This window comes from Phasianus colchicus, chromosome 8, assembly GCF_987193195.1.
Source record: "Phasianus colchicus chromosome 8, bPhaCol1.hap1.1, whole genome shotgun sequence".
NCBI classification, from domain to species: domain Eukaryota; kingdom Metazoa; phylum Chordata; class Aves; order Galliformes; family Phasianidae; genus Phasianus; species Phasianus colchicus.
The window spans coordinates 32,152,845-32,224,334 of record NC_143443.1 but is presented as its reverse complement, the minus strand read 5'-3'; the positions used below and the strand labels follow the sequence as shown (position 1 = coordinate 32,224,334).

General features: G+C 42.9%; 1 protein-coding gene and 3 long non-coding RNA genes across 15 annotated transcripts; 1 reads left to right on the top strand and 3 right to left on the bottom strand.

Moving 5' to 3' along the window:
• The first annotated feature begins 8,534 nt into the window (after positions 1–8,534).
• LOC116231475 (uncharacterized) lies at positions 8,535–19,009 on the top strand. Its single transcript, XR_004167471.2, has 3 exons — positions 8,535–8,573; positions 17,665–17,734; positions 17,870–19,009. It is a non-coding gene; the product is annotated as an uncharacterized LOC116231475 (long non-coding RNA).
• A 1,598-nt stretch (positions 19,010–20,607) lies between these two features.
• Positions 20,608–26,918, bottom strand: LOC116231476 (uncharacterized). Of its 12 annotated transcripts, none has more exons than XM_090145625.1 (10): positions 26,855–26,918; positions 26,624–26,730; positions 26,319–26,378; positions 26,073–26,178; positions 25,318–25,413; positions 25,047–25,198; positions 24,389–24,515; positions 24,051–24,115; positions 23,736–23,848; positions 20,608–22,773 (listed from the first exon to the last, which is right to left on the bottom strand). In XM_090145625.1, the coding sequence occupies exons 6-9, from the start codon at positions 25,132–25,134 to the stop codon at positions 23,781–23,783; spliced, it is 348 nt and encodes a 115-aa protein (XP_090001751.1). In that variant the 5' UTR covers positions 25,135–25,198; positions 25,318–25,413; positions 26,073–26,178; positions 26,319–26,378; positions 26,624–26,730; positions 26,855–26,918; the 3' UTR covers positions 20,608–22,773; positions 23,736–23,780. The 12 variants fall into 12 exon arrangements, 4 of the variants coding, with proteins under 4 accessions (XP_090001751.1, XP_090001752.1, XP_090001750.1 ...); XM_090145626.1 differs by having other exon boundaries at positions 25,314–25,413; positions 26,079–26,178; XM_090145624.1 differs by having other exon boundaries at positions 26,079–26,178.
• An 11,529-nt stretch (positions 26,919–38,447) lies between these two features.
• LOC149917124 (uncharacterized) lies at positions 38,448–43,907 on the bottom strand. Its single transcript, XR_016468595.1, has 3 exons — positions 43,858–43,907; positions 39,545–39,622; positions 38,448–39,357 (listed from the first exon to the last, which is right to left on the bottom strand). It is a non-coding gene; the product is annotated as an uncharacterized LOC149917124 (long non-coding RNA).
• Positions 43,908–55,974: 12,067 nt separating this feature from the next.
• On the bottom strand, positions 55,975–57,682 carry LOC149917123 (uncharacterized). The gene is made up of 4 exons (XR_016468594.1): positions 57,630–57,682; positions 57,050–57,186; positions 56,820–56,863; positions 55,975–56,411 (listed from the first exon to the last, which is right to left on the bottom strand). It is a non-coding gene; the product is annotated as an uncharacterized LOC149917123 (long non-coding RNA).
• Positions 57,683–71,490: the final 13,808 nt, after the last annotated feature.

Here is a 71,490-nt window from a genome sequence, read left to right as displayed (position 1 = left end):
CTGGGCAGCCCACTCCAGCACCTGACCACTCTTTCAGAGAAGTAATATTTCCTAACATCCAGCCTGAATCTCCTCTGGTGCAGATTGAAGCCATTCCCTCTAGTCCTATCACCAGTTACACAAGAGAAGAGCCTGACCCCCATCTCCTACTACATCCTCCCTTCAGGGATCTCACTCAGGAGCCAGAATCTACCTCTCTCCTTGCCTCTCCCCACTTGCCTTTTCTGTGATTGACAGAAAACATCTCAGAAAGACTCTCAGGTTAATTCAGGGACCATTCCCTAAAATATCCCTGGTGCCCACAGGGTTCCTGCAAGTTACGGGCACACCACCAGCATAGCCCGTCCATGCAGGCATGTGTGAGATACCTGAGGACCAACCAGTCAAATCCTCTCATGAGCAAATAGGTGGGAAAAACATGGTGCTGAATCTGGCAGAAAGGGAGGCAGGTTAGCATACATCATGGTAAGTGAAGCTCTTAGATGGGGGAAAGGAATTTTAGGAAACAGACTCTGGGCTTTGCTAGGATTTATGGTTCCACAGGGCATGTTTAAGACACAGGAGCCTTCCTCCCTTTCACCTGGTAAAACCCAACCTATTGGCTCTCTCTCCCACCAAGAAGCCTATTGGTCCTTGACTACGCAAGAAGGTTTATTTTGCTTCTCACTCAGCTGGGGAGTAAGCATTGAAAAAGGCTTAGCTCTACAACACAGTTCCTCTCACCAGTATTCCTACAGCCATCTTTCCTTTTTGTTTCATTTATTGATATTATGCGGGCTTTATTTCACATTCGCTTTACTGGAAAAGCAGCGCTGCTAACCGAAGGGCTGTTTTCACTTTTACTGGAAAGGCTTTTCTGAATATTAGCTTTGGATTGGCAAATTTTCAGTAATTTGTACTCTCAGCAATACATCGGTATGAAAATTGGATTTGGGCAATGGGCAATCCCTGAGCTACTTTACTTTCAATGTAATAACTTTAGCTAGATGTTGAGCATATATCATGCTTCCATCTATTGCTTTTCTGCTCTGGATCAGCCGTACATGTAGGGTCTGAGTCTTTTAGCCCTTATCTACACGGATAATACCTGACAACAGGAAAATGCCATCACTCTGATTTGTGGAGCTTGACAAAGAGAGATAACAGTTAAAGCTTCTATTAAGAGATTGTTCTGAAAATTAAAGCGTAATTAAATTGTGAGCATATCACAGGCTAATCCTAAGTACTTTGTAAAGCACCCCAATTTCAATGGCATGCTTCTTTGGTCATTAGGCAGGCAGTTTAGTAATACTAACAGTGAAGTAGCTTTTGTTAAGACTCGAAGCAGTGCTTAGGAAGTAGGAAGGGTTGCGGCCCATCCATCCACTCTCACGGCTGGCAGTATAGATGATACACATCAGGGTCAAAGGGGACTGTTTCCTAATCTCTTGTATCAATGGTTTCATGGAACTTCCTGTGTTTTAGTTCGAGCCCGTTGCCTCTTGTTTTGTTGCCAGGTACCACAGAAAACAGCCTGACCCCATCCCGTTGACACTCTCCCTTAGGGTATTTCTACACTAATACACTAATACAATTCTACACTAATAAGATCCCTTCTTGATCTTCTCCTGGCTAAATAGGCCCAGCTTTCTTAGCCTTTCCTCACAGAAGAGATGTTCCAGACCCTTAATCATCTTTGTAGACCTTCACTGGACTCACTTGAGGACCTCCATGTCTTTCTTGTACCGGGGAGCCCAGAACGGCTGCACACAGTACTCCAAACTGGCCTCATTAGAGCAGAGTAGAGGTGAACTGAAGGATAACCTTCCTTGACCTGCAGACAACAGGATACCATTCCTTTCTGATGCAGCCCAGGATACCATTGGCCTTCTTGGCCACCTGGGCACACTGCTGCTTCAAGATCAGCTCACAGTCCACCCAGGACATTCTCTGCAGACCCGCTTTCCGGTAGGTCAGCCTCAAGCCTGTATTTGTGCCTGGGGTTATTCCTCCACAGATGCAGGACCCTGCACTTGCTTTTGTTGAACTTCACGACGCCCACCTCTCCAGCTTGTTGAGGTCTCTGAATGGCAGCCACTCTTCTATTTGATATCATCAGAAGGATTAAAAGTTTTATTTTGAAAGTAAATGTAGTAGATGATGATACACAAACGTGACTGTGAGTTTAAAAGGGAGGTCATCAGTTTAAGAAATAAACACTTTTAAAGTGGCATTAAATGTTATTGTTGTTTATCCAAGCAGGGGAAAAAAAAAATCTTTCTTATCAAGTCTTGCAATGCAAAATCTGTTTCTAAAGGCAATTAAGAAATCCCTGCGATCGGCAGAAATTCTTGCCTGCCTGAGGCCAGGCTCTCTCGGATGTAAACACCAAGCAAATTGGATTAGTAACTGCAGCTCTGGAGCTCCCTTTTGCATTGCTTTCCTCATCCCTAGGCCTGGTCTGTCACTTCTGTGGCCGTAAGGAGGAACTTGCATAATTTAGGTAGTCATAAATCTAAGCAGATGCCAACTGTGCTCACCTGCTGTACGGCGAGGCAATGTACTTATTAACTCCGCTAATCTGCCTAATTACTCTGACCAGCAAGTTCTTCCTTTATCAACTTGCAGGCCAGACTGTGATGCCCTAGGCAGACTAAGTGACTTTATAATGAGCAGGCTCAGAGGTACATGCCATATAATGTTTTTCTTTCCTTCTTTCTGTCATTGAGCCTCAGATACGTATCTCTTGAAAGTATCAAGATACGTGTGGAGGATGGTTTTGGATTAAAATTTAAAAAGGTAGAGAAACAACAGTGGCTGCTGATTTCAAGACATAAAAGGAGGAACTGACGTACAACTCAATTTATCCATTCCCGTATCACCAAAGCTAGCTAGGCCTAGAACGAAGCACATCACAGTTCCCATGCCGTGACTCAAAGGAAGATAATCAGGGAGATATTCCCCTGTTTTACCTGCATTTCTTTAAAGGAATAATTTACATTTACAGCCAGCTGAAAAAAAGGAAAATGCTGTATATGAAAATGCTCTGTTGTGACACTCCCTCTGAAGTCGCTTATCTCACTGTGGACATTAAAGTCACATAGCTGAAGGATCCAAGACAGATTTTCACATTGCTAGTAGTACTGAGATAGTTTCTTCCTGAAGATAAGTTGGAGCATCTTGCTAATCTTCCTTCAGGAAATATTTGTCCAAAGGAAAACAAAGGTAACCGTGTTCATTTCTGTGGTGAAGTTCTTCCTCTAAAAGAAGATGCTAACAACTAATATAATTCAAGCACTTCCACGCCCTCTGAAATCCCAGCTTTATCCATCTGCATAAAGCCTTGCTGCTTGCAATACTTTGCAAGAGCTCTGAAGACCTGATTTTGCATACTCCAATTAATATTAATCTAGAGAGATGGAAAATATAAACAGTCTTTCTAAATTAATACCCATATTTCTGAGCAAGCTTTTAATCAAAGAAGACAGCATGAGACCTCCAGAGGCTTGTGTGCCATTGTGTTGCCAATAACATTATCATGTTCTATTTGAAATATATTTCCTTCCTCCATTCTCAGGGTGTTTTCAGTTCCTTAGAAACTGCTTCCAATTATTAGTTTTGTCTGTGGTTGGTCTTCAGTTTTGGAGACTGATTTAGACGTGGAATGTGTTTTTATCACATACACGTATATATCTTCAGTGCTGCGGTAAGTTATGTTTATTGAGTGACTTTATTTCTTGTGTATTTCTGGAGTAAAATGCAAGCGTGAGTGCCTGTGAAGCGTTAAAGAGCCAGTCACGTTCTGGGCAGCAGGAGGCCCTCCAAGCCATCACATCAGGCTCTGGACATAGATGTGAGCCCTGGAGGTACCCACTGCAGGGTGTGCGTGGTGGCTCAGAAGGGGCTCCCGCAGGCTCTTCCAAAAGGTGTTGTAAACACTTTCCCAGAAGCTCCCCCAAGATTTTTCTCCTTCTGCCTGTGACAAATCACATATCCCTGGGGTGTATATGACTGCAGACACGACGGGTGTAGATGAGCTGTTTTGTTTCTCATTAGAACTAAACTTTTGCATCAACAAAAACAGAAGTAGTACTGTTAGATATATCATTCCTTGTAACTTCAGCCCAACGACCCTTTCAAAGGAAGAAATATTTCCCTGGATGTTTTGTGTTCCCAGAAAGCTGTGGGACATCAGACAGACTCTCAGGGGATGCTGATTCTACTGTGGGAACAACAGAAATTAAATCCTCATCCTATTAGGTATCGCCAACTTTGAGAAATTCCTGGCTCAGAAGAGTTTTCAATCTGTTTAGGGGCACACATTGATGAATATTTTGGATGAAACCTTGGCCAAAAAATCAGTCTTTAACCTTAGCTCAGAATAAGCTACAAACACCTGGTTCTGTGCTGGGGAGTTCCACCAAGAGGTTTTACTGTTGTTTCTTCCCAGCCTTGCTTCTGTTTCACATGGACATTTTTGACACAGCGGTCCTCAGTGTGCTTGAGAGATAGCACTGGAATATTTAATTTCCTCTGTACGTATGCACATTCACACATTCAGTGATGCTATGACTCACAGGGACTGCTGAACCCCAGCCCCTGTGCCTCATCACCAGCAACACCACGCTCCATTGCTGACAGTCCCACGGGTTCTGCCCTGTGCCCTGAGTGAGATCGAGACATTGTCCTTGGAACAGTCATGGGTTTGGGTGTCAGGTTTTTTTGTTGCTTTTGTTGTTGTTTTTGTTAAACTAGAGATTAGTGTAAGCCCTGCTAGTGGCAGTGGCGAGGGGAGGCCTCGTGCAGGGCTGAGAGGCATCCCAGGCGCTGCTGTCCTCTCTCTTGCTGGAGTGATGGACCCCAGGAATGAGGGGTCCCAGCCCCTGTGAGGAGTGAAAAGGCAGCAGGACCTGTTCCTGCCTCCCGTCCCGGCTCCTTGTGGGGCTCCTCCATCTCTCTGGGGGTGGGAGGGTCTCTGAGATCCCCAGGAAGAGCCATGCTGGAAGTGACAAGAAGCTCCTCCTCATCGGGACCTGCAGGGCTGCCCGCTGTCCAGCGTTTGGGGTGCCAGTGCCCTGCAGGGAGGCTGTCAGGCTGCTCTCAGCTGTGGACTCTGACAGAAGTGTGACGACTCAAGCTAGAGAGCCATCTGCCCTCACTGAAAATCTGACAGAAATCATAAGCCTCCCACAGAGCAGGCAGCTGAGTTTTCTCCAGGTCCACTGGAGGATGCAGTGGAGGCAGAAATGTGTGGTTGCAGGAAGCACTTAGGCCACATCAGCTCTCACGTCAAGGCAGATGGGACATGAGCACACGTCTTCCATCACCATGTTTTTTACATGCAGCGGGCTGGGTGGAGCTGAAGATGAAGAGCTGCTCCCCTTGCTGGCACCATTGCAGCAGGTGTTTTGGCACTGCCCAACAACGAGAGGCCAGTTGCTGTCCCAGGGGCTGGGCAGCAGCAATGTCCCGGTCCCTTGGCAGGAAACCCTCCCAACCTCACAGCTGGTACATTTGATGCTCAGCACAGGATGAGGCTGAGTGAGCAAATTAGGATGAAGCTTGGTCCTAATTCATGCCATATTTCAAAACCCAGCATTATTTCTAGGCTCTTAAATACCACGTCTCAGCCAAGGCCCTGCTCTAAGCTGCAAAAATGTCTCCATTCTCCAGTTATATACAAGGCACACACATTCACCATATAATGTGGAAGTTATGGGATTACCAATCCTTTAAAAAACGCATTTCAAATAAAATAGAGATTTAAAATTACCTCAATTATACCTGTTTTTTGATGTCTTTCATATTTCACTTCGCCATGACTTTATAAGAAATCCTGACAACCGCTTTCATTCTGTAGATGATTTACAGCCATACACCCCGCAGCGACTGCTGTGTTCCTGGGGTTACAGTCACTTAGAATTTTTTGTCTGCTATTTACTGCTTCTGTGCAATTATTTCTTCTGTGCAAGGGAATATAACCGTATGAATGTTCCTCTGATTACTTGCGACGGCTGAAATATGCTAAAGGGGATTTCTCAGCATTAGGAAATTCTGCAGTAACACGCGGCAGAAAGGAAAGGCAGAGGATTTAAATCTCTAAGAAGCGAGCGGCCAAGGTCATTAATACGTACCCCCCTACAGATTCAGACAGCTGAGAAAGAGCAGGGGTGTAAAGCTGAAATAACCCAGATCTCACATTTAGACTGGGGAAACAGCCTGCAGGCTTTGCTTGGGAATTCAGTATCAGAGGCAGCTGTTGGCATAGGCTATAGGACAGACAGCACATACACTGACTGTGCAGTGAGGGCTGATAACTGCACCAGAACCCCACAGCACACCAACCAACCAACACCACAGACCACCCTTTTTCCTGCCCTCGGGATATGGTGCGACTGCATTAATGTGGTAACAGTATATCCTTCAAATTTGACCTCCTCACTTTCCAGAATCGCTTATGAATACAATTTTTGATTTTCTTCATTATTCAAACTTGCTAATGCACTTCTTCCAGCAAGTATTCAGAATCTATTCTTGCATGCCCATGAAAGTCATACCTCACTTGTCTTCTCCTCGACTACCCTTATGAGAAATCATTTGAGTCAAGAATTTCAAAATTAAAAAGTAGGGATTCCATTCTAGCAAAACACATGCAAATCAGGCCCTTATCAGAATAGCAACATTTGCTATTTTTAAGTTTTTTCTTCTTTTTTCCCCCCCAGCAATAGCTGACCAAAGCAAACGAGCATGCGTTCCTATTACTCACAGGCTTTCAGTCAAGTCACAGGTAGCATATGCTGCAACGTAACATGAGTAGGAACAGCAGAATCTTTCCCCTAAGCAATTATTTGCACCAAACAGCTTCCCAATGAAACAGTTTGCCACAAATTTATGTTTTTATAGTTTTTTTTTTTTTTTTAATTAGTTCAGCTGTTAAACTTAACAACAAGCTGTCAAAATCGGTCTGGAAATTTAAGACCTGATTCAGACACACCTTGAGCTCTGGCTATAAAAAATAAGCCTCCAGCATCAGCCAATAAAACAGCAGCGGCTTCAGCAAGTTTCCAGAGGGCTGAGAAAGGGAATATTCACCCTGAATGTCTGAAATATCAGTTAAAATCTCTGTTTGAAGGCAGCTGGTGAGAAAGACAGGAAGAGTCCTGCCTACAGACTTCACTTCTTAGCTGTAGAAAACAAGAGAATACGACGTGCCACGGAAAAATATCTGGGCAGGCAGGAATAGACTTGGGAAAAACTTGCTTGTACAAACATACTCAAGTGAAGAACCTCACACCGATGGAGATCTGAGCCCACCAACAAATATAATATTACATCTTACTGTCTGATATCCCCCAGAGGAGACCCTTGTGTGTATCCTACTTCAAGGCCACTTGAAGTGTGTCACTGCTTTTCTCCCCAGCTGCCCCACAGATGTTTATGGGAAGGCTAACAGGTATACTATTTGTATTCTTTAGATGTAGGATGCTCCAAAATGTACACAACCCTTCAGTCAGACCTGATTGATCATAAAACCATGCTTCTCTTGTAGCCTGCTAAGTTACTTCAGTTTAGAATGCACTGTAAATCATGAAAAAAAAAAAAGGATTTACACAATGATTATGTATTCTGTGAAAGACCTGAGTGGGAAATCACAGCTTTGAATACGGAAGATGAAATCTAAACTGCACACCGGCCAGTGCAGCCTGGCTCATGTATTTTGCTTTGCATCCTAGTATGCTGGGCTGAAGGATGTTTATGTTAGTCAGTAGAATGGAGAAAAAACGTAGCTTTTGAGGAATGGATGCTAGATGCTATTAAGTAAGGAAACAAAATGACAACTGAAGTCATTTTTTGGAAAGCATTGGGACAGGACTTTAATACAAATACAAGCAAAGACTTGCTCAGACAGATAGCTACCAAAAGCAAAGGAAATGAATTATTATGCAGAAAGGGTATTTTACAGGCGGAGAAGTTGCATAAAGTTCTGCTTCTTTTTTTTTTTTTTTTTTTTTCAGAGTGAGGAGGGCAACAAGACCTGCCGAAGAAATAACTGAATGAAATGCACAAGGATATGAAAATGGAAATCACTGCATTGAACTGCTCCAGAAATGCAAATTTTGTGAAGCAGTTTGCATTAGAAAAAGCCAAAGAAACTGGCCGTGTGAAATGATATCTGACACCAGTCATTTCTAAGAAATGTATCAAAACAGAAGTGGACAACTGCTGATATGAAAGTAGCAAGCATCTAATAACAAGCAAAGGAGAAGCAGTGAACTTAATGCTTAATGGAGAGGAACTAAAAGAAAAACATGACTCTTATGTACAGTTCCTTACACAGACAAAAATCCAGTCATAGATTTTATTGATGTCTGCAGAGGAAACGCTAAGTCACAGCTGGAAGCAGTGATTGAGCACGTGGTAGAGGGCAGGGCCAACCCAGGGCAGCTCAGGTGCATGCAATGCAGCTGAGTGATCAGAAGAGGTGGAGCCAGGATCCACCCCTTCCCAGACCTCATTTAAGGGCTGGCAGTGGAGGAGACAGGCTTTCTTCTGGAGATCACTATGTCCCTGAGGGTTTTACAGGTCTTTTAAAGGTAAGAATTTTTTTTCTCTTCTGCACTTACTGCTGTTGCATCTGAGTGCATTTTCTGTTGCTGCTGCATTGTTGCCCCCAGCTATAAGTGTTTTAAAGTTCAGCAGCACTCTCCCATGCCCAGCGGAAGTCCACTCATGGATATAAGCATAAGCTGTGAATCCAGATTAGGGCGCAGTTATGTTTTCACAGCTATGTAATAATGCATGTATAGTTACATACAGCCCTCCGCTCGAATCCATAGCTAATGGTGGTGACTGTATTAAAAAATAGAGCAAGTTTTCAGCTACAAAATACTATCAAATTGTGTTCTTGCGCTCTTTTTATCTGCTGTAGTTTCTGTAGAAATAAGTAGGAGGCATTACTTCCAGAGTAATGTATCTAACTGTATGGGAAGATGGAAGTCAACAGAGTCATGAGGTGAGATGTTACTCATCGTGGCTGTTGCAAATGATTTCTCCAGAGGCTATAATTTCACTGATGAACTTACTCATTGTAACTCATTTTGCACAACAGTCATGCTCATAATTCATTCTAAAGATATCTGTACTTCCATGGTTTGCATTAGGTCCTGACTAGCTGTCCTCCAGGGGTAATGTGTCCCCATGGGGCACTCTCAGCACTCAGTAATGCTGTGCTTAGGGATATCAGCTTATCCAAGAGAAATATCTTCTCTCAGAAGATGCTGTAATCTGGATTTAGCACTGAAGGATTGGTTACCCCAAATAAGACCTCAATGAGTGGTGTGACCCAGGGCTAAGGCAGGGTGTCCAGCATGCTCTGGCAGTGCTTTACAGTGCAGGTGCACATGGTTCAGAAGAAAAATAGATGCTGGGAAGCCATGGTAATTGCAGCTGTCCCTCCGTATCCTCGCAGCAGCCCTAGATACCTTTTCAGTCACAAGCTGAGGGTCTTCAGCTCACAGCTGTATATCTGGATGCTAAACCTCACCTAAATTCTTCTTTTGTTAATTTAATCCCTTATTTGAGTCTAGTTCTCTGCCTCTGTGCTTTAATTCACTGTAAGGCATTGCTGTCCTGAGGCTTGAAGCCTCTGGGAAGGGAGTACCAGCTAGCTTCAATTTAAAGTAAGAATGATACAGCAAAGCCATGAGATGACTCTGGGGCTTTCTGAGGCAAGCTCATGCAGCAACGGTGGGTCAGAACCACTGTGCTGTTAAACACAAACGTAAAGAATGGTGTGGCAAATTACTTTCCCAACAGTAGCTTGGGAACAATATGAATGTGTCATCCAGTGGCTTTTCTAATTGTTTTCTATTGACATGTTTGATGGCTGAGAAATTTTGCTTATGAATCTCCCACTCGAACACAAAAAAGGAAAGCAGGTAAGAAAGCATTCGGGACAGACCCGCATCAGGAGACAGGCTTGTTTAAGAGTATTAAAATCACTGTTATGTCAATGTAACTAGACAGCCAGTATGCAGTCCCTGGCTATTTATATCTCACAAATAAGATGAGCAGACAGCTAATATAGCCGTGGGTCGGCAGAAACAGAGCAGTGCAGTTTATTAACAAGCCTAGGTGGATGTGGCACTTGATACATCCGTGTGTGAAATTATTTTTATCATTTACATGTTCATAAAGGTCACGGAAGCTTTAAATATGAAATCGAAATAAAATTAAACCTTGCTGAAGATAGCAGGATCCCTCAGGCGTTTGGAAGCTGTCAGCACCTTAAACAGCAGTTGTAGAGAGAAGTGGACTAAACTGCTGGGGATTTCAGGAAAAAAAAAAAAACAACAGTGCCATCTTTCCAGCGTTAGAGAAAGTAACAGTCATTTAAAAACATAGGGCAATTATCAAGCAATAGGGAAAAGTAACCACCTTAGTACAAACTTCGTTATGTAGACTTTCTGGCAAATGACTTGAAACATAGATCTGTTCTACTTAAAATATTGCAATTAAAAATAACTATAGTGGATAGCGTTATATCAATTCCATTGACCTTTAGACCTCATCAACTGGCTAATTAGGCAGCAAGTAATTTAATTGTGAGGAGAGGTGTTAGCGGGCTTAATACACCTCCTGCATAATGTGTGTGTGTGTATACATATATATATAGCAGAGACAGCTTTGTGCTGTGAAAATGAAATGAAAGAACTAGCCCTGCATCATCATGTGTTACATATTTTGCTTTACCCTTTTCTCAGTTGGAAATATTAGCCATGACATGCTATGGCCTATGTGCTTGCTGAAGCCCAAGGGAGGTCCCAGCAGCTTTGGCACGCCCATCTTGCATTCTCTAAAAGGAAAATTGCCATTCTTTTTTTGTTTTCTTATGTTTAAAGAGTTATTAGCTGAAGACAATAGTTTTCTGGTGTTTAAAAAAAAAAAAAGCCTATGGGTTTTTTTTCACAACTTCATTCAAGAACTGAACAGTTGTATAGGAAGCGTAACCAGTTCCAGTTTTCTCCTGAATGCTTACAGCCTAGAAGTTTCCAGAAGTGAGGGGGGGAAAAAAAAAGATGCAGAAACTTCTTGTTTCCTTCAAATGCACAGCAACAGCTGCAGTGCTGACTTGTGTCTTTTGGATGATTGCTTGTGTGTGTAAACAGCTGCCCAATGGCATGGGTAGGAATGAAGTTTTTGGGCTGTGCTAAGGATCTGGTCATAAACCAAGCATTTGGGATGGAATGGCAGGCTGTTAGCCAACACTGAAAAGTGCAGGGAAACTGCAAATTACATATTTTCTTTCTGATAAAACTGAGAGCAAAGTCCTCCTTAACAAATTTGTCTGCTGGTTACTAAGGAAATACCCAGAGAGAAGGAATAGCCTGTGACAGTCATGGCAATGACGGATCCTGGTTTGTTCTTGGTTATGGTCAGAAATGTGGTTTCTCTCACTTGAAGTGCTCTATTTGTCATCAGGCAGCCTATTTGTTTGAATGTGACCAGAGTTAGATTTTATTACAGAACTCAGTTTGTTGGTAGATTTAATCCAGTGGTCTCAGCATGCCTTAGAGTTGAATAGGATAAGAGTTTCATAGCCTTTTCTGTAAGGGACAAAGGGCAGAGAGGCTCAGCTTGTTTATTTCTAAGATTTTGGTTCTAAGAAATGAGGTTCTAAACCCGCAACTAGAGGGAGCAGCAAGAACCACGCTGCATGCAGAGTTCTTCTCTGAAATAAGTGAACAGGTCAGCAGGAGCTTTTTTTTCTTTTTCTCTATTTTCAGTTGTTATTGAATTTTCTTTTTTCTAACTTTCCAACTTCCAGTCTTTTGTTGGCATAAGGCAACACATGATGATTCTGTTAATGCATTTGTTAATGCATTAACTGTTGACTCCGATGAAAGTGGAGAATACCAATTTTTGAGTTATCTGGAAACCTTTGGGTTGTTTAGTTCAGGTCTGTAGATACAGAAAATAAACCTTGACATTTTTCTCAGAGGGTTAAATTGAACCTCAGAAAATGTAATTAGAGCACAGGCTTTACAGCTGAAATCTGGTGGTGTAATAATTGTTACTTCAAGACTGAGAATGTGAACAATGAAATTATTCCTTAAGTAATAGCACTGATAAATAGTCTGTAACTCCAGGAAAACATTCTCACAGTTTGTGATCATTTTCCTAGGTCATTGACATCAAAACCCTTATATTCAACTGCACTCAAATTGCATATACAATCACAATAATTTTCTTGTTGAGAAAACCATTCTAATAATGCTTTTTATTATTTCCTCATCATCATGGATACTGGTCAGGCCAAGGAAGTTCTAGAAGCATCTGGACAACACTTGCAGCAACAGCATTTGAAGTTCAGGCAGTTACAGAGCCAGCCATCACAGGTTCCTTCTGTAGGAAATATCCAAATAATTTTCTAGGACGGTATCTCTGATAAAGCAGATTTTATTCACAATTGCAATGGCGGGCCTCCTGCAAGCAGGAGAGCACACAGAAAACAGAGTTACCTCTTTCATTCCCTATTCCCCGACGCTCATCTCTTACTCCCCCAGTTCCTCATCTGCTGAGTACTTCAGGTTCACAATCTTCTCAACGCTTCACTCAACATGGAAACACTGGACAAACATTAATTTTTGCTGCATAAGCATCAATCTGTAGTTAATTAACTTATTCCACATCTGATCATTATTTTGCGGATATCTGCTTGTCCTCCTTTCTACAAAGATAAGCTTGGGAGAGAGGCAGGGGAGGATCCTGGTGCCTGCTTTCATACCCCAACCTTCTCATGGAGTGAGACAGTCCAGCCTTGTGTAGAGGCCCTAACTTCTCTGTTTGCTATATCTGTCTGTCTTTTGCTGAGAGTTTCTTATCCTAAGAGAACGGCTCTACAATGTTTTCTAATCCTTAGCACACTATACTCGCATTGTTTGGAACATTTGACAACTATTTCTAAGGATAAGTTACAGAATACAAATGCATTATGTTCTACTTCTTCAAACCAATTGCTACTTTTTAATATCAAATGCAGAAGCAACATTCCATTCCCACAATTTCCCCCTCTTTTTCTTTTGAAGTGTTGATTTCTGCAATTCCCCCCTTTTTTTAAAGTACAATTCTAAAGACCTCTTCGCTTTCTTCATTTTCCATTTCGTCTAATATCATCATTTCATCCAAGTACTGTGGTGGTTCCACTACTGTTTGCTTCAGCAGCGCAGTTTCTATTAATCACTGCACCAATCCCCCCACGCAGGGGATAATACAGCAACCGATGGCCGTCAGGACTCCTGCTACCACAGTCAAAGAAGTAAATATGGATACAATCATCCCTTTCCCTTTGCCAAACCGGAACCCCAAACACCCAGTGAGGGAGCTATCTATTCCAGAGTTTTTGGCTAATTCACTAGCAAGAGTAGTAAGCCCCGTAATGCTTTAATTATCATGCTATCTGGGGCTGTGTTATTTGCAATAAAGGTGCAGCAATGGTGCCCAACATTACATACACATGCCCTTTTTCAGCTAGTATCATGTCTAGGGTGATCCTATTCTATATGGCTACAGGCCATCCTGCTTGTAGCATCCAATTGTTCTGCAGTTCCCTTTATTGCCTCCTTTGTATAGTTTATAAATCTCTGCTGATTGTAATAGATGTAGTTTATCCAATCTTCATTTTTGTTAATTGTCACCCACCAGAATAGAGATTCAAATCTTGCAGCAATTGATTTCTAGCCTTAAATTCATCAGGGACACCTCTGGGCGCCCCAGTTGAGTCCATATATATAGTATCATCATCAAATGGGGCTCCCAGGCTCCTTTTGTTCCTTTTTCGAATGTGTGATAGATCCTTCTCAAATGCCAGAGTGAACGGTATAGCCAGTTGAACAAGTGCACAGGTACCTCCCCAATGAGATGGGAGAATGGACCGTAAGATCTTCCCACCACAATACCACAGGAGATCCACTCTAGGGATTCCCAGCCTTGAATAGTTTCCTGCTGAATCCTTCATAACATCCAAGGTTTCACTGCATAGTGAGAAATGCCCTACAGGCCTGGTAGCCCTCACACCCTGCCTTGAGAGACAAGCTGTATGGTTACCTATGGCCATAGAGAATGCAGGAGGGATTTTGGCATCCATCTCCAATATCGGGGGAAACAACAGGGAGAGTGATTTACAGGCTTCATTTCCCCAGGCAGTTTTCTCCTGGTACAGGGCGATCATACATTGCATTCCTTGGGAATCCCTGGTCCATCCCAGAGGAAGGGGTACTGCCTGAGCTACAGGCTGTCCTGATGCGCAAGCATAGCAATTGCTATGGTTGAGACTCAGAACAGTATACTTTATCCATTCTACCCAGGCATTCACATCCCTGTATCCTGTCTCAGTTTCAGATGTTTGTCTGAGATCTTTTATTTCCATAATTACTATAGCTGCAGGACTTTCAGAAGGATTTTTCTCTCCCTTTTTCTTATCCTGAACCTTTCGGGTATGATCAGGCAATGAATCCCATACTGCTACTCTGAATCTAGCTACTGGGTCTCTTCCCCAAACATTTATTCCAATCCCAGAAGTGATGTTAACAAGGCTATCGGCCTTGCTAATTGTTATTGTCACTGGATTACACTGCAAGGCCTGGCAGTCTGGTTGGACAATTCCCCTAAACATACTAATCCGTTCTTTTAGGGTGTGTGATTGCATCATACCGAATAGCCCTGGGATATATGTCCAGCCTTGATAGGCAGTCATCCACCATACATTATTCCATCCCCCACAAGGGGATCTCTTATTCATGCCTAATTCAGGACACAGGTATTTCCCTTCATGACTCAGTTGTCGTTGGGCACTTAAGTCCCCACAGGCTGTCACACTGCAAGCATCAAATGTGACAGTCTGAGACGTTTCTCTCCTTGTTACATTCACCCACATCTTAACAGGGTATCCTCCTGCTCCCCTCTGCAGGTCATCCTTCTCCCAGGCAATCAGTTGACTAAGACATTCTTTAAAGGTGATCACTGTCAGAATCAAAACTACTAATCGGTCCCTCTCCTGCATCATTATTAACTTCTAAACATCTATACCATTACTATAGTGAAGAATAAGAGACATATATATTTGTACTTCTAGTAGAGTATATATCCTAAACACCTCCCTACCTATACAGGTTATGAAAGGAAAAAAAATAGATTAGTTTATTTACAATTTCTTTCTAATTTTTATCTTTAGAGGATCCTCCATAGCAACAGTTTCCCACGCTTTAGGGTTAGTAAAGTGTTTTAGTCAAGTGTAGCGAGTCCAACCTTTCTCGACCGTCCTGACAGCTGTTTCTGTTGTCAGAAGTACTTGGAACGGTCCTTCCCTGTCGGGTTGCAACTTTGCCTCCTTCCAGATCTGGATGAGGACCCAGCCTCCAGGTTGGAATGGATGAATCGGAGATTCCAGAGGTGGTGTCTGTGCTAACAATCCTTGGATTCTGAGAGACGATAGTGAGGAAGACAATCCAAGTATATAGCTCTTAAGAAACGTATCTTTAGTTTCAAACTGCAGTACCTCATTTTTCCTTCAGCTTTATTTTTAAAGGGGTTATTTTCAACTCCCCTGTTCCCTTCCTTTGCCCAGACCATGGGATCTATATCTTTCTCATCCATCTCAGTTAACACATTCATTGATACTGTAATTCCCTCCTGACAGGTTGTTACCTGTATTCCCAATTTCATCGTAAGATCTCTCCCCAATAAATTAGTGCCTGCATCAGGTACATACAATAATTGTCCTGTTATTGTCTTGCTCCCTAATCTCAATTCAGTGTTTTCAAAAAGTGGTACTGTCATCCCTTTTCTCTCTACCCCACTTGTACCCTGTTCCTGGTACTAGGATTATACAGTTACTTTCTGATGTCTGTACTCCCCCCATATACGTTTTATTAAATTCTATAAAATACTAAAGGGCACAACAATGTGTCCACCTGGGTATGCACCCATCTGTCAGCTTGCTCTCTTCCTTTCTAAATCATTAATTAGATTCCTATCCTCTTTAAAATACCTTATAGGTACTGATTAAGGTTCAGATATCTAAGTTTACCATCTGGAATTAAAGCCAGTTCACCACTTTCTTTTCCTTCAGCTGCCTGTTCTGCCACCTGATCCATCATCATATTCCCAGTTTCCTGTACAGTGCCACAATTCTGATGTCCTTTGCAATGTATAACAGCCATGCTGCTCTTTGGTAGATTTACATCATGCTGAATTTGTTTTCCTTGTGTGTAAGCAACCCTCGCTCTTTGCGGACTGTACCATGAGTGGGTACCACCCCAAAAGCAGATTTAGCATCTGTCCATATATTTAAAGTTCTTGTCAAGGCAGTTATTTCAGCCTTCTGAGCAGAAGTCCCCACAGGTAATGGTTTGGCTTCAATTACCTTGTCAGTAGCAGTTACTGCATGTCCTGCCTTACAGTTTCCTTGTCTCACAAAGCTGCTTCCATCAGTGAATCCAGGAATCCTCAGCGTCGCCCAACGGTTCCTCCTGTAGGTCTGACCAACTGGCATAGACAGCCTCCCTCAGTGCACACTGCTGGCTTGGAGGGAGCTCTTTGTTGGTGTTCTGGGTGTTCAGCAAACTGCTTCCTTCTCTTTGATCAGTTGTGCTTTCTGTTGAGAAACTTGATAGCCATTTAAATCAAGAAATTCAGCAAACTCACAGTCCACTGTACACAGTCCTCCTTGGTTCCTGTGGCATCCACATACTGCAGCAAAGTTCCACCGTGGAATAGAGGAACCCAAATCTCAGGCTCACTGGCTAACCAGTTCCCAAAAATCACTGGGTTGTTCTCACTACCCTGGGTAACACTGTCCAGGTTAACTGAATTTTTTTTAATTATTTTATTATTATTTATTTATTTATTTTCCCCATATTGGAGTTTTCTTATTCAAAGGCAAATAATTTTAGACTTCCTTCAGCAAAACCAGGCAGAAAAAGGCATACTTCAAATCCAGAACGGTAAACCTCACCTACTTATTCCTCAATTTGGTTAATGAAGTACATGGATTTACCACCATGGGTTGCATATCTTCAACATTTCTATTAATTACCCTCAAATATTTTACCAAACAATAGCTCTTGTCAATCCAAAAAGTTATTTATTATTTCATTTATCCTCCCTCCTATGACCTTGTATCCTAAAAGGGCATTGCTTTACCCTGGCTGGGCTGACTCCTGTCTATAACTTAAATTTTATGGAGTTACCCTTTTTTTTTTTTTCTTCTCTGCCAAGCATTCCCAATGCCTGCAATCCTGTATATACCTGATTTAGGATTTACCTAACTTCTGGGGGTACAACATTGCTTTTCCCAGTTTGTGTTAAAGCCAGACTTAAAATTTTCAGTCAATTGGCCTTGCTTGACAATTACCTCCAATTTTTTTACTGAATTTAATCTCTACATTCAGCTGTTCTAATACATCATGCCCAAGTAATGGTTTTGGAGAACCTGGCATGTACAAGAATTTATATATTCCTACTTGTTCACCTAACCTGTATTTAATCGGTCCCCAAAAAGTAAACTTCTCTTGCCAGAAGCTCCTAAAACTATTACAAAAATCATCTACAGGTAATAATTCTTGATGTAGCACACAGTAAGAGGCACCCGTATCAGAAAATAAACTCTTTACCCTGCTTCCCCAGCTGCCTTCGGTCCAGTGGGGGTGGAACTCTCCGTGAGCCCTTCCAGGCTCCCCCTTACCTCTTCTTCTAGGTAAGGACATCCCTGTTACTCCTTGCTCAACTTTGTGTTCCTCAGCCTGTGTTTTCCAAACCCTTTTCACTTGCCAGACTTTCATCATTAATGAAATATAATGTTAGTAATTTTGGTTTCACCTTCCTTCCCCAGGATTCCGGTGCTTACACTGGGATGTCAGGTTTCCCGAGATCTCTGCAGATGACAGCTATTCTCACTCTCACTGTCCCATCTCATCCCCATTCACAAGTCATACACCCTGCACAGTTACAGCGGGAAGCTCTCTCACTCTGAGTTGTACTTACAAACCGTTGCGGGGGGGAGGTAGTGTGGGGGATGTGTTCTCATGCCAACCCAAACTCCAATATCTCAAACTCACTGTTTTCCTTAACCTTTTTTTTTAAACAATATTTGTTGGTTTGTTTTTAAAATTCCACTATTTGTACCCCCAATTACATTTCCATGTACCATGAACAAATGCAGTTCCATACAGCATCGAGACAGTTACTCCTACTACCTCCAAAATCCACAAACCAAACAATACAGTTCTTCAACTTCTGCAAACACCCAGCATTTGGTCTTATGATTAGGGTACTCAATTGTAAAACTGGTCCAATTACTCATTTATGTTCTGGTTGGTTTTTCTTTTTTTTTTTTTAATTTCAAATAGTGCTCACCAGCAATACTTCACCAGTGAGCCTAAATACAAGCCAAGGGGTCTTCACGATATCAATTTAGACACCCTCTTCCTATTTCTGCCTCTCTCCGTATTCATTCCCAACACTTGCACAGCTGCCCACCACCTTCTACAATAAACAACATACTACTGATAAACATAATCAGTACATCTCTAACAAGAAACAGGAGAAGCATCGTTACGTTACCATTACATTACATTCAGATTAGGCACTGGACTGGACAGCCTACTGTGGTAGTGACAGTACTTGAAATAGCTTTTTTGCTACGTCACATCACAATCAGAAAGACAGTGACAATAATCAGTCCTACCTTCCCTCCGTATGCTTTTCCCATATTTTCCTAGCTGCCATCCTCCTTCACCAATGAACATCATGTCCATGATAAACATCACTTCCATCCATCAGTAGAAATTAAGCTCTAGAAGTTGATCTAATTGTTCTGCGACACTTATAGGATCCTCAATTAAGAAATTCTTCAAGTTCTTGACTTTTCTTCTAGTAACAAAAGCTAGCATTAGCATATCTTATTTTCCTTTGACCTAAGGAGACTGCCCTAAAGGATAAAGTGAAGTATTACTGAGGTTCATATTAGAGAAAGGAAAGCTCTTCAGGACCCATTCACATTACTCCAACTCCCTCAGTAATCTAGAGTGCATCTTCTCTGTCACTTGCATTGCTTTAGTAATTGGGGGGGGGGGAAGTTATCTAAGGGATCCCATTTATGATCTTTATGCTTCTCTTTCCTTTTTCTTTTCAAATTCGACTCCTCCTTAGGAGGAAGTGTTTTTTTTTTTTTTTTTTTTTTTTTTACTCCTTGCACCCATTCAGCAACTTAAGCCAATTCTGTTTCAGAAAAAGGATTCTTACTGTTTATGTGTAAATACCAAGTCTGACAGGCCCAGTCTTTGTCAGACCCCTATTTTGGTCAGAATCATTATTTTCCCTGCAGTGGCTCTCAAGGCTATGTCTATGTACAGTATTTAAACATCCTTTCCCTGTTCTTTCCCCCAGTCTGAGGATTATTTCCAAATTCTGAAGCTTCCTTCCCAAGGGGAGAAGGACGTATTTGGGGACCCTTTTCCCCTCTTCTACGGAGCTCCTATTCCCCATCCCTCCAAAATGCTGCCGTGAACTCCCCAGCTCACAGGTTACCACACTCTGATTCTCACATCTAGGGCCAATCCTTCTGGAGCACCTTGCTCTGATTCCTGGATTAATAGGGGTGTACTGCTGGCACTTCAAGTGCACAGGGTACCGCACACCAACAGCTCCCTGCCGAGACTCACCCAAGTCTCCACCGACCCCCAAGGCAAGAATCAAACTCCCTTACCTTGGTCTGTGCACAAAGTTAACAGGTCTCCAGGGGTCAATACACGTTCCTACCTGCCCCTTGGCTTTCTCAGAGCTTGTCCGTTATGTAACATTCTCTGTTTCTTATCAGCCATCCCAAGGAGTCACCTCACCACCCAGACAGGACCGCTGCTATCAGTGGGGTGCACCTATCCTGTCCAGGGCAGTGGGGGAAGCCCCTGAGGGGCAATAATTATCCCAGACGAGCCCCCAAACTGTAGGAAATATCCAAATAGTTTTCTAGGACGGTATCTCTGATGATGTAGCAGATTTTATTCGCAATTGCAATGGCAGGCCTCCTGCAAGCAGGAGAGCACACAGAAAACAGAGTTACCTCTTTTATTCCCTATTCCCCGATGCTTCTCTCTTACTCCCCTGGTTCCTCATCTGCTGAGTACTTCAGGTTCACAATCTTCTCAATGCTTCACTCAACATGGAAACACTGGACAAACATTGATTCTGTGGAGAAGGACCTGGGGGTCTTGGTAGACGAAAAACTTAACATGAGCCAGCAGTGTGCCCTTGCGGCTCTGAAGGCAAATGGGATCCTGGGCTCCATCAGAAGAGGGGTGGCCAGCAGGGACAGAGAGGTGATTGTTCCCCTCTACTCTGCTCTTGTGAGGCCCCATCTGGAATACTGCGTCCAGGTCTGGAGCCCCCAGTACAAGAAAGACAGGGAGCTGTTGGAGAGGGTCCAGAGGAGGGCCACGAAGATGATCAGGGGACTGGAGCACCTCCCCTATGAGGACAGGCTGAGGGAGCTGGGCTTGTTCAGCCTGGAGAAAAGAAGGCTGCGGGGTGACCTCATTGCAGCCTTTCAGTACCTAAAGGGAGCCTACAAAGAGGAGGGGAATCAACTCTTTGAAAGGGTGAGTGACAGCAGGACAAGGGGAAATGGTTTTAAGCTGAGGGAAGGGAGATATAGGTTGGATGTCAGGGGGAAATTCTTTACGGAGAGAGTGGTGAGGTGCTGGAACAGGCTGCCCAGGGAGGTTGTGGATGCCCCGTCCGTGGAGGTGTTCAAAGCCAGATTGGATGGGGCCCTGGGCAGTCTGGTCTAGGATTAGGTGGAATGATTGGTGGCCCTGCATGTGGCAGGGGGGTTGGAGATTCATGATCCTTGAGGTCCCTTCCAACCCTGGCAATTCTGTGATTTTTGCTGCATAAGTGTCAATCTGTAGTTAATTAACTTATTCCACATCTGATCGTTATTTTGCAGATATCTGCTTGTCCTCCTTTCTACAAAGATAAGCTAGGGAGAGAGGCAGGGGAGGATCCTGGTGCCTGCCTTCACACCCCAACCTTCTCATGGAGTGAGACAGTCCAGCCTTGTGTAGAGGCCCTAACTTCTCTGATGTTTGCTAAATCTGTCTGTCTTTCGCTGAGAGTTTCTTATCCTAACAGAACAGCTCTACAATGTTTTCTAATCCTTAGCACACTATACTCACATTGTTTGAAACATTTGAGAACTATTACAGTTTTGCAACAAAGAATTAATCACATAGTTCAGTAATTATGTTTCTAAAACATGCCGCTAACATATGCAGTATTTTACTTCTTAGATCAACTATTTCTAAGGATAAGTTACAGAATACAAATCATTATGTTCTACTTCTTCAAACCAATCGCTACTTTTTAATATCAAATGCAGAAACAACATTCCATTCCCACATCAACCCACACTGCTTTCTGACTGTATGAACGAGAAAGGGACATTTCTGTGAGTAGTTATGCCAGGAGAAATTTGTTTCTTTATAAAGATCTCTGTAAAATCCATTGTAGACATTGCTCAGGCAAAGAACATATGCTTTGTTTATCACAAGAAGTAACAGGTTAACTGCCTGCAGCTATCTGCTTGAACTAAGGAGTAAAATAACCTAGTTACTTCACAGGAGTTTCACTGAGTTAAGTCATTAGTTAAGTGATATCAGTAAGTAAATTAACTCTAGTTTCTATCCTCAGTTATCCAGCTATCACACTTCAAGCACAGCAAAATTGAGTCATTAACTAATTAAAAGGGAAGACAATACGTAATTGTGTCTTTATGTATCCAAGAGCCTGCAATAAACTATATGCAAGCATATAATGCAAAGGCAGAGGCATTTAAGTTACAAAGGAGTAAGAGTACAATGTGTAATTCATTTGCATTAGAGCATGGTCTCTGTTTAGGACTGAAGATCACAGCCACTCAATTTACCATGACTTGATGCAAAGGGTATCACTGAGACACACTGGTTTGAGTTGCACTGGTTTGAGTTGCCTAGCAAGAAACCAGCAGTTGTTTTGCAAGACAGTCAACACTGCTCTGCTCTCAGGATAGCACACCCACCTCCACACTTGAAGCTCTACCAAATTCAGCAAGTGCTAATTTCCAGCAACTCAGCTCCAACAACACAAACACTGGAGAAGTATCCTGGTTTCATTTGGTGAGTCAAACAAGTCTGGCATGCTGTATTGTTGAAGTAGATAACCTGTGAAAGTGTTGGCTATTAGCTTAAGCTCCACGTTTTTTTCTCTTTTTTATTAGAAAAGATACAATGCTAAATGGCCAATGGCAAAAGCAGTCATTGTCCTCCCCTTTCTCCTGCTGAGATAAGCTCACATCACAGCAGCAAGGAAAGAAGTCCCAAGCACACATCAGCTGTTCACAGAATAGCTGTTAGGTGCTTTATTTCTTCCCCGAGGTAAGCAAAGATTTTCTGCTTTTTTGTTTTAAGTTGGAGACAGCCAGGTATCCACTTCACCAGGAAAACTTGAGCTACCTCAGTCCAGCCATTCTATTTGAGTGCAGATACTGTCAGGGATCCTATTCCACAGGTAAGGTAGAGTGTTCCCAGCTGCAGTAGAAGCAGTCTTTCCAAGAGTTTGCTGCAAGCTGATAATTCTTCTGAAACTGGCATATACTCACCTGCTTCCCACCCCACAAAAGCAAACTTCGTCACCAGTATTTTTGGGGCATGCATTGAAACGAGAACAGAGTTAAACCTTGAAGTTCTTCCTGAAGCAAAACTGTGGAGAAGGAAACAAAAGTGAGAAGTCTCTTTTAAAGAGAGAAACCTAGTTTTCCACTTATTAAATTTAGAAACTTTTAAGTTGTCTGCCTGCTGTTTTGTTTCAGCACATCCATTGAGAGGCACAGTCTTAAGTACTACAAGTAAAACCTTACCCATACAAAGATTTGTTTTCGTATGAATTAATTAGAAAAATGAGCTGGCCTTTTTACAGACATCTCCTGAAGAGGAGGCTTCATAAGCATTTCCATTTATTTTCCTGTTAGAATAATTTTTTCCCCCCAGAAGGATTTGGCAAAAAAAAGAGTCACAGAACAGCAACCTTCCTTCTTCCTAACCATCCCAGTTATTTCAGATGTCACTACTGCTGACAAACATCCATAGAATACATGGGACACAGCCTTGTACACACTCTACAGGCACCTTTCACCTCCAGCCTCTTATCTAAAACCTTTAACTTCACCTCCCAGGCACAGTAAATACTACATAAATCAAAGCAGCCTCTTAAGCTACAGACCAAGAATTGTTTCAAAAAAGGTTTTACCTCAGCTTCGAAATGAACTGAACTTTTTCCTCCTGCAGAACACACAACTCAGCATCTTCCTTCCACACCAGGAACACAGCCACCAAGGAGCCATCACCACACAGGAAATCCAGTACGGACCAGCACCCACCCTCCCACCCAGAAAAAGATATAATCTTTGAGGCAGTACAACTCCTTAAAAGCAATAAGAACCAGCCACTTCCTAGAGAAGTGGCTCTAACACATACCATTCCCTATTACAGGGCACCAAAGCCACTACTTGGCTTTGTGGTTGTTTTTAAGTCAAATAAAGAAGAACTTCAACCTCCAAACTCTACAAAAAAAGACAACACAGGGAGCAAAAACAAGGCTCAACATGGGAGAGCCGCCTCAACCAAGGACACCATCTACATCCTCAGTCAGTTGCACTCCTTCACCTTCAGTAGAGTGCAGCTCCCCATCAACAATTGTGACCTTGTTCTTCAGACAATTCCAAACTCCTGAACAAGGGCTGCTGCATCTCCACTGCTCCAAGACAACACCTTCAGGGCTGAAAGAAAAGCACAATGAAACTTTGCCAAGACAAAAGACACAATGCCAGCTGTAAACTCCATCCCAGGGACAGCACAGACAGGTCACAAACAAAGACAACTCACCACCAGGATCCTAGTTCCAGCACTGAACCTAGAAGAGCTCTGTGAAACACCACCAAGTGGCCCTCAGGTTGGAAGGCTCACACCCCCACTACTCACTGCTGATGAAACACCTCATGTTCAGGCCAATCCTTGCAAAGAAACTTCCATCTGCAGCCTTCACCCTGAAACCAGATCAAAAAACCACAAAGCTGTAGAGAATTGAAAAGGCCCCTCTAAAAATTATCTTGTCACACTCCCTTGCTACAGCACCTTACCCAGGAAAGCATCCTGACTTAACTTGAACATTCAGCCAGCCTCTACCATTGCTCTCACAGAAAAATCATTCCTCCTTCTGTTTGTAAAAAACTTATGGTGTTCAAGTCCATGAATATCATCCCCATCAACAAAACACCCACACTATACAAATTTACTAACAGTAGGGAGATTCCGCTCACCTTCCCTTCTCTTGGTGAAGCAGCCATAGGTTGTTGAACATCCTTCTCTCAGAAGGGAGATGCTCCAGGCCCCTCATCTTCTTTATTGTACTGCTGCACTCTCTACAAAGTTTCTCATCTTCTTGACCTGCAGAGACAAAGTGAACACAGTAGTCCAGACACAGGATCAACAGGGTAGAATCCCATTGCTCTCATTCATTTTCACCCACCCCAGCATAAGACTGGATTTCTGGAGCTCACAGCTGAACACCAAGTCCCCCTCAGGTCTCCTCTCCAGCAAACCACTCACTAACATACAGGTGCACATTAACTGCACAACCCCATACTTGCTCTCCTTGAAGTTCACAGGGTCCCTCTGTCAGCTGCTCCTCCCAGCTTTGCATCATCAGCTCCCTCTCCATCCAGGTCACCGATGAAATATAAGCACAGTAAGATGCAGTACCCACCCCACATAACACTATTTCAGCTTCCAACTGCAATGCTGAGTCTGCCCATCTTCCTTGCGCTCACCAAGCACGCTACCACAAATATAGTGTTAACAGCCTCATTGAAGTCAAGCGTGCAACATCCCCTGCTATTCTGTCATCTGAGGAGACAGTCGTGACAACATGGAAGGCTCCCATATCAGTCTGCCCTGATTTCCCCTCGGTGAATCCACCTTTACTACCCCATAGAAATCTCTTTTCTTCAAGTTGCTTGGAGACAACATCCAGAACAAGTTGATCCAGGGACAGAGATGAGGCCATCCTCCTTGCCCTTCTTGAAGGCTGCAAGGAAGCTGGCTATCCTCCCCATCCTCACAAATCTTTCCTATAACAAAGATCATACAAAATGTGATAGAGAGCCAGCTCCCTCTGCACACGCTGGCGCATCCCATTAGAACCCAGGGATCTGTGGGCATCGCTTTTGCCTAGGCGATGTTCACCTACGTCCTCCGCAATCGAGAAGTCATCCTTCCTCAAAGACTCTTTCCCCTGGGATCCAGGATTCTCAAGGAGCAGTCTCTGCAGTCTCAGTACTGATGGCTGAAGCACAGAAGGCATTCCAGGCCCCCGCCTAACAAGGCAGCAGGCCCACACCATCTCTAGTCTCCTTCTTGCTGTTCACAAGCTTGCAGACTTCTCTTATCCTTGACCTCCCTCCCCAAAAGTGATATTAAGTGGACCTTTGCCTGCCTCATCCCATCTCTTCCTGCCCCCTTTCCACAGGCTCCTTGTTCTCCCATGTAGCCCTCCCACCATTTTTCCTCATTTTCTTGCTCCTAGAGATGCACTCCTGAGCACAGAGGAAGAAACTGCACTGACAACCACTTGCATGACCCCTTCCGATGCTCTAACTGCAGGGATAACTCAAACTAGGTCCTTTAAGAGGACAAAGCAGGCTCCCTAGAAGTCCAGCGTCTCAATCCTACTTACTGCTTTGCTCCTTCCACACCAGATACTGAACTCAACCCTCCCTCAATAGGCAGAACAAGCTCCTCCATCACCCATGTCTAAAATTTTACCTTTGACACCTCCTGCAATAAGCATGCCTGGCAACCTTGCTTTCCTAACAACTGGCAGGGAGGTTCCATCTACCCTGACAATTAACACCAGCAGCTGTGAAGCTGCTTTCAGCTGAGCACAGAAGATTTTAACCTTCCTCATCCTGGTTTGTAAGCAACACCCCTAAGGATCTTACCCACCTTTACCTGCTTATTAAGTTCCACACAAGTGCTCTGCTACTTCTTCAGGGCTCAATCCAGCTCTCTCACTTGGACAGCAACTCCATCACCCTGCTGGTTCGTCATTCTGAAAAAGAACACAGCATTCCAGTCATGCAAGCTGTCCCACCGTGTCTCCACGATGGGAATGAGATCGTGCTCCTGAAGACACACATAAGAAGGGTAGAAACACACAGTCCCATCCTGCTGCTAGAAGCAGGAACTCACCTACTGACTCCTAAATGCCCCCTGCTTTGGGATGAGGCTCTGCCGCAGCCCTCGCTCCGTCTGCAATGAAAGAACACTTGGCTTTAGCAGCCCTTTGCGTTGCTTCTCGCTCCCAGTTCTCATTAACGTGAGCGGGAGGAACTGAAGCGCTTGCTAAAAAAGCCGGGGTGGGGGGGGAAAGAGGGAACCAAACACGTCTGAAAACGGGCAGCGATGCAACGCCGGCTCCGAAAAGCCGGGGGAGCCCAGCGATAACCCTATACCGGCCCCAAAAAGAGCACGGTGAGAGCCCGGCAGCCTCTTACCCCGAACAAAGAGCCCCTAAGGGCTACCGAGGGTTCACCGCCTCCGCGGTCTCATTGCTATCAGCACGGCTCATCGGTTGGGGGGGATCCTTACGCCACTCCGCAGCCTGAAAACAAAAAATATAAATAAGAAACAGAACATTAAACAGAACCCCAAAGCTTCGTTTCCAAAGCAGTCCCTCGCGGTGCTTCTCAGCCCCGACAGCACGAAGAGCGGATAAAGAAATGCACCAGGCTCCGGCTCGCACGGCAAAAAAACTGCTCAGAGCTCCCTTGTGGCTGCCGGCAACCCCCGGAGGAGCTTAAGAGGCTTTGGGGCGGGCCCTGCGCTGAGTTCCGGACGAGGTGCAGCTGTGCCCGGCACCTGGAGGTCGTTGCCTCATTAGCGCAGCCGGGCCTCGTTAGGACGGGCCCGGGGCTTTGACACGTAGACACGTGGACTCTAGATCTGAATGACGGACTTCAATTGCACTTTGAAGTTTGCTGTGTGCTTCTCCTTCTCGCAGGATTCATTCATTCGTGGAGCTTTGCGAACGCTTCTCTGCCGTGTTGCTCATTATAGAAATCACTAGGAAGACCTTCCATGAGATTTTAGATACGTCTAGCTAAGGACATGGGTATTCTGTAAAGACTTCAGTGATGGAATTCACCTGAAGTAGCATCATTTTTAATTTACTATCCTGAAAGTTGGACTGCTCTCCTTTTTAATTTTTATCACTGCAGAACTGTGAATGCTTTTATTGCATGTTGTTATGGACATCAGCAGCGACAGGTGGGAAAAGAAGGGAGATCTGAAAGCGCAAGAGATCCTGCTGAGGGTTCGGTGACAGCTGATCTCTCAGCTGACCAAAACCCTGACGTTCCCTTTAATGTTCTGAGGGAATCATTCTGGGAGACAAATAGCATCATAGCAGAGCTTACAGCTACTGGTGTGAGCTGGTGCTGCTTTCTGAATAGTTCCAACCCCCTGCTATGTGCAGGATCCCCAACCAGCAGACCGGGCTGCTCAGAGCCACATCCAGCCTGGCCTTGAAGCCTTCGGGGATGGGGCATCCACAACCTCCTTGGGCAACCTGTTCCAGTGCCTCACCACCCTCTGGCTGAAAACTTCCTCCTAATATCCAACCTAAACCTCCCCTGTCTCATTATAAAACCATTCTCCCTTGTCCCATCACGATCCACCCTCATAAACAGCCATGCCCCCTCCCTTCAAGTACTAGATGGCCACTATGAGATCTCTTCCAAGTAAACGAGCCCAGTTCTCTCAACCTTTTCTCATAAGAGAGGTGCTCCAGCCTCTGATCATCTTAGCAGCCCTCCTTTGGACCCACTCAACGTCTCAGTGCCTTCTCTAATCCACATTCTTTAATTCAATTGCTATTTAGTCAATAGTCAACCACGCTTCCAACATACAAGGAGTGCTTGCTGTATGCTGTGCTGCACAAACGGGTGTGAAAACAATCCCATTTATTCAGAGGGAAAAGGTGTGGCTGGAAGGTTTCCGGCGTTCCGAGCCACATATTCTTCTTCTTAAGCCAAAACAGCTGTCCCTGTCCCCACAACATACTCAATCTTCACAACACAAACATCAAGGCTGTGTAGGACACACGGGTTTGTGCGCTGACGGCCCCGGCTGACAGCCCCGTGACGGCGGCTCAGCGGCGTCCCCTCGCGGCGGCACGGGGCAACGGGCAGAGCGCTGGGAGCGACGTCCCTCCTCCCGACCGCCGTTTGTCGGTGCCTGCGCGCCTCGACACCCTCTGACGGAAAGGATCGGTGCTCCTCCGTGCCCGGCAGCTGCCGGCACGGCGTAAAACTTACTCGGATTTGCATTAGCGGGGGAAATTCATCTTCAGTCCTTCAAAAGCGGTGAATCGACTCAAAACCGCCCTCACCGTAAAAGATTTTGTTGTCTTCTATCTAACGTGAATCTGCCCTCCCTGAGCTTGAAGCCATTTCCCCTTTTTTCCATCGCCACTATAAAGTCTGTCCCCTCCTTTCCTGGAGCTCCACCTGAGATACTGGAAATAATTGTCTTTAGCTAGGACGATATTTTTGCACTGTCTAATCAAGTTGTGCTGATTATAGGCTAAGCGCTGGCCCCGCTGAAGTCGGTGTGAATTCTCATCAGGATTTCAAGCAGAGTGGGATTTCAATCTGTGCTTTCTAGGAGAGATCAAATGTGTATCTCGCTAACTATGCTGTCCTTAAGCTTTTTTTCCACCTGAACAGGCAGGTTAACCTTCTCTAATACACAACAGAGTATTTAATTCACCTTCATCCTATCCAGATCCTTCTTTGCTTCCTGTGTTAGCAAGTGTTAACATCATCCAACACCTGGCAAACGTGCAGCACATCAAGTTGTCTGCGAGATGTGTTCCGTCCAAGCTTTGAGCAGGGCATTATCACCCCGGTACTCTTGCAGCATAAAGAGCCACGTGTAGCTGCACTTCATCATTGGAGGGCTCCAAACAAACAAACTTGTTTCCCTATAAACAGGAAAGATTATTCCAACGTAGGAAGGTTTGCAGAGGGATTTCAGAACAGGGTGAGGGGCTTATATTCTTTTGCAATCAAAGTCATTTCAACCATACGTCTTATTACCTCCCTTACCTCCCTCCATCCTCCAGGCTCTCCAAAAATGCGTGTTCAAAACTTCAGCAAAACTGCAACTACAAATAAATGCAGCTCAACTTAAAGACAAGTTGCTGAGTCACTCCTGGACTGACAGGGTAGGATTTATCCCTAAAGCAGTGGCATAGAAGAAAGCAAAACTGCGGGTGGCGGGAGCCAGCCCTGCAGCGTCTGCCTAAGAAGGCTCTGCCACCACGGAGAGGATCTCAAATTTATCTCAGCCCTAGCATTTGTCTCATTAGAGACAGGAATGTTTCCCTATCCGTTTTGCACTTCGTTGTATTTCATGTTGTTATGGCAATCTTTTCCAATTTTTAGCATTCGCTTTTCAGAATGTTTCCCGTCTTGAATAAAAAACGAAGCAGTGGCATAAATCAAGCTAAAAATGGCCTGCTCTTTTTCTTTCTAGGTGTTATCTGTTGAGCTGCGTTGTAAGTTTAGCGTTACTGATCCGGTAGTTATTTTAACTGCTGCTTGGCTTCAGCCCTGTTGATATATTGGTTATTTTTATATGTGGTAGGCCATTTGTGTGACTGATTTTACAATTCCTGCTGCCTGCTGAAGGACATCCCTAGAAACAGACCTCATAGCTGTATTCTCGAGATGAAAGCAATTGGACAGAAGTACCTTTCTGAAAAGAGGGACCTCTATTACATTTATTTTTTTTCTGAATTGCTTGCTCAAACCAATTGGTTGGGTTATTGGAAGAAATGAAACGGGGAAAAATTGATAAGATTCGGGTGTCGGTGTGTGGCATTAAAGCCATTACTTATCCTTAGCAAACGGCGACTTCTGGATCAAATTCCAGCATATGCCCAAAATATAGCACAAGGGAGAAAATGGTTATGCTTATCATGGTAGCACGGGGTTAGGGGAGGTGAATACAAGAGCATCAGAAATGCGCGACCGGATTGCACAGGGTTGTTATTTTAGGCAGCTGGTTGCTCGGTTTCCCTTTTTGTGGAAGAGGGATGCTACAATAACTGTAATTTCACAGATAACTTGTATTTTAGGGGCATTTTCGGTGTCACAGTGAAAAATCGGGAGCCAGACAGAAAGGCTGGCAATAGGAATAGGACTTTACATTGGCAAGGAGATTTGTTTAGCTCTTCTGTTAATGCTCTTAAGAGGTGGGAAAACAGCCGTGTTTTAATTTTGCTTCTGAAAATCAATACTTTCAGTTAAAGCCATTTAAATACTTATAACCTTCAAGTTAAGGGTGGGTGGCTATGATTCCTCGGGATGTGAGCTAGCATACAATCGCACGCCACAATGATGGCATTAAATGGGAGTCGCGCTGTTCTTCGGCACGTCTTGCTCTGTTCAGTCTGCACAAAGTTTGCGGGCACAGTGGGACTTGGCTCAGCGCTACACCGAACATTTCCAGCCTCCTTCATCACGTGCAAACAAAAGGATCCAGGCACTCTGTGAGCATCCGCGACGTGGCAGAGATGAACTGTGGAAAAAGCACCGCCACCAAATCGTCCTCTCTTCTTTCTCCGTGCCAAACCTATTTACTGCGTGGTTTTTGAAACAGTCCATAGTGAGACTCCTCTCAGAGAGTCCCAGAACACTTCACATATCTGTTGGGCTGTTACAGGCCATTTCTGGTGGATGCTTTGGGATGAATAAGCCCCAGCTGGACGAGCTTGAGCTGAGTGAAGGGCGATGGAGGTGCCGCCAGCGGGTTATGGGGAAGAAAGCGGCGGTGTGATGCCTCTGCTGAAGACTGCTGGAGTAGTGCTGCTTTCCTCACTAGCAGATCCAGCAACTGAGAGAGTCATAAATCAGAGGTTGCTCTGTTATCCTAGATTATATATGAATGCGTTTTTCTAATGTCTAATCGGTTCAATGACTTCAGCTGTGTCTCTCTCAGAGGTAGACCCCGGAAAACTCATCAGAAATAAATACAAAATATTTATAAATGGCAGTCATTTTCCAAATTAGAAAGGGGCCATGTTTATGAAGTCTCACTCTGAAGCACTCATCCACCTGGAGGCACCAAGCACAAATTGTGTGTGCTCTGCTGTAAGCACAATGGATTCTGAAGGTGCGTGCAAAAAGCATCGTGGTCACGCAGGCAGTTCTTAACTTCCCTGGTCCGTTTGGAAGCTGTTAGGAAGCTGGTTTGGGATACGCTCTGCTTTGCATCAGTCATTGCAGGGCCACTTCATACTCACAGCTACCTGCTACCAACCTCAGACTGCCAGAGAAGCTGAGCTTGGGCTGCAAAACGTAGTGTAACTTCAGGCATTTTCATGGGTCAGATGTAAATGAAGCCTCTAAGCCAGCCGGATCCATGCGTGGTGGATTAGAACCAATGATGCAACGCTCTGCAGTGTCTCAAACTTCCTTTTGGAAGTTCAGTGTTGTGTGAGTGCAAGCCAAGAAAAATATACCAACAGAAATGGTTTGAAGAACTAGCACACAGTCCAACCGTCGATTACAGTAGTGGCTACCTCCATCCCCAAAAATGCCCTCATCGTCCAATCTCAGCATCCGCTCCTAGTGAAATAAAAATGGATATGATTTTCCCAGGGAATTAACCAGCTTACCATCAAATACCTGGTTGTGGTGAAAGGCGTAGGGAATTGTTCTAATTTCATATTGGAGTATGTTTTTGTCACCGTGCCATTTTTGTTCCATAATCTACTCTTACCTTTTTCACTGCATATAAGAGAGCTTTTTCCTTTTAAATCCTCCCTGAAGAAAACTAGCAGTCATCAAAAATCATGCAACTTTGTGTTTTATTGTGAAATCAAACCGCTGGATTCTTCTCTTTCGGAACCGAGACAAAAAGCAAGGATGGGCTTCTTCTTAAACAGCATATAGGACTTTTGGCTTGAAAATTGATGAAAACAGAAAACTGGGGCTAGCTTTCAGAGAGGAGAAGTGCAGGTTTTCTCTGTGGAAAAAGTGAGTACATCAATAGCTCATGGGGTAGGGAGCCCACGTGAAGCCAGCTGAACCAGATGGGAATCTCTCGCAGTGGCTGCGGCAGATGGGAGCAGGTCCCACAGAGACCCTCTATCTTAAACATCCCCTCCTTGCCAGAAGCTCTGCTTTTCTGGGGCCGGACCAGATGGTTGGCGAAGCTCTCAGACATGGCGGTGACCGGGGTTTGGGAAAAGGTGGGTGAGTGGGAGCGGAAGGTGGGCTCCTCGCTAAGATGTACGGCCCATTGCCCCACTACATCGTGAATCAGAGACTTGACGCAACTGAGGAAGCTTAATCTTTCAGACAGGTGGTTATTAAAACATATTCAAGTAAATAAAAAGATCCATCCTTTAGCAGCGAAGCTTTCCGCTGCCGTTCGCTTTTGCAGTGCTCTGTCGTGGCTCTAGAGGGCTGCATTAAACCGCTGCAAGAACTCAGAGCCGTTGTTTTTCATCTCTTTCCTTTTACTCGGCTCCCAATTTCTGCCTCGTCATCAGCGAGCTGCTATCGCCGTGCGAATTAGCTCTTGCGACGGGCTAGGATGTAGCGTCCTTTGGAAGGAGACTGCTGTCTGCAGCTGCAGCTCCAATCTCTGGTCTCCACATTGTTATACATACAAGTGAACTGACAGTGCTGAGCTGAAGATTTGAATAAAATCTTCTTGACGCTGAGCATTTAAGCTCAGGCTGGTGGAAGAAGTGCAGGTTTACCAGGAGAGTTAAAAAAAGTTGTCTGGTTTTTGTTCCAAAAGGATCAAACGTTATGCTGTATTATATGCCACTGTATAATAAAATATAAAACGAATGGATCGTATGGTTGCACATGTTCAGTTTTTGTATTTTAAAACCTACAGGACGTTTCTTATTTTTAATTTCTGTAGCTTTTCGAGAATTGGTCTATTGAGGAATGTAAGTCTTTATAGCTCAGCTGTTAAGTAGCTGCGGTTTGTATGAAGCAGAAAACACAAAACGCCACCATCCAGTAAGGACCTTTACTCCTCAAGTGGTTATTGCTGCACGCAGTCTTGTTTTGTAAATCTGATGGTATCAAAGAACAGGCTCCTGTTTGAAATAAAGCAAATTCTCTGCTTGTTTCACTTCTGAGGAACGCTTACAGGAAGCGTGCTGAATTTATAATAGTTTGCAGCAAACTCCTCTCCTCGTAGCCCCCAAAGGGGTGCAGGAGCTGAAAACGGGGAAAACAGACAAACCCGAAACAAATCAGTGCACGTGCAGAAAAGAAATGGTGACAGGACAAGAAGAGATGGTTTAAGTTATGGCAGGGGAGGTTTAGGTTAGATATTAGGAGGAAGTTTTTCACTCACAGGGTGGTGAGGCACTGGAACAGGATGCCCAAGGAGGCTGTGGATGCCCCATCCCTGGAGGCATTCAAGGCCAGGCTGGATGTGGCTCTGGGCAGCCTGGTCTGCTGGTTGGGGACCTGCACACAGCAGGGGGTTGGAACCGGATGATCATTGTGGTCCTTTTCAACCCAGGCCATTCTGTGATTCTATGAAAAATCATTACTGAGAACTTTATAGGTATTTGGAAAGCTCTTTAGAAACCTGCCAAGTCAGCCTTGCAGGGTTAAAGCCCTTCACGGTTGCTCAGTTATTCCGGATAACCAGGCTGTGTGTCCTGACTGAAGGATAAGCATGCCAAAGGAAGGATGCTTTCCTCCCGTGAGCGCAGGACTCCCTGGCCATGCTGGTGACGGGCACAGCCTGGTCGTCTCCTTGTCCCTGCACTCGCATCTGGCTTGGGTTTAACCTCAGACACAGCCATGCGTTGTATTCATTTACTGAGGCTTTTTAAGGAAGGGCTGTGGTTGCTTTCTAAAAAACACATTTCTTGAACTACAGGCAAATACATACGTGCAAAACAGATGTTTTATAATGTAGGCACAAGCACACTAAATTATTTTACAACTGGTCGATTTATTACACAGCAATTAAACAATGGTAAGGATGGGACAGTTTGCACAGAGTGAAGAGCTTGCATTTACTGAGCTGCTGTAGAAAATTACAGCAAGAGAATCAAATGCATTTCCTGGCTTACCTGAACATGGGATATGATTTCTCTAAGCACTGTCACCGGTGTTAAAACTATGTGATGGGATATATCAGTAAGAAGCATCTTCAAAGAGGATTAAAGGTTCAGACTTTTTTTGTTTTTTGTTTGAGGCAATAGTATATTGAATTCTTTTGAAGTAATTAAACTTGAAACCGATCCAGCTTTTAGCTTTTTTTCTTTTTTTTCCTTTTTGGGTACAATACTTCTTACAGTTTACAGCTAATTGGCAGGTGAGCAAGATTAGCAGCACCGAACACCGCTTGGTGCTGTTACTGCCTAAGTGAGAGCCAGGCAGCCTGCAGTACAGAAGAAAGCTGCTCGAATGCTCGTGCTAGAGAGCATAATGAATGTTCACCCGAGGAGATAATGCAGTGACTTAACCTCCCAGAAGAAACAGGACCTCGGTGTTCCAGGAAATTTCTTACTGAGAAAGTGTTTCAGGGATGACAGCAAAGCTTCTCTGTGGCAACCTAAACACTAAAAAGCCTGTAGGTTGCTGTGCTACTTGGTTGAAATTACAGAATCGGAGCACTTGACTTGCATTCAGACTGCGCTAATCCCCATGGAGCTTTATCCCGTGTTTGTCATTAGTTGGCTGCACTGACAGGCTCCCCTGCTTGCCCTCCCTAACCAAAACAGCAACAAAAACTCCTTTGCATCAAAGAGAATTTTCTTTCAACTTTGATCACATTTCTTGCGGTGCTCAAGCCTGTTGCTAAGAGAAAACGCGCCGGCAAGGAATGGGGAAATTATTATTATAATTACTCTTGTTACACCCCAGTGAGAACAAGGCTCTCTGAGCACTCAGCAGAATGACAGAGCAGTGTGGGGTTTAATTGATGGAGCTGGTGACAGCCCTGCTGGGCTGAGGCTGCAGGAGAGCCTGGCTGCGACATTGGCACGTGGAACAGAGCGCCTGGCTGCTCCCTTGCAGGGTCTGCAGGGCACCACCTGCAGCTCAGTCACAGAGAATCAGAATCACTAAGGTTGGAAAAGACCACTAAGGTCCCTAAGACCATCCCCATCCTCCCCCACCATCCCTCCACTCACTGCTGCATCCTCATGGCTCTGCAACGCCTCCAGGGACAGCGACACGTTCAAATCAGAGGCCTCTTCCCTACATCCCCAAGTATGTTTTACAAAACACAGTGAAAAACTTAAGTACATCAGCTTCTGAGGCTGTAATAAATACATAAAGCAGTGCTGAGAATCTGTGCTTGTTTGAAAACGTGCTTCTGTGTTTGCAGAGTGCCTCCGTATTTCATAAAGGTGCTTGTTCTGAAATAGTGGTACTAAATAAAATGTTTTTTAATTTGCCACCCACTACACACAGCAATTTATCCTTCCAGTGAAAGAAAGAAGGGAAAGGATTATCATTTTCACCTCCTGTGTTTAAAAGGTATCAAACACAAGATGACGTGACAGTTACATGGATCACTGCTTAGTCATTTGAGATTCAGCATGGCTGAGAAATGTCAAGTGCAGGGCAAACACCTGCATATTTCAAGGCAGTAGGAGCTGCACATTGCATGTAAGACCGGTAAAGGGCAGCGAGGTGGTGAAACTGCAGTGAATGTGAAAGGAAATGAATGTGATGAATGCTGGACCTGTTACATAACAAGAGAAAGGCAATAATCATTAATGCAAAATTAGGGCGCGTTGCGATTGCTGATATTTGGGAACAACAACATTCCATAAAACATTGCCACAAGTGTCCACAAAGCAGCATTCTGCAGCACTGAGAAAAACACGAGTGCCTGATTGTAGTGAGACAGCCCTGCACGTGCTTTGTGTTCCTTGTTGGCTCCCCACACCGCTGCTGCTGGCTCCTGTGTCCATCAGCACACCGAGCGGCTGGTAGAAGTCCCTCCATTGGTACTCACAGGGCTCATTTGTGCTTTAGGAGGTCCAGTGCTGGGAGACCCATTTGGACAGTGCGCCCTCTGCTTGCTGTCAGTCACAGCCTGAGACATTAAACTCTGTCCCAGCCCAAAAAAGCCATCTCTTGGCTTTTAGTAATAAGGGATGATAGCTTCATACAAGTAGAAGCATCATAGATGCTTTAAAACAGATTCCACAAGGATGCTGCTTTGGCTTCCTTGCTCTTTGGTTAACTTGAGAACAGCTTGGAAAGACAGGAAGCCCGCATCCAACTACTGTCTTGGACTTACAGCTATTGATTACAGTTGCACTGATTGTTGGAGCTCTGCATCTAACAAAATTGCTCTCAGATGGCTGTACTGCAACTGAGAGAGAAGCGTGGCTGACTTGGAAGGAAAGTTTACAAGCACTGGAAGAGGCAATATTTAGATCTCATGATATAGATGCTTTGGTTAACACTTCCACTGTGTTTAGCTGTATTCCTGTAGAATCTCTGCAATAAGAATGCTGTTGTTTCACCAGGAGTAATACAGAACAGGAATGTTTATAGTTTTCCAGCTGTTTCTATGTCTCTTCCCATATAATAAAGAGATAAAACTGCCAAACCCTAATGCTGAATCAGTAACATCTTTTTGATCAGGATGCAGATTTAGTTCTATAAGTTTTTTAGATAACTCTGCTACTTGTTGCTTAATATGAAGGAGTGTTAATCATTTATACCATGCGTGCTATTCCAGAAATGAGAGTGACGTGTAAGAGAAGATGGGATCATAAATTAATGCTTTGTAAAACCTGTTCTTTACCAAAAAAAAGGACAATTACAGATTGGAGTATAGCAAGATATCACAGAAATAGCATCAGTGATTTTATTCTTAAATTAACATGATAGTTTCTTGACTCACCTGTCTTTCATCCAAAAATAAGCCTAAGAGTGCCCAGTCTCACAATTTATTTTTTTTATTTTGAAGTAAGCATTTCAAATTAGATTATTTTGGTTACTTATGTCAACTAGCGAAGGTCCTCAGCGCTAGCTTTAGAAAAATCACCTTTGCAGACAGGACAAAGAAGCAAGAGATAACCTGATTGCCTTTGGACAGCCCTTCATTGATTTCAGATCGCACTGTAATATTTCACTAGGTAAGAGCCTCTTCTGAAGAGGATGGAGGCCATTCCACTGCTGCTGTGCTCACTCTGAGCCCTGGGAAACACCTGCAATCTGCCTTCCTGCAGCAGCTTCCACTTCTAGTTCTTCCTCAATAACTTCAAGATAATGTCTTCTTCCCTACATAAGCCCTGACATCCTGTCACCAGCCCATCTTTTTAACTCCAGCCACCGTGGCTCCCTTCAGAGCTCTTTGGTTACCCGTTGCCTCCCATGCTCAGACCTGCAGCCGCTTCACGCCAGCATTGCAGCACTTAACTGCAAGCATTAATTGATGGAGCCCAATTAACGAGAGCGTTTGGCCCCCTGATTCTTGCCAGCCAGAGTTTTGCTACTGTGCCAGACAAAGCAATCAGAGGACACACTGGCTCCTATCGCCTTACATACAGGGAGTGCCTGAGCCCCAGGAGCACTACAGGTGGATTATCAGTGGGGGGCACTGACCTGGCTTTAGTGGGACTTGGCATCGGGGCTCAGACAGGAGACACCGCAAAGTAATCCAAGATGGAACAGCCTCTCCTGAATAAATCACACATGAAAATCTCTTAAATAGCGATGCTCAGCGAGTTGCTTCGTCTCCCGTCCTTCCCTCTCCTCCCTGCTCTGCAAGTTTAATAAGCCAAAACCCAAACCATCTCCACCTGGAGCTTTCTAAGAAAGATGACTTAAAAATGTGAAGCACCCCCTCATATCTTTCCATCTCCAAGGGAAGATAGCGGGTGTCACTTCAGTGTCTTATCAGTGAGATGTTTGACTTCTCCTTCCTAAGTGCACTGCTTGCTTTTTTTTGTGATGGAATCAAACACTTCTGAGCAGTACAGTATAAGATGTATCAGTTTTCACATAAGGACTTTAAAAAGGAGAGCAGTCTGCGTTTCACTCTGTAGAAATAAAGAACTATTGTACAGTATAGCATATAACACTTGCACCATGGCCAATTGACTTCCTTCCTATTAATCAACTACTCTGTTTACCTTCTTATACAAACCATTTCAAAACCATTAAAACTAAGAGGATTAGCATCACATTTCTGGCAAAATGCACCTTAATTTCAGCAAATGCTACTTTCACTGTCTGAGGAAACTTAAAAAAAAAAAAAAAACAACCTTGAAAGCAATGGATTCTTTATTGTGGCAAATTCATGGAAACTGGTATAAATTGTCTCCCAGTAAAAATAGCAGGGAGAAAAAGGGAGGGGGAAAAGAATAGAATTCCCTCAGTCCAGTGAGAGAGGATTGTGAGAAAATTAAGTTACCAACAAGGAAAAGATGCAAAACAACCAGGAAATGCAAGTTAAATCCTGATAATGTAAATCAATTGTTCTTTCTTGGCCACATACAATTAATTCCTACTTTTGTAGCCTTTGTTTAAGGAAAGTCAGGAATGTTTAACTTGGTTCATAGGTAGTACTGCAAGGCATAAGTTCAAGACCCAGTGTCCCCTTCCCTACGTCCTGGGAGTTGTTCATTCCAGCTGCTTGTTTGGCTTTCAGTCTCAAGTTTTAAACCAAACCTTTTAAAGGGATGAATTCACAGAGATCTTCATTAGTAACAAGCATTAATAAGAATGAGAAAAACATTGTCAGGAGGGGGACTACCCAGATATCCATGTGGTGCAGCCTAGAAGCCTGTAAATGGAGGGGAGTCAACTCTTTACAGGGATAGATAACAGCAGGACAAGGGGAAAATGGTTTTAAGTTGAGGGAGGGAAGATTTAGGTTGGATATCATGGGGAAGTTCTTCACCGAGAGAGTGGTGAGGTGCTGGAACAGCTGCCCAGAGAGGCTGTGGATGCCCCATCCATCCTTGGAGGCATTCAAAGCCAGGTTGGATGGGGCCATGGGCAGCCTGGTCTGGTATTACATATGGAGGTTGGTGGCCACATGTGGCAGGGGGTTGGAACTTGATGATCCTTGAGGTCCTTCCAACCCTGGCTTCTGTGACAGTGGGGTGGTGGCTGGATTGGGATGAGGCTTTTTGAGGTGCTTAATTTTCCAGGCAGGCATTGCAGATCAGTCTCTCAGGTCTGATGGCGATGTACCCTTCTGTCTGTAAAGATGAAGGAGCCTTTATAAGTCTGGTCATATCATATTAGCTGGCATCAGGAAATTAAAATAAAACTTTTTGGCTGGCTTTATATTGTTATAAATCTAAATGACAAAACTCCTTATTTCTGGGAAAAAAATAAGACAAACTACTCCTGGGCTCTCCTGCTGAACAAAGGATGCAGACTCACCAAACTTGGAGGAGCTGTCTTGTCACTCCTACAGCAAAGGGCAATATGCTTTAAGAATAAATTGCTCATCTTCTGTAGCTGAAAAAAAAAAAAAAACACAAAACAACCTCCTGTACTTGCTGATCAAAAATTCCCATACTGGAACTGCTTTAAGTCTTAAGAAATAAATATTGTACCTACATTCAAGAGAAAGCTTCTGATAAGAAATAGACCTGGGTTTGATCACAAAACTTCCATGTCAGCGATGCACAAAACTCTTATGCAGAACATACGGAGATAATTTTTTCACACCAAGTTGGCTGCTTCTCACCAGCAAGTTGCTACAAAATTTCCTCAAATTTTTTTCTTCCACTGCAGTGACAGTTATGGGAATTCTAGAAATACAACTGAGATAAATAGTTGTGCATTCAAATAGATGACAGCAAGAAAATCAAGCCACTGTCACAATGCAAGCAGTGGTCCGGGCCCTATTCCACCTTTCTAATCTGTCATGCATAAGTATTACAGTTGCTCTGGAGTGAAAACCCTAAGGATGTTAAAAGCACTATCTTTTTCCAAGCACCATCTTTTCTAAGTCCTAAATTTCTTCCTATGCCTTTTGGAATTGCAAGCTCAGAGCTGGCTCTTTTCATTTTTGCACAGCTACCAAGAGAAGAAATGCTATTTCCCATTCATCTGTCACACAGATCCTTTTGCAAACGTAACCCTGTGTTTCTTCTGAAATAGAAGATGAGCACCAGCAGCTCAGTGCCAGGCTGTGCCTGATGGTCTGACATGGACAGCATTGCCCAAACTGGCAGCTTCACCTCATCGTGCAGAACCAGCTGCCCAAGCGGGATGCCTTCAGCTCCACGAGACATTTCACACTGCACAGCATTTTGCTGCGAGCTGGCGGTGAAGAGGAGGATAAGGAGCCCAGCTTAAACCCTTGTTTTTGTCAAAAGAGTTAAAGGCCATTAAGATCAGTCTCTTAAAGCTGGCTGAGAGAGAGCCGTAATAGATTCAGCAAGATATACTGTATATTAAAAGGTCCCCGATTTTTTCCAAATGATAACCTGCTGAAGGAAATGATGTCCTCTGCCACAGTACCTGCCTGTCTAATTGCAAACCATGCAACCTTATCCCCCTAGAGATTTGGAGATAAAAAACTCCACTGTCATCACCTCCACCCTCCCTGGCTCCACTCTCCCTGCGCAGCAGGTAAGACAAGAAACAAGGACTGGCAGATTTAAATAGATAGGGTTCATTCGAGAAACAGGACAATTGCAAACACCAGCACGGACACGCGTGCGGCAGGAATGTAACAAGTTAGTGACAGGAGGCTTTTCAACCGAGTACCAGGAAAATAAATAACAGATGTTACTTTGAAGGAACATGGCTGCCCTGAGTACTTCAATTCAGGCAACCGATGAAACGTCGCCTGTCTGGACAGAGTTTTAAGTCATCTGGGGGAGGAGGAAACAAAGAAAAGACAAATGTTTCTCTGGATGAAAATGTGTAACAGGTTGAGGGCTGCCCTTGCTAGTAACAAGTGCTTCACGTCACAGCTCTTGTAGCACAGCTGCCCATACCCTGGTTGTGAATTTGCATTAAGACAGAGCTGTCCTTCTGATAGCTCCTTTTGGATTTGTCCTCTTGCTACTCAGAACTCATGTCCAAGATGGGGTCCTTCTGCAATAAAGCCAAGTTTCCTCTCCCTCTGATGCATTCCCCCAAACCCATTCTGTAAGTGAGAGAGAAAATTCCACACTGCTTCTGTAGCCTCTTGCCAGTTTAATCCCACTGGTGTTTATGGTGGGACTTTGGTGATACTGCAGCCCAGGCAGTAATTGGGGAAGGTTACTGCAGCTTCAAGTTGGAGCACTAGACTTCAACTCTTTTCCAATTCTGAACATATTCAGATTTTGCAGTGAAGATGCAGCCTTATGGAGAAGCATCTAAATCTAAAGCATAGGCTTAAGCCTTTTGTCTGTCTTCCATAAAATCCATAATAGCAGATCACAAACTGATCCCTCCAAGCTCTGGGAACCAGAGGCTGAGGCCATCATGGTACAAGACATCCATTATCTCAGCACAGTTTAGGGAAGGCACTGCAGGACAATGTCAAAGAATCACAAATAATCAGAGAATAGCCTGAATTGGAACAAGAATCTCCAACTCCAACCTAGCTCAGGACAATCCAAAATCCAAACCCTATATTATCTGAGAGCATTGTCACAACACCCCCTGAGCTCTGGCAGCTCGAGGCTATGCCCATTGCTCTGGGCAGCCTGCTCCATGCCCACCACCCTCTGGTGCAGAACCTTTTCCTAAGACCCACCAGACCCTGCCCAATGCAGCTCCATGCCATTCCCTCAGATGCTGTTGCTGTCACCAGAGAAAAGAGATTCTTCTGCCCTTCTCCATTTCCCAGAGCACTAAATTGCTTGCTTGTCCTATTCCTTTGCATTATCCCATTCCGTTATCCATTTGGCCCCCCCTCTATGGAGGGATGATAATAGGAGGTGATGATCTGGCTGTCTACTGCAGGAGTGCATTAATTGAACAAATTTTTATGGCTCTGGAAGTCTAAATGACTTTTCTGCCTCTAGGCTTTCTGCACAGGATTGTATATTCAGGTGAATGAAATATATGAGTTCGGCTGTGGGAACATTTAGCAAAACTAAAATCTTTAGCTAAATTTGCCACCCCTGACCCCTACATACATTTATTTGGTCTCATTTTAGAAAATTATCCTCTTTTCTGGGCCTGATATTAGATGAGAACAGAGGAGGCAGATAAAACTGGATGAGGAAAAATTGCCAAATCTCCTTTTTCCCCTCTGCTTCCCTGGGAGGGCAAACACTTTTCTAGAGGGAGAGGCATGGAAAGCAGGGACAAGGCTGTGCTGGGGAATCACTCAGTTAAGGGATACCAGGAAATGCACCAAGCATCAGCTGTGCTATGCAGAGACCTGGACCCTTCGTCCACTTGCATCCCATAGGCACTATGGTGTCAGATAAAACTACGTTCAATCTGATGTATTTCTCACCCATTCACTAGTGAAAAGGAGGAGTAAATATAGACAGATCCTCCAGGTGTTGTCCAAGTAAACCAGAAGCCATGACTTCTCTAAAGGAAGGCCATGACTTCTCCTAAAGGGTGGGAGGGCAAGCTGTGAACATTAGCAAACATATACCTCCCTCGTTATCCTACAGGCAAGCTGGCAGAGTCTATTTAGTATCATTTGAAAGTTCACTGAGATGAAAATAATGACAAAAATACTGTGACAAGATAAAGTACAGTGCTATAAAAATTCTCTACAGTGCTATAAAAATTAGATTCTTAGCAGAAAAGAGAATGAAGAGGTAATTTAGTAAAAGTGATGGATGAACCTCTGAAGGTTTGGAATTTCAGTTCAGTGCAGTCACTTCTTCAGATCTGAAGAGTCCAGGAAATTTGGGACCATGGTCACCAACCATGATAACCAGTCCCCTCTAGTTCTGACCCACCTGAAAGCCCTCAGCAAAAAGAAGACAAGATTGGACTCTCCAGCTAGGTTGCCCAGCAATAGTTAAATTAACCCTTATTCAACCTAAGCTAACATCCCTTGTGGGATGAGGACATTTCTATCAGGAAAAAAGAATCAGCTTGCTACAGCATCTGGTAGAGTTGGGGAGGAATCACCTTTTGAAGGTATCTCACACTGTGCAAGTATGGTCAAAACTCACCCTTCCAGCAGGAGAACAGGCTAGTAATAAGTAATTAAAAAAAAAAGTTAATAGTTTGATAGTAGTATGAGAGCCTGGCACTGAACAATTTGGTGCTCTTCATAAGTAGAAGCAATAGCCCTCATTTCATAAGAGCTGCTGAACCTCAGAAGACAAAGCACTTTACAAGAAACTTATCTTTCTTGTTGTGTTTGTGACTGAATAAGAGATAGTCCTAGTGAAAAGAATGAACCCTAGTCACCAGAGGACCAAACATTGTAAACAGAAATAAAATTCAACTCTACCAAGTTTTCTTAACAGAGACCTTACCTGATAGAACAACAGGCTAATTTCCAACAGGTAACCATATTCTTCCCAGGCACTTTGTAGGAGCAGAAGAGCATGAAGTACAAACTATGGGGGTTGTGTAAGTGCAATGAAATTCATCTTCACAAGGCACTCCAATGGTCTCATTTCTTAATATCAAGGCTTATTTAAGGATTTATTGTTGTACTAATAAAAAGATCAACGTGATGGAACGATGATACAGGAGACACCATGACAAAAGAACTAGCACAATAGAAAGGCATTACAAAAAAAGGAAAAAAAAAAAAAATTGCTCACCTGTTTCCAAACATGTGGACTTACAGAGAAAACTCCAAAGGAAAGAGAATTCCAACCCAAAGTCCTTTCCCTGGGGCAGTCAGCCCTTAAATAAAGTCTAAGAGAGGTGCAGCCAGGTTCCACCCCTTTTGGTCACACAGCTGAATTGCCTTCACCTGTGCTCCCAGGGCTGACCAAGTCCTTTCCCCAGGTGCTCAATCAGTGGTTCAGGTCCTGACTCAACAGTCCCCATACCATTGTACACACCTGGCCACTGAGAGTCTTTTCAAATAAAATAGGGGGTTTAGATAATGGTTCAACATGTTGTAAAGTCTGTAGAACACATCTGCAGTGATAATACTTTTCACATAGAACCTTTACAATTAACAGTGGGCACCCAGAAACATCCATGAAGTGCTTTTTTTTTTTTTTTTCCCTGTCTTCTTTTTTCCTTTCTCTCATTTTTCTCTTCTCTCTTAAGCAAACATTTTGTGTTCTGCCCAGATGGCTGTGCCTTCAAAATAACACTTCTGTGTTTCTCACAGTGAGCAAACAGTGCTGGAAAGTTGCAGCTGACATTAGGTGTATTTAAAACGTGACCCTCGATCATTCTTCTTGATTAAGTTTTAAAGCAATATTAAATAAGTTTCACTAGGTCTGCTTAAAATATTTTATTAACGAGAATGGAAAAAAATAAGGTGAACAAGGTTATATTTTGTATCTGAAGTTTTCCCACCTGGAGTTGTCCTAGGCTATGTATGATCATATGTATTTATGTATATACTGTATAGTGAAATGGATTTAAGGTCATCTTTGGCTGCGTGGGAAAACTTTCCTTCAGGCAGGCCCCTCTACTTCCTATGGAAGAAAAGCTGTTGCTGGTTGGGCTCTGGCTAAGCAAAGGTGGATGCATTACCCTGCAGTCTGTCCTCCTGCAAAGGGCACAGGCACCATCGCACCCTCCCCTGGGAGACAGTTTCTCCTTTTGTCATTTTCCCCTCACACTTTTCTGATTGGATACGTTATTTATGGGCTGTGATATACTGTATTTCTGAATTGATTTTGTGTTCAGCTATTGTAAAGCATTCTTGTGGACCAGCACCTCAGGGTGATATATATTTTTTTCTTTCCTGATGTTCTGACTTACCTGTTTCTCTCTGAGTTTCTCACTCTTTGCCTCTTGTTTTCCCTTTCTTTCCATTGTGGACTGGAATATTCAGCTGTACTCCTCACAAAATAAAACCATAAAAGAAAATAAGAAATCAAATGCATCCATTCTAATGAGACAATTGTATTAATTTGCTTATGGCCAGTATAAAAACTGAGAAAACCTTATTACTTTGTGCTTTTCCTATTTTCTTTCAAAAAACTGTCATTGTATTCCAAAGAAATGCTAGGAAAACAACAAAATGACATGAAGTAAATGTAGACAAGGGGAAGCACGTTGGCTGTGTGAAGTCATGCAGGTTAAGGGACTTGTTTGGAAAATGAATCCTATAGGAGAAGGGTGGGTTATAGGATAGAGGATGTGTTCTAGGATAACAGTGAGTTTAGGGTGAATAGCGTACCTGTGGAATGGAGTGAATGGGCTATTGGGAAATCATCCAGAGCTGCATCCACATCTGAAGCAAGCAGTGAATACAGAGGCGTCAGTGACCTATCATAGAGTCTCTTCAGTAGTGCAATTGTGCTGGCAGTACGTAGGAAAGACTAAAATGGAGAAAGTGTGGAAAAGCTGGATTTGAGAACATATTCAAGTCACGTTGATAATTAAAGCAGGAAAGCACTCAGGGGATGGCTGTGAACTGGTAGAGATCCTTTGCACTTGGTGGCCTTCCAAAGTCACCAACTCCCCCGTCAGCAGAATCCATTCCTTCCATAAATGGAGCAGGTGATGGCATTTAAGGACATGTGATAGGAACATCAGATGGCATAACATATTAAGGAGATTTTTTTGCGGCCAGAGCTGTGGCTGCCGTTGAATTGTTGCTCAAAAGTTGGAAAATATTTATGAAGTAAATCTATAAGCAAATACGTAGGGATTTTAGCTGTTGTTGGAATCGGGAAACAGGGATATTTCAGGAAGCTGACAACCTGCCTCAGAAAAGTGAGCACAGGAATGACAGGAGGAGAGGTTATTTCTACAGCTCCAGTACTAGCTGTATGAGCACTGGTTCCTCCTCACACCTGTGTTTCCCATTCAGAGGATCATTAAAGACATTCAAACCATACACTTCGCTCTGCCCGAGAGGTAAAATTTCAGACATTTGCTGATAATATCTTTAATTAATAAGAAATCGCATTGGTAAGTGCCTCATTCAGCAACTGGGATGAGGATGGGTGACCGTAATGTCCCTGCCTTCTAGCAAGGGCTTTGGGGAGGTGGCAGCTGCTCCACGGTCCCACAGCAGGCAGGAACTGAGAAGTGGTAAGGAATAAAGAAAGGTGCCAATGGCTTTGAGGATAGATCACATATTTGGGTGAGAAACAGAATATATGTATACTCATGGGAGTTCTCCAGAGGGGGTCAGACACCAACATGCTTACGTTCCTCTGCACTTTGATCTACCTTACTCAGAGCTAACTGGGGTGACAAACGTACATGTGAACCAATGTATAAACACCTAATTGGCTCGCTTGTCCTGTTGGTGCCTCAAGTACCTGTTGGCCCCTGTCCTGGACCAGCCCCAGGCAGGGCCAGCAGGTCCATGTCACCCTGAGGAGCCCAACTTGGGTCCCTGTGTCTGGGCTGCCTGCCGAAATCCCTTTTATTTCGGAGCAGTAATGTCACCCGATCCATGCAGATGATAGAACTGATGCTGTAAAGTCTCTCTGTTCTCGGCCAGTTGAAGATGAAGATTAGTAGTTAATCGGGACAGATAGCGTGGGTTGTGTTACTCTGGTGGCTCTGTGTTACGGTTGCTGAATGGGCAGTTCTGTACAAGGCAGGGAGATACACATCGAGTGCAGCTGACAGCTCAGCCTGGGCTAGGTGCGCAGTGAGTGCGGGGAACAGAGCCTGGGCTTTTTGTCCCGGGATTTTTATCATTTAACCAGGTCCTATTTACTTTCAAGCATCTGCTCAACCTTTCATGTGAGACAAAAACAATAGCTTCAGCTGCTTTCTGCCCGAGCACCGGAGGAGTTCAAGCTGATACTCACATCAAAGCGCTCTGCATATTTATCATTCCTTATTCTGTAATAAGCAGCGGCGTCTGACAGATGCACAAAAGAACCACAGTTTCCACTTGGACCTTGCAGTGGCAGCAATGGCTTCAAACACGTATTAAAGCCTCACTTGGGAAACACCGAGCGTTTTTCTTCCTGAAGAATTCCAATCTCCTCACAGCTTTCCGTGCTGTCAGGGCCACACTGCACCCAGCAGCTTGGGAGGACAGACTGTGTGCTGGGTGCTGCTGGTTGTAGTGAGAACAGGAATGTGCCTACGGTTCTTCTGGAGAGCTCTGTCAAGTGGCATGTAATCAGTTCACTTTGGAATTTTTCAGACCTGATAAAGATGCATTTGCTTGCAGGCAACAGTGTTCTTATTCTAAGGAATCATTCACTCTTTCATTTAGCAAAAAGCAAACCTTGCTTTGCAACAGAAGCTTATGTTTAAGAGAAAAAAACATACCATAAATATATATTTTTAAAAAGCTTGCATTCAGCTATCAGGGTGCAATTCCTCAGTAGGTTGTCTCGGGAGTAACTTATACCTGTGACAGCCCCAAAAGTAAATAAGGGTACGGAGTAACTTGATACTATTTAATACATAGAACAAGCTGTCGAAAGAACATTATATTGCCTGCACAGAAGGCAGCTAATCACCCCTATAAATATTCAGATTACACTGTGGGTGCCCCATCCCTGGAGGTGCCCGAGGCCATGTTGGATGGGCCCTGGGCAGCCTGAGCTGGTGGGAGGCATCCAACCCATGGAAGGGGGTTGAAGCCTGATGATCTTTAAGGTCCTTTTCAACCTTTAAATGTTGTACTGAGGGACACGGTTTAGTTGGCAATATTGGTGGTAGGTGAGCAGTTGAACTGGATGATCCTGGAGGTCTTTTCCAACTTGGTGATTCTATGATTTTTTTTCTATGTGAATTTTGCACTTTCACATATATTTTTATTGAATATACTGCATTATGCTGCGTGAGAGAAACCACAAGCAATGGCCATGAGCTCCAAACACATTCAATAAAAAGCATATTCAAAGCCTATTGAGAAATTTCAATGCCATTATAGCAGATTTGCATATATATGGAAACAATACCTGACTTACAGAAAGCAACAGAATATAGACTCCTACTGATTCTAAAAGACAATTAAAACCACTTTAATTAACATTAACAAGTCGGATTTTTTTTTAGTATGCTGTAATCACTTTTAAGATTGTCAGATTTATACGCGGATGTTTTATTAAGAAACTTAAAAAAAATACCTTGCCCCATTTGAAACAGCTTTAAAAGAGAGCTGGGGCCTCATCACCAGCATGCAGTTGCTGCTTGCTTTGTGTTGTAGTGCGGATGCATCTGCAAATCAGTAAAATGATACAAGAGAGTCTTTAAATTGATCTTTTTAAGGCATCGTTTGCATTATGGGCTCACGCCTGGTGAGATTTATCTCAAACAATAGCATATCAGTATTAGCATGCTCAATTATAGATCCTCCAGCAATACAATAGTTAGGATGAGTCCCTGAAGGCTAAAACGGTTCTCTTCCAGAAAGCCGTGTATTTTTATGCTTAAATAATCCATAAAGACTGTCCCTGTTGAGAAGTTCAAAACGACTGCTCTTAATGCTTCATTGCAGGGCTTCGGGCTGTACTGCACAATGCCAGCCCTGGCAGCCCTGCAGCTGGGCCATCTTTCAGTGCTGGATGGCCTTTTTTGGTCTTTATGTTGACTGCTGGAGTGAGATTCTGATGTTCTTTTCCCTTTCTCCTGCAGTCTAGAGTCTCTTAGTGTAACATTAGGACTTAAACTTATTAAAAGTGACCTTGAAATCAAAGGCTAAAATGCAACGGTGGCCAGAGCTGGGGCGAGCAGTGGATATTTCCATCCATATGTGTGTGTGTATTGGTGAAATGGCTGGACTCACGTGTGATGCTCTGCCCTTTGCTGTCAATAATGGGGCACTGATTAAAAAAAACTTGGCGGTATAAAATCATAGAATCACTATGGATGGAAAAGACACCTAAGGTCATCTAGTCCAACAGAATTTGCATTCAGAAGCTGCCCTGGAGAAATCTTGTGACACGTGTACTTAAAATTAAGCACGCCTAGAAATTTTGGCCAGGTTGGGTCATAGTGACTTGCTCAAGATCAAGAATCAGTGTGACACCAGTTCTCTGACCAGGACCCTAACCTCAGGAATACTCATCTCCCCTTCTCCTGGGTGCAGCTGGATGCAGACATTCACTTGCAATGTTTGGTAAATTTTAAGAAAGGCCTTTTTCTGGCAGGCTTAAAAGGGAACTTAAAAAGTCATTGCATCTTGATAGCTTTTGTTTTCTTCTGGAGGACTTCTTCCTACCTCGCTTGAATTTGCAATTCCAAACTCCATTCCCCTATTAAATTTTGAAGGAGGTATTTTTGAAACATCTTATCTTGACGTGCATCTCCCATGCCAGACGACCTCAGGCCCAGTTCCTAATTAATTATTTCATAAAGCACAAAAATAAAGCTGGCAAGAACTATGGGCAGTGACCCTTCCCAAAGTCCTTCCAGGGCTGTCTCTTGTACCACTGTACCACTGTTCCCTGGATTGGAGCCATCACAACCATGCCCTGAACACAGGGCAATAAGCACACATGAAATAAAACGCTCCATTTCTAACATTAAAAGCCACTGAAACAAAGGGACAAAGGGGCTTTTTTTTTTTTTTTTTTTTAAACAATATATTCTGAGAGAATGAGAGATTAAGTTTGAGGAGTCACTTCCAATCAGAAAGCCACCATTTAATTACAACACACAGGAAATTACAGAGTGAATGGCTGGGACAGTGATAAGAGACTGACACCGGAGGATGACAGGTACTGAAATCCGACCACTTCATCACAAAGCTACTTATCACAAGAGCCTGTCTGGAAGGCTGACAATCTGATTGTACTGTCAACTCAATTCATAATTAATATATTTATCAAATTAATTACTGAAAAAATCTCGCTGGTGCTCGCCATAAAACAGTGGCTAAATTCATTGCCTGTTGGCTTCGTTTACTGCTAATAACTGTGCTGTCAGTTTAATGAGGGCAGTGAGCGGGCCCTGTTTTAGCTGCATGACAGACAAATTGCCCTCTTATATAGAATGATACAGAGAATTTAAGAGAAGAAAAGAAATATGTCATTGTTTGGTGACAGCCACAATCGGAGCCTTGTCTCGGAAACTTAGCATCAGCTCTAACGTACATGAAAGGGAGGTTGGGAATTCCTTTGTCAGCTAAATAAATACTTTATGAAATCCTGACTGATCCCTTCATCTGCGCTGACCTCGCGGCACCGCGTGGAGCTCTCAGTAATTCTGTGTTGATTCTGGAGCCCCAACAGAAGCTCACTGCTCGGCATGCCCAAGGCTGGGCTGGGAACGGCAGCAGGATGCAGGACATGGGAGGAGGGCAAGGATGGAGCTGTTGGCAGGCCTTGATTACCACGCTCAATTAACTGCCTGTAAGCTCACTGAGGTGCTGCGTTGCTGTGTTGCACGGTGTTGTGCACGACAAGTGGTTAAAATCTGCTCCATTCCATTGCCAGGAGACAGAGGGATGGTGGGTTGGTTCCTCTGAGAAAGGGAAGCTGCTTCCCCAGGCATGCTAAGTAGCACTCCGTAGTGAGCTGCAAGACATCCAGCTAATCACCAGTTTTAATGGGATTTCACACACGTCACTTCAACTCATTGAGTTGAGAAGCCCGTGGAAGCTGTGCTGCAACGGAACGCATCCAAGAAATGAATATTTAATTGCAAAAATAATGATAAAGATGTTATTTTTTTTTTCCCCTCTGATGACTAATAAGCCAGGCTGTCAATTGTGAGAGGTACAGAAACCTGGCTGAATGTGAGCTGATCCCCTCTGCGTGGGAAGGAAAGGAGTCAGCACACAGTGTAGCGTTTAGCACCGAGGTCAAAACTCCGTGCTGCAACCCTCACCCTGAAAATATTTTGCAGAATGGATGTCTTATTAAGTTTTTTAATTAGATTTACATAAGTAATGTTAAGTTAAAGGCCAAATAATTTACCCGGTGTTTAAATAGGTTTTTAAAAGGCAGTTTTTCTTGTTTAATGGAGTTTGAACAAATATGGACAAGCAGCGACACACTGCGATTCCACTTCACAAAGGTTAAGTGATAAAATTAATGCTGTGAAAAAGCTCCGTAGCAAGTGTTCACATTAAAATCCAACATGTGTTATCAAGACTATAAACACCTGTGATCGCTAGGGAAGGAAGTTTGAGGAGAAGGAAATCCCTGCAGGTTACTCACAGTATTCAGCCGTATACTCAGCTTCATTCTAATCTTTATCACTTGCTCCTGCCCAAAGTATCAGTATTCCTAACTCTAAAGAGAAAGGGCTGAGGGTTATTTCATAGAAGACGGATTTCAGACTCTTACTTGGCAATATTTAGTTATGAGCAATTGGTTCAGCCATAAAGTCAGGAAAATAGTTGATCACTAAGGCAGTGAGCACCCAGCAGGGATGCTGCTACGGACATAAAGCCAGCAACATCCCTAAGCTCGGGTCACCCCTGCACCGGTTTGGGATGAAGATTGCAGCACGAGATCCAGGCTCGTTTTTCCTTTCATCTCAGCCATCCTCAGATTGCAGACTGAGATTGCGGCTGCGGCTGGCTCCCTGCTCACCCACACTGTGCTTCAATGCCCTGCCTTGTCCGCAGCCAGGCGATGCCTCTCGGTCTGCTCGGCACAAAGCCTGGCACCTGCAGAGAGGTGGGCAATGCCTGAGGATGGCTGGGCACAGGGCAACATCTGCATCCCGTGCAGGGACCTGTTATAAAATGAAAACTGCTCTTTCCCAGCGTCAGAGCTGATACCGTGCATCTTGCCTGGGTTAATGTCTGCAGTGCGTTGGGAAGTGCAGGCTGATCTGCAGGAATGGCCGTTTTCATTTGAGCACCACATTTATCCCAGTGCCCAGCCCCTGTCTGAATTAATAAAGATAAAAGCGCAATCGTATCGGTATCGGGCAACGCTTGAGAAATAAAAGGCACGGCTCAGTTTACACCATGCATCCCTCAGGGATGAGAGTCTGTCTGCAGTGAATGAGCTCAGCTAGAAAGGCTGTCCACAAATAATAAAAATGATCAACTCCTTAGAGTTATCTTATCCAGTCATCTTCTGGGAAACATTGGGATCAGATATACCCTACCTGAGTTATTTTATTTGGCAAATAAGCACTTTAGGCAAGATTTTCAGGAGGCAAATAGGAAATGAGAGTTGGAAAACATTAATTAAATGTGAATACAACAGCTTAATGGGTTTTATCTTCAGATGAACTGGAGATGACTCTTTGCCATTCACTTCATCAAACTGCAAGCAGAGATAAATGAAATGTAGCAAGAAAAGGCGACCAGGGAAAAGGTGAAAGATGTGGCAGGTTGACAAGACCAGTGTAATTTGATTTGTATTCAGGATGGATCAGTTCACAAATTCTACATATTGCTGCCAAACGTCTGCATATTCAAGTAAAAGAATACTTGATTCTTGCAATAGCAGCTTTTAAAAATAAAGCCGTGCTGTTTGAATGCCCTTTTACAAATGGCCTTTTTCTACAGGCTTTGTAGAGCTCTCTTTCCATAGGGTAGGTTTCCTCATGTTCCACTGACAAGGATTCTGAAAATTGCCAGATATGTCCAGAAAGCTCGGCATCAAGTGCTCATCCTACACGTGGAGCACACGCTATATATCCATGGTGCACTGCTATTTCTGTCTAGAATTAAAGCTGCATATCATGTAAGGCCCCATGACATTCTTAACATTTGGCTTTTTGCTCTCTATGTTAGAAATGGCCAACAAGTACCACAGATGGTCTAGTTTGGGTTGGTTTAGTTTTGTTTGTTTATTTGTTTTAATTTGTTTTGTTGTTGTATAATTAATGGAAAGTAATCTAAGAGTGTTCTTGCAGGTTACTTGAAATGTGCATGGATTTAGATCAATTATTGCCTGTAGTTTTCATTACTATCACTAAAGGGAGAAGGTTTTCAATAACGCCCACTTTTAAACTGCCAGTTGTGCAGGTCCACCTCCATACAGTGTTAGAATTTGCTGACACAAAGCCACAGCCCATTCTCATACAGCTCTGCATCCCCTGGCAGGCACAGCACCATCTCCCCCACCAATGCAAGAAGTGCAGTTGGGGATAGTTATCTATAGATGGCAATCTTCTTCTTAGCAGAGAGCTGAGGTGAAACTCATCTGCTGCTCTTCTGGAATTAAAAATAAAGCACCGTTAGGTACAGATACACACGAGTATAGAAAAGCAGTCTTTTACAGTGGGATTGTACTGGATGCATTGCAACTGGGCTTCAGGCTTGTATTCAGCCCGGAGGTGCTGCTTTACAATTAAAAAATCTTTTATAAACATAGGAATTTATTAATGTCTGCTCAACTGCCCAGCTATGATAACATGTGAAAGGCTGCACTGAATTCTGCACTGGCTTATGTGGGCAGAGCATCAGTGTCCCCATAGCGTGGTCATGTGTATTATGGCAGAATATTGTGCCTCACACTTCACACTTTTTTAAAATACCACACCAATTATTCTGTTTTTGTTTTGCATCTCTATTCCTTATGGACCTGCTAGATACAAAAATAGCAGGACTATTTCTCTGAAAGGTGTGGTGGAGAACTAAAGAGTCCTCTGACATTCATTCTTCTGCTCCTCAGGTTAAGGTTATTTAAGAGAAAATGGAGGGAATGATACAGAAATAGCATCCAAGGAGGGGATGTTTTGCACCTCTCTGTGGGGATCAAACACTATAGGATGGATGGTGATTATCCTAAACCATGGGTGTCCAACTTATCGGCTCCATCACATTGAGTGATTAGAAACTGTCTTTGGCTACATGTAAAATATATAATATAGTTAATGTGTATGTGTAATAAAACCTTTATATATATATATTTAATAAAACAGAAAAAAAGAAACCAACAAGGACATAAAACTAGCAGGTTGGGCATGTATGTTCTACACCCTCTCCATTTGCTCAAGAAAAGAGTCTGAATGTTTTCAATCTGTCTACGTGAAGATAAGCAGTTGGCAATCGCTGTGGACTCAGTGGGAAAGGTGGTTGGTGTTTAACCAAGGCACCTGTCCTCAAGGGGGTCTACGAAGATAGACACTGAGCCAACTGCCACAAGTACCACACTCAAGGGCTAATATTGGGGAATGAATGTTATATCGAGGTCTATGCTGCAGCATTGATATGTTTAATAGACATGTCACATGCACCTCAAAGAGACTTTGATATGTATTTGAGATTGCTATGGCCTTCATTTAGTTCTGTCCCCGTGCTAACACTGATAGATATCAAATAACCTCTGCTGACAATGGTACTGTGTTATTGCTGGAAGCGCCCTCCAATGAAGCCCCCTTCAGCCTGGAGTCTGGGGATACAAAATATTGATGCTGTCAGTTATCCAGAAGCTGAGTAATTAAATACACAAAAGTCTGGGCAGATACACAAAGTTCTCACACACGTTAAAGTGGCAGAGGCAAGATTCTCAAAGCACAAAAAGCCCCTTTGCTCCAAGTGCACGGCCTTTTTGACTCGCTTTACGCATATCAGGATGCTCTGCTGTCTGTTTTGAAGCAAGCCCCAGAGAAGCCCCTCTGTGCTGAATTCACCAGTGAGCACTTTCAGGTCCCACTTCTGATAAGTTGCAAAATCTAAAACTCCTCATTAAATGCCAGATAATTTGACTGCCCTGAGGGCAGGATGGGTGAATGAGATATGTGAGCTTGAGTCCAGTTTCTTATAATTAACGAGGTCTGAATAAGCAGAACCAATCCAGCCTGAGCACGAATAAAATTACTGCACCCAGCAAAGTTCAAACAAGGAATATGTGAACTATAAAGTAGTTGAACACAAATCAAGATGTTGAGTTTCTGTAAAAACCTTTCCGAGCTCTGAAATCTGGAGCTCAGTACATCTCTTTTTTTCCCAAAGGCTTAAGATTTAGAGAATACCAACTTTCCAGTGTCCCAATTCTAAAGGGTTTATGAAACACTTAATTTTGGGGACCTAAAAAGTTATATCTCTTCTCATTTCTACGTGGAGAAGTCATCCATATTTATACTTTATATATAGGGGTCAAAGGAAATTTCACTTTTTTTTTTTTCCTGGTGTTCAAGCATTGACAGGAGGTACAATTACAGCTCAGAAAAAAAAGAAATACATCGAACTAGAATAGGGGATTTAAAGGAGGTTTTCTGTAAGCTGCAGTTAAATTCACGTGTTGTCAGAAAGCAGAAATATTGGTTGAGCCTTTGCTCAGGGGAAAAGCCAAAAGTAACACAAGCGCATCTTTAAAGTAGTCACATTTTCTCTGAAAAGCAGTTTCTCAGGAGACTATGGTCAACTTCAAGGGTGCCTTTATCAGACATTCCTGGGGAAAAAAAAACAGGAAGAAGAGCTGAGCGCTGCAGGTAACACAATAGGGGTCTGCAGCAGTCACAGGAGTATCAGTTACGATAAACCAAGCTGTGCAACAAGGAGATTAAGACGTGGATTACCGACCACTTACCATGTGACATAAAGAAAAGAATAGCTTCAGATGCCAGTTTGACTTAATCTGGTACTGGCGTTCTTTCCTTGAAAGGATTAATGGGCACAGTGGTTTTTTTCTGCTGAGGCATTTTTAAAGGGTTTGTCATAATAAAGATTGAGAGGAGCAACAAGTAATGACAGAATCTTCAGCATGAACTATTAAGGGATTTGATAACTAATTAGCCATTTCTAAGTTAAACCAAATGGCCATCAGCTGCGTGCCTTGCTTAATTAAGGAAACATCGTATTCCGATGGAAATTAGCTGTGGTGTTGATATGAGGCCTTCAATCAATTTCTATAAACATGAATACAGCTCAAAATGCACATTGATTGTAAGCATGGGTGTATGATAGTTGTTCATGGAATCATAGAATGGCCTGGATTGAAAAGGGCCACAATGATCATCTAGTTTCAAACCCCTGCTACGTGCAGGGTTGCTAACCACCAGACCAGGCTGCCCAGAGCCACATCCAGCCTGGCCTTGAATGCCTGCAGGGATGGAGCATCCACATTTTCCTTTTGCGTGGGTTGGTGATGCCATCATGCTTTCCAGGCATTCCTCTCCGGTCTTCCACTCTTCCCCTGTGACACGATCTTCATGCAGATACACAGCGTAACTGAAACACTCCACCGCTCCCTTTCTCTTCCTGGTGTATATTTTTATGGCTTACATCCCGAGAAAATAAGAACTGTCAAAGAGTTAGTGGTCCACGTGGCATTTTCCAGCTGAGTCTGAGAAGCACACAGGCAGGGACACAGGACACCAGCTGCAAAGAGTCTTCCTGCTAACACACCTTTAAACAGTTTATGAAGAAGAACATTAACAAGCGGAGAGAGGAAAATAAAGAGGGAAAGGAAAGAGGTGAGAGTCTTACAGGTGCTCCCTCAAAATATCAGACATGGCTCTGAGCAACTCAGCTAACACCAAGGGGTGCAGCTCCAGGACCAGAGCACCAAGGTACCCATCTGTTGGAACACATCCCATTCCCATGGCTCTTCCATCTTTCAATCTGCTGGTATATCCTCTTTACCAATGAAAAGTGGCATTTTTCTATAAATTCAACCTTCTCCAGTCAGTTCAATATTGCTCTTCAATGTGTGTTAGTGTATGTTAGCACATCATGCCACATTTACTTGAATACAATTAAAAAAATTCTATTTGATTTTTTTGTGAAGTAAAACCAATGAATAGGTTTACTTACAAACTCATTTCTGAGTTTCAGTCAATCATAAATTCCAGGCACTGCTGCAAAAGAAAACCACCTTTATTTAAATAAAAGTCAGTAAGCAAACATCAAAGAGAACTCTTAGAGAAACCTTCTTGTGTTTGTATCTGCAATACAGAGATTTCGTACAGCTCAGGTACTTTGGGTTCATGCCCACCCTTAGCTATGTATTTGAGACTCTTGTCCATCCACTGCAGTTCACTCACATTCCAGAGCAGCTGACCATCACTGGCTGCAGCCGTGGATTTTCCTCATTGCTTTTTCTCCAGTGATGAAGACAGGGGCAAGATAGTGACAGCAACCCCAGCTTAAGTTCCTATCTTGGCTTTCACCCAGTTTCAGCCTGTAGAATCAAAAGAATAAGAACACATTAATCAGATGTCTCAACAAAGAAAACCTAGGGTTGAAGACCTTGTAAGCTTTCAGATGCATTTTTATGACCAGAAAGATGCATTTGTAGAGGTTGGGGTGCAGGTGATGCCACGTGGGACCAGCCTGGGTCTATCAGGATCAACTGAAAGAGAATCATTAACTTCCACAGATTTCGATTAGTCATTGGATAGGATGAGTGAAGTCACACTAGTCCTGGAGATGCTTCTTTCCAGTCTGTTTCCTGTTATTTCCAACATAACTCAAAATTATTTTCAATCAGGAAAAAAAAAAAGAAAAATCTTATTTTGAAGTGTTACAATCAGAAAAATCTGTGCAGTGGAAGGGCAATACAGGAGCATAACAGCAAAGGGACAAGTGCGAATAGAATGGGGGTTATAAAGGAAAAGCGCTCACCCAACTCCGAAGATCTAGACTTGTAAGGAAAACTCCACAAGGGAGGAATCCCCAACAGGTGAACTTTCCCCAGTGGCAGTCAGCCCTTAAATGAGGTCTGAGAGGTGCAGCCAGGCTCCATCCCTTCTGGTCACACAGCTGAATTGCCTTCACCTGTGTTCCCAGGGCTGACTGGGTCCTTTCCCCAGGTGATCAATCAGTGGTTCAGGCCGTGACTCAACAGTTACCATACATCAGGCATACCAAAGATCTTTCCTCATTTTCCATAATGAATAAATATCTCTCCTTTTGGCTCTTTGCTACACTGTAGCTCTGCTTTGGAAGATTAAGTGTTAAACGTTGCTTAATTTTTGAAATACAAAATAGAGATGAGCTTCTTTTAGTTCTGAATATCAGAAATATCCTCAATGTGAAGGCAAAATGCAGGAAGACTCCTCTGCAAAGCAGGTTTCAAATGTGGGCGTTTGTGGCTCAGCTAAGAAGCTTTGCATTTTCCCAAAAACCAAATTCTTACAGACATGCTCAGCCATAAACACAGAAAGAGTCCCGTTGCCTGAAATTCCAGTCATAAAAAAGGATGACTCTCAGTTGTTACTCACTATATTTCGCTTACTTGGGCAGGATGCATTCTCCTCACTCACATTTCACATTTAAAATGTCTTTCTCCACAGATTAAGAGATGTCAGGGCAAATCCTTAGCAACGATGAGTTCGAAGGCTACTATTTTCCATTATCTAAAGATCATGCCCAGCAAATACATAGTGATGCTAACAGGCAATGGAATAAATATATTCTCAAACCTGAAAGCATGGAGAACAGTTATGTGTTCATGTTCAAATGTGTAGTCTTTAGGTTTAAAGCTTGCATTCCTTTCACAACATAAATTTTTGCTAAAACCATTTCCCAGGAACTCGTTTGATTTTTGGTGAAAGGTACAAGAGATCAACTTTCTTCAGTTACAGCTGGAGTCCCTTAAAATTAACTAGTTGAAGCTGCTTTGATTATAACAGTGGTTACCATGATGTCAAATTTTTAGGAGCAAAGGCATTTTAACACTTGTGTCAGTACAATTAATGCAGTTTCTAAGTGGAGGTAATCTGTTCATCCCATCCACGTACATCTACACCTGCACAACAGCTGAGCTTATCCACACTGGTCCATCCACACGGAGAAGTGGAGGGAAGGAGCATCAGTGAGGTACCTGTATGTCCACTCGCGTGGTCACTGTAGTGCCAGAACTACTCCTGAGTTCACCCCAACCACACGCTTTGCCTTAGGGAGCTTATGGAGCACGGCCAACTGCAGGAGATGGGAACTGCCCCAGCAGGATCGTAGCGTGGGAGATCTGCCACTCATCACTGCGCCGCTGTATGATCTGTAAATAACACAATTAAAGGCTGGGTTTTTTTTCTACTACCCGCTACACAGGTGGTTGGATTTTCACCAGACCATTTATGATCAAAATTAAAACCTGCGATTTGGTCAGTTCATAAATATGCTCCACCACACTCCACTGTGACCTTTAGAAATGCCAGTGTTAACTGGAGCACTCAGGGACATCTGAAGGATATTTGTTTTCGTGGGCCAATGTGCAAAAGAGCTTGCCTTCATTTTTAGCATTTTCCTCAATATACACATGTGAACCAGCCCAGATCTCATCACATGTAATTGAAAATGTACAGTTTTGTGCTTCCATGCTGAAGGGAACAAGCCAAACAACAAGCTCCTGTTCGGGGCCGATTTGGAGAGCAGCTCGGCGGTGTCTCGCTGGCTGCTCCCTAACAAACCCTCCATTCATTGCAGTTCCGTGCAGCTGAGCTGTTTCCACCTGAGCCAGCGTTACAGACCTTTAATCAAACAAATGTACAAGGAAGCTCAACTACTTAACTGCTGTGCTTGTTCTGCGGGCTGAGATAGCCAAATACAACAGAAAGAATTTTACCCCGCTTGAGACGAGTGCGTTTCCTTGCCGTTGTTCCCAACAAAGGGCAGCAGGTACAAATGGCCCACTATCTGTGTCACTGAGAAGTGGAGAGCAATTTGTTTCTATTAAACAGGATGCTTCTATTTTTTATTCCGTTGGCTTAGCGTCTCTGCAGCCTGTGCCAATCATGGTTTTAATCTGAACTGCCCTTGACCGTTCCTGCTATGCCACAGAAGAATTCTCTCTTTCCACCAACCCACCCCCTCCCTTCCCCGTCGTCTTGTACAGGTAATTGTGAGAAAGCAAGTGAAAGCCCTGGGGTATTGGATTCAAAACACAATCCTGCCATTCTCAGGAGCGTACAAAGAATAAACTTGAATGCGACATTGAGTCCTTGCAGACTGCACCTGCTGGTGAGCTCCAGTTCATGGTGGGGTCACGGCAGGCTCCATTGTTCTGGTGGCAGGAGAGCTCCTATGTTTTTGGTTCACAGTGAGATTAGATCTACAATGTTTGACCCGTCTAATTTATTTTTTGTTTGATGAAGCAAGGAGAGCCCAGCGCACTGTTAAATGCCTTCCTACTTCTTCCCTTGGAGAATGCTGCTGGAGTCTTTCAAGGACCCCTGACGTGGTGGCGTTTGGAAAAGCTGTAGATTGGAGTTGACGTAATTTAATGTTGTATCTATGCACAGTACAAAACTTTTCTGTCTCTACAGATTGATCTGCATCTTCTTTCCATGGGAGTGTAAGAGAAAAGGCCCACAGAATTATCCCAGGTGCAAGTTCTGGTTCATGTGTTTGGGTTTCTGTGAGTTTCAGTTTGGTTTGTCTTTCATATAACCTCCTTTGGATTTGGAACCTATCCTTAGCACTGTTAAGAGTGACTTTGTTCACTTCTGTTTCATTACTCCCTCTCTGAATTTCACGATGTCTACGCTTTGTTGTTGGGATCCATGGATGCTGGCTGGAAGTCAGAAGAGCACGCGCTCCTATGTGTTCTTCCTTCCCCAGCCTTCTACATGAAACACTGCTGAGCAATGAGCCACCCTGTGCTGCCAGGATTCATTTCTACTCATCCAAGCAGAATCCTGAATACCTCATGTCTCTACAAGCTTTGTACATAGCAACATACATGTACCAGATACACCAGCATTCCAATATCTGCCTGCCTTGCATAGAGCCACTATTCCTTCTTGTCCAGAAAATCCTTTTTTCCTTAAGTATTTTTACTCTTCCTTATTTTTTAGCAGACAAAAGTGTTGATGACTTGGTTCAATGTTAGACATTTCTGCTGGACTCCTTCAGAGACCATTTTTATTACTGATGCTAGAAATTATAGCAGCTGATGCCACTTTAATGACATTTCTGTGATATTTTCTGGCCTCCTTGCACCCAGAGCTGACTGGTTTTCTTCTGTTGACATCCATCAGATAAACTTTCTAAGCAATTTCACAGGCCAACACTGCAATGTAAATACATTTGAATGCTCAGGCTTCGCAGGTTTGAGACATTCACCACTGCCTTTTGGAAGCAGAACAGAAATAAGAGCTGAATTTTGACTAAACACCAAAAAATGCCGATTTTTTCATTTCATGGTCTGAAAATCTCATAACAGAACAGATCTTCTGGCTGTAAGCCCCTGGGAAACTGGAATTGCAGCTACCCTTTCTGCAACATATTATATCTGATGCTGAGATAAAATCAGAGGCCTCCGACATAAAATCAGGTTTTTGTGAAGGGCTGCTGTTAAACAACTTCTTACCTTTAAAAATACTGTGGAAGGAGATGTTCCCATCTGAATTTTTTAGGGAAAAATTCAGGTTCGTAATAATTTTTTCTGAGTATTTTTGTCTATCCCTAAGGCAAGAGATAAATGAAGTGTGATAGTCCTTTGGAGAGCTTAGGAACTATTTGTGGTGAATAATTTATTCGACAAATTTCACCCTTATTTCAGTTCATGAATTATCTGTGAACTGACTTGTACTTCCACGAATTTATTCATAATTCAAAATTATTCAAGAAATGTTTCTGCGCAAACATATTTCTCTGCAGAGTTTGCTTATGAGCAGATTATTGATCTAACTATTTATTATCTGCAGTGTATTGCTTGGAGGGTGAGGGGAAATTATTCTTTTTCAAAGGCCCTGTAACGCATCTGTAAACTCAATTTCAAAGGTTTTAGAAGGGGTAATCTTTCTGTTTGTTGCCTTCATGGGATCTGAGTTCACTTCTGCTAATTTTTTTGGTCATAATTAGCAGCCCCAGCTTCTCTTTAAGTGGATGTTTGAAACTGATTTAAGTAAACTGGCTCTAGTGCATAGGTTGTGACACCAGCCAAAGAAATATTGACTGTATTGACTTCTCTTTCATGTATTTCCAACATACAAAATAGGTATTTCCCTGTGTCTATCTAGATTCTAGGTGTATAGACATATAGTAATCAAAAGCTCTTTTTATTCTATGGTCAAGCATTAGAACTTGTTCTATGAAAAAAAAAAAAGTATTAAAAAGAAAAATGGAAAGAACTATTTTCCTCTAACTTCACCTTAGTTTTCTATGGATCTAATGCCCTGATTTAATTTGATGCAATTACAATAAAAGCTGCAATCTAAGGCAAGCAAATGAATTTTGTGTCAAGAGTGAAATACAATCTGTTAAAATTGGTTTGAAAATACAATTTTAGGTCTAGTACAGCAAGTCCTGACATTTCAGATTAATCTGTCCTATAACAAAATTAATGACACTCAAAGTTGTTTAAGAATGGCTGTTAACTATTCTTACCCTATTCATCACCAGCTCTATCAGTCTAATCCAAGGAGTCACCAGGCTATTAAGTACAGTACATCAGCTCAGTTTCAGGACATTCAGATTGTGATTGTTTGAGGGATCACATTCCTAGTAATAAGAATACGAGGAACGATGGTAAATAATGAGGGAAATCCCTCTGGAAGTTTGTTGTTGTGTTGCCTGTACATTTCTGTCACCACTACTCTCTGCTAAAAATATGTTAAAAATCAGGGGTCATTTCTCATAGGCAGGTGGTGTGGGCAGCTATCTGGATGATCCTTTTAGGGCTTCAGGTGGTGCAAGATATCTCATGACAGAGGCTTTGTCCAGAAAACTTGGAGATCCTTTCTCCAGCCCTGTAAAAACCATACAAGAGCCATGTCAAAGGCAGCAAAAGCGAGATTCTTGCCGCTGTCCCCCTTTGTCCAGGTTGGAACCTGGAAGAAGACTGAAGACTGCAACCTGATGGCAAGGCCAAGTGCTTGTCCATTACACCTTGCTTTGCTCCTTTAGTTACTCTCAAACACACCATAGTAATGGTAATTTGGGTTAATTTCCAGAAAATGGGCCACAGGAAGCTTTTCAAGCAGTTATAATAGTGCTCTATGTGCTCATCTGCTGAACTGAAATGGAAGGGAGACAGAATAAATCTTGTTCTCTGCTTTCTATTCCTGCTTTTTTTCTTAACTAAGAATGAAAATAATGACGTATTCAACTTTTATGTAAAGTGGGTTTACATGTGCCATGATGATTTTGGGATACTTTTATCTGGACAGCATCTGGACAATACTCTCAGTCATATGGTCTGATTTTTGGGTGGCCCTGTGTGGAGCCAGGAGTTGGACTCCACGATCCTTATGGGTCCCTTCCAACATGGGTTATTCTATGGTTTATTGAGGAAGTAGTGCAACTGGAGTTCTGCACAGGAGAAGCAAGCTATAATTCTCTCCTCTGGATAAGTGTATAAGATCTGGGAGGCCAAGATACAGCTTCTTTTTCTGCCTCCTTTTGAAATTCAGTACTCAATTTCATTGGAGACTGCTCTTCCTGGCAGGATGAATTCATATGAAAGGTTGAAGATGTTGGTTCCAATGCTGGAATATAAATCTCTCCTCTTTTTCATGAGTTCTTTACTGACTCTTGAGGTAAAGCTTTCTGGTAGGAGGCAACCTTGGGCTTTCTCCTTGGACCTTCTGCACATCCTTCACACTGTAAACGTGAGCAAGAGTCTTACATGGTAGCATTAGGGACAGTGTTCTGTCCAACAAATGTTGAACCAAAAACCACAGAACATTAAAAAAATATCATTCTTATACAAACACGAAGCCGTGTTATGATTCCATCCCTGTTGTCCCATTTGACAAAAGCCAACTGGACCTGTTAACTGGCGCAGATTACCTGAAGCTGTTTTCTTCAGAAAGTGGAATATTTTCTTCTCCCAGTGCATCAATATTATGCATTCTGTCAATATTACCACTCTTCTCGTTGTTCTAAGAACCAGCAATGTGAGAAACTAATCTAATGATGAAAATGGCGCTCACCGTTTCATTTAGCTTCGTCTCTCTTTTGGTCTAAAATACTTGATTTTGCATAAACTATGGCCCTGATTCTCTGCTCCTGCTGGTGTGAAGCTGAGCTAACTTCACTGAGGTGACTGGAAATGACAAACAAAATGCTGGGCACGCATCTCTGGCTGTGCACTTTGTGCTCTCTGACACCATCTCCTTCTCTTCCCACAGAGAGGACCATTGTAGGATTTACCACCCAAAACTTTCATAGCTCACATGGCTGAGTTGATTCTTCCTTACTTTTGACACTGAAGGTGATATCCATTCCTCTGGGATAAAGTGCTACATTTGCTCACATAATAGCCATACTTTTTGCCCAAATGTTGCCATTAAAACTCAGGTCTGGCCATTAGGCTCTCCCTGGAGTAAAGATGAAGAAAATTCAGGACTAAACCTAAGTCGTAATTATCTAACTGAATGTTCATCCACTCACACATTTTTCATCCACTTTGAAATTGCATTCCCCTATACGTTTCCTGTATTCTAATGCCTCTCCCACAGCTTTTAGCTTGAATCACCAGAGTAATCGGTGTCCCTCGTCGCAGTCTAGGAAGACTAAATGCAGAGCTAACACCCCATACCGAAGGGATCTGAATCACATCACCACAAAAAGCCTGACATCAGGGATCAGGGTTTACCACATTGGCATGTGGAAAAGAAAAATTGCTTTTGATGTTTCTCTCTCTCCCCCTGTTCCCTGTTATTATTATATTTTTTCTTTTTTTCTTTCTTTCTTTTTTTTTTTTTTTTTTTTTTTTAAGAGATGAGACTAGAACTGTTACACAGAGATTTTTCTTTTAAAATCTATGAAGAAATGACAGCATGTTACCTGCCTGGGTATTCTGCACAGAACCAAATGTGAGCTTTCTTAGGGCAAGGGGGAGTTTTGATGCAATGAGGCAAAACATGTAGAAAGGATGACACTTCTCTTCTAAGTGCAGAGTGTCACTGTCCTTGAAAGACTGTGAACCAGGCAGTTCAGAGCACATGGGAATGCAGCGTCTGGGATTTAGTGTGGTTTTTGTGTTTTCATTTTAATAAGTATGACATATAACACTGCATCTCTAGGCAAAAGAGAAGCAAAATAAGCAAGAGTTTCATGCTCAACACCATTCTATGTGATGCCAGCAGGTAAGAAAGGACGAGGAAAGTCCAGAAACCAAGTACCCCACTGAAGTGTTTGCTGGTATGAATTTGCTCTTGTGAGCTATGGTCACGATAGCTACCTCCCTGCACCAAGTGGTGCTAAGAGCAGATTTCTGTCCTCTGAAAAGCATGTGGGAGCTCGAAACTGCTGTTTACTTGATATTCCTGCTACAGTATAAGCTAGGAGACACCTCTGAGGCTAAGCAGCTTATATAAACACGAAACAGCCCATAACAAATGAATATTTGTTTCTGCTTAGATAGTCCGTCTATCAACAGTTTTAAGATGGCAGTAGGGGCAATTTAAATGGTAGAAAATAAATAAATCCCATTTATTAGCAGCTGAATTTTTCATGAATATATTGGTATTAAATATTAACCATATACCAGTTTCTAAAAGAGGGTGAAAATTGGTTTGTGAGAAAATTGTTCTTAGTTAGACATATTCCTAAGTCACAGAGCCTTCAGCATCTTTTATTACTGCTTTCAAGTGCTAGGATGCAGGGAGATAAATTCACCTATGAGGCACCATAGTGTGCATCATAGGAAAGGGAAACTATTAGTTTATTAGCAGAGTAAAATCCCATTTTCTGTTACCGAGACCTGTGTCAAACAAAATAGACTTCTGTAGTCATGTTTATTTTGTATTTTACTTTACTGTTTAAAAAGAACATGATTCAGAGTCAAATTGTAGAGAAAGAGGTGAATTCAATTACCTGGGACTATAGCTGTAGATATAGTGATACTGTTCTGCTTGAGAGGTTGCTCCAAAGAACTTGGAAAATGTGTAAGAAAATGTGGAAAATGTGGAGTTTGGAAAAGATCATATGAGATTTTGGAAACTGTGAAAGTTCAAGAGGATAGAGTGTAATTCTGTCCATGGGAACTTCTGAATGTGGACTGTGAGAAATTCCTGGTGTTGTCAAGAAAGTCATAGTGCTTACATGCAGGTGTGGGTAGCGATGCTCTGCCTCTTGAATGGAGATGTGGCAGAGGGGTACTCATGGGAGAAAGAAGCTTCACCTGAAATCAGTGAGAATAAAGATATAAGTTTGGTAATATTAGTCTCAGAGAGAGAGAGAGGACCTTGTGGAAGGAGGGAGCATTGGTTGGTGCCTCTGGGCGTCTGAAGGCAGGTGAATAAAAGGCCACTTGCAGTGTGAACAGCCATTTCAGCTGCCAACAGCACAAGTCACAGGAGAAAAACAATTTCTAATTGAGGATATGAGTAATCTTGAGGTAATTCTTATTGTTTTTCCCACCTGTGAGATGTATCCAGAGTGTATGATTCTGCTGACACCAAGCAACACTCAGCATCAAGGCTGGACTACCTCCACAGAAACTTCTCAAATTCCTCAAACTGCTGCGGTGCTGCAAACATGGCGTTGAATTATGGAAAGGGCAAAGCCAGATAATAGAGTCCAGTGTTTCTTTCAGCATAATGTTACAGTCCAAAATGGAATGATCATAAAGCCCCGATGACAGCCTTCTGTGCAGGTCAAACCACCATGAGGTCAGTTCTCATGGCAAAAGGAGCTCTCCCCTCCTCTGTTGAAATGTGAATAATGTGCCAACTGTCCTACTTTCTCCTGCAAAGTTCCCATCAAGATTTTTCATTAGGTGGTGCACGAACCTTGCAGGCTGTAAATTAAGCATGAGAACAGCTTGGCTGGCAGTGTGCAGCGATCTTGGGGCAGCCAGGGCCTGGTCTGTGCCCTCAAATGAAGCCAGGTATAATTTCTCTGCTGTCAGGACTCATCTCTCTTTGTTTTCGTCCCTGTGTACATTGCACTCTGCTCGTCCTTTTACAGTCCTCAGCCATGCCCGATTTGCATGTTTAGCTTTCCTCTAGCAGAGGAGAAAATAGGGCTGCTGGCTTCAATTGTGAGAACCCCCTTCTCTTCAATGTTGCTACAGTAGCTTTCACAAGGTGAGTACATTCCCCAAAGAACAAGAAGAGCGGAATCAGAACATCACAACGGGATGTGCCTCGTGATTTGGAAACAAATGACATCTGAAGCTGTGACAGTAGGGCTGAAGGTGCTACAAGCAACTATCTCTGTGTCTGCACAGCAGGAGTTGTGACATCCAGGAGCTCAGCCAGCCAACCTCATTTCAGGAAGAAGACTTCGGACTTAATTCATCATCCATTATCCCAGCCTCCCACAGGTCTGACTGCACCCAGACAGGTGTTTCAATGCCAGGAAGAACAGCCTGCAAGAACAGCCAACCAACCCTCCAGCACTCAGGAATGCTTTTGTGTGATGACATGCAACACTGGTTTGCTGTATACTTAATCTAAAAATGTAGGCTTGCTAACTATCTTGTATGGCCACAGGGGTGATCCAATTGCTGAGCCAGTATCAGAAGAAATAGGAGTTCAACAGAAAGCTCATAGAAATGTAGTGAGTATTAGAAACATTGGAAAACCAGCTGCACAATCACCTTGGTGACAGGGTTCCTCTCAAATCAAACCGGATCTGCATTTGAAAACACAAAGTCAAATAAAAACACAATATGAAATCCTGAAATGAATTCAAGGAATCAGAGTTGCAACGCCTGAGCCTAGATTTGAAAACGCATGTATTGATGTAAGCCATATGGAAATGGCATTGAGCTATTGCTAACGCAGAAGAACAATACATTTTAAATCAAGCCTAAAATAGACTCATTTTAACAGTATTCTTATTCTAATGTTAGGTTTCACAATGAATTAATTTGATGTGTCATTTTTCTCGCTCCACAGAAATGTTCTGTTCCTTGGAGAGGAAACAAAGGTCTTTGGTTTTCCAACTTCTATGCGTTGAAAATACTGAAACTTCATAAAACATCTTGTTCTCTCTGTTTTGCAGGGTTCTGATTTGGTCACTGACTGAACTCTTATGCTCCAATTATTTAAATGGCCATCTCATAAATTTAAAATATATATATATCTCATGTCCTTAAATCTCTGAATCCCAGCTGGGAACCTGAAAGGCGTGAAATACACAGTAATCATCTCGCATCAACAGAAACTGATCTTAAAGCTGTAATTACATGATAAATGTCTTTATGACACATGCCCACTATTTGGTCATGCCCTAGAGACAAATGCTAAGAGCCAAGAGAACAGGGAGGGGGGAGGAAATGTAGCTGATATCCAATCCCTTCAGCTTGTTTGCAATTTCATTGGCTTTCTTTCAATGACCTGAGACTTCCAAGAGCATGATAGATATTTCCTAAATATTTTACATTCAGGTAATTACAGTAGTATATGGATTTGCTAGTCAGTTTAGAGGAGACCAATTAATTGCTGCAAATCACAGTATAAGGGATGATCCTGCAGCAGGGGAAGGGTCACATCTTAATAAGTAGAAAGAGCTGGATACGTATGGCTAAAGTGTGCCTCATGCACACTGACTGAAACTGGTCACCTCTCTAATATTTGCTTAGGCAAACCCCTCCATAATGTTGGATGTTCTGCCTCAGGACCATAGGCTTAGGTCTTAAATGTCAGGAGCTCACTGCTCATCAAGTAATAGAGCATGAAAATTTTGCATCATTCTTCATATCAGTGCACCATCCTTTATATCATTATTTTTCATCCAGCATTTCTGTGGCACACATCTCACCTTTATTAGGTTTTTTTGTTTGTTTGTTATTAATTGAACTTGTGTGGGTTTGTTCTGTTCCAAGACAAAAAGCTGACACATCCCTTCAAAAGCACCAACCGAGGACGTTTTAGGGCCATATCTTCAGTATCTCTCTTGTTCCATATTGCATACATTATGCAAGGAAACTGACCAGAGAGATATGTCAGGGTATTGGAAAGGAGTCCTGGGGAGATACAAAGCTAGAGAGGCTCCAGCATGGACTGGAAGGTGTCAACAGAAGGGGTAAGGAAAGCTGCTCTAGCACAGAATGTAGCACAGAATCCTCTGAGGAATCTAAAGAGCAGACATGCACCAGAAGTAAAGATAGCAGGAGCTGAAATACACTTGACTTGCAAAGAAAATTGCAAATCTCCAATATTTGGGCCCACTGAAACTTGCTAGGACAGACAAGATGTTATCATCTGCTGGGAAACAGACGGACAGTGAGTCCAGAGAGGCTTCTTTTATTTCTAGCAATGATGAAGGCAAAGTAAAGTAGGCCAGACACTTATTTAATCTTAGAAAGCCTTGAGTTGAGTGATAGCACAGTTCCTTTTGTTAAAAAATGCATTATCGTGTAGAATATATATTGAGAAAATTGAAAGAAAGGCAGTTCCGCCAGTTAAAGTTTAAACATGCAGTCCTTAATGGTCCAGAAGCTCAAAATGCAGAGTCCCCTACACCTGTCAGTTTTGTGCTTTCCAAACACTCATTCAAAAAGAAATTAATACTGTTTTATCATTTGAAGGAGCAGCATCAATAGATTGCAGTAGATTACTATTTAGGCAGCTAAAGTCATCGAGGTTTGCAAAGTCTTTTCAAATAAAAAAAGTGGAACGAAAATCACTTCAGAAACACTTCTTGACATCTCGCAAGCCCATGGGGAACATGTGCATTTCCCTGTTGAGTTATAATCATATGGTCACATTTTCAAATACAGCTGTATTGCAAAGGAGTTTAAATGCAACACAGTAGCGGTGTTTTTTCAGTACTATGATCTTATTGGAGTGTCATCATGGTACTCAGATGATTCTCTGCTTCTATTAATTTCTACATCACAGGTAGATGCTGATTTTGTCTGGAAAATGGCAAAATGGAGATTTTTGCCTTCTTTAGCACACCAGTAAAGCTAATTGAACTGCCATACAAAACTATTCTGAGCAAGCTGCACCAATTCATATCCATCCCGTATTTTTGTGGCTTCATTTAACTCGTTGTCAAATATGCCTTGAAAATTGTTTCTGAAGCAGTTATTTTTCTAAAACCATCAGATCTTACTTACTGCCAGTAATCGATGAAGCTTCTCAAGGTTAATGACAAAGATAACTTCCATATTTTGATGAACACGTGGCTTCTCCTATTGACTTCAAAGGCAATTTATCTGAAGACTGAAGCTGCCATTCAGAAAGGAATACTAAAGACTCGGTTTAATCCTTAATCAACACAGAGGCTTAATTATTTTGTATGTGAAATGCTATTCCATGTAAAATTTCATTAAGAGCTCCTGATGACTGTATTACTTCAGTCCTAGTTCCTTTTTAACTTGGATCACTTAAAAATAAATCAGATACTCGTTTAGAAGAAATATATGCTTGTATAGCTTTCTGGATTAGAGCTTTCAAAACAACTGAATTATGCACCATGCTTATTCCCACCAAGCAGACAATAAAACTTGAGGCCTCCTCAGTGAGCTGATCACATTTTCTAACTTTACTGAGTGTCAAGCGCAACAATGCTAGAAATAAAACAGCGTTCAGGATAACCTGGCACAAACATCTTGTTTTCCAGCATCCCCTTCAGTGTTTTGCATTCTGTTCCATAAGGGAAAGATGGACACTGCAACTGCAGTGGGCAGAGAGAGACACCAAATGTCTCCAAAGGGACCAGAGCTCTGCTACAGACCAGTGCTGCCCATGCCATGCTGGTGGGGGCCAACCTTGTTTCTGCTGGGACATCACAGTGCAAAATGGGCTTGGGTGAATCTGTTGTCAGTCCTATCCTTTCAAAAAATTAATGGGTGACCTAAGTTTCCCAGACTTGAGCAAATTCAAACAATTTATTCTGTAAAATGCATCTTCCATGGTGGGATTTTTTAATTTCTAAAAGAAAACTCTGAATGAGAACAAAAGGTTTTGCGAGCACCATAGCAGGGAGACTGGTAGGGATAACTTCCAAGTGCTTCAGGTAGTCAGACAACATGGACTGAGGGAGGTGTTTTGTTTATGAGACTATGCTCAAGGTTAAAATAAGTGACAAATAGCTTCAGAGAATACGAGCTGGAATTCACAAAAGAAGCCAAGTGTGACAATGATATCTATAACACAGTTATAAAAATACATTGGTGCAATAAAATGCAAATTTGAGGTATACAACAGACCAAATGTCTGTACCATTTTTCTCTGCATGCTATTCTTCCTGGAAAGGCGAGGATGCAGAGTGGAATCAGTTTTTATACAACCTCAATCTCAAAGCGCTTTCCTAATATTAAAAGCATAAATGAGCTTTTATTTTCACCAACGGTTTCTGGAAATGCTTCAGTTTTAATGCAAATGAGTCCCAAAGAGACAAAGAGAAAATAAATATTTGTTTTTCATTCAGTGATCTGTTAGGTTTTATCTACTGTGACCCTCCCCTAGCTTTACTATCAGATATCCATGCAAACAGGGTCATTAGAAGAGAGCAGCTTTCTTTGAAATTAAATATAGATTTGCCTGAAAATTTCCTTATCTCTTCACATTTACATTTCTAACAATGCCCGTCTATTATTGCCAGGCCCACTAGTAAAATTCAAAAAGGTCATTAA

Coding starts and splice junctions, on each gene's coding strand:
- LOC116231476 (XM_090145625.1), bottom strand. CDS start 25,134: ATGGCCTCATCTCTGTCCCTGGATCAACTTGTTCTGGATGTTGTCTCC. Junction 24,516..25,046: donor ATTTCTATGGGGTAGTAAAG/GTGGATTCACCG, acceptor TTGTCTCTGCAG/GTCAAGAAGATGAGAAACTT. Junction 23,849..24,050: donor CATGAGGTGTTTCATCAGCA/GTGAGTAGTGGG, acceptor CTTTTCTTTCAG/CCCTGAAGGTGTTGTCTTGG.